The 60948-nt window shown below is 47.1% G+C and overlaps 2 protein-coding genes across 2 annotated transcripts; both read right to left on the bottom strand.

Moving 5' to 3' along the window:
* Positions 1-24168: 24168 nt before the first annotated feature.
* Positions 24169-26363, bottom strand: IER5 (immediate early response 5). The gene has a single exon (XM_072733251.1). It carries the CDS (start codon positions 26142-26144, stop codon positions 25152-25154), a length of 993 nt encoding a protein of 330 aa, XP_072589352.1. The 5' UTR covers positions 26145-26363; the 3' UTR covers positions 24169-25151.
* LOC112921705 (major histocompatibility complex class I-related gene protein) lies at positions 26202-60315 on the bottom strand. The gene is given in 8 exon segments (XM_072733741.1): positions 26202-26667; positions 28646-28670; positions 53092-53313; positions 57252-57266; positions 57269-57520; positions 58397-58437; positions 58439-58616; positions 60297-60315. Coding segments are annotated over 8 exon segments (1218 nt in total).
* Positions 60316-60948: the final 633 nt, after the last annotated feature.

The raw sequence follows: 60948 nt of genomic DNA on the forward strand, positions 1-60948 counted from the left end.
GCATCCAGAGCCAAGAGAACCAGGAATGGTGTTTGGGATACAAGGGGGCGCTGGTCTTGTTAAGGGAACGCTGGGCTCGTTTTCCTTCCTGAAGGCCGGGGTCTGCTCTCTGCCTTCCTTTCCGAGTGGCCCCCTGAAGGCCAGCTAAGCATGAGGAAGAGATGTGGAGTTGAGAATGTTAAGCCTGCCCTCCGCCCCCCACCCCCGGCCCCTTCTTGTCTTTGCGTCTCCTCCAGCTTTGTCCATTGTGGTGGGAAAGAGTAAGAGCGAATTCCATCCAGTGTGGTGATGCCAATGAGGAAGGAGGACAGAAGTCTATAAAGCCAGCCCACAGTCTTGTCTCTCTCGGGCACTCCCTTGTTTATGAGCTGCCAGCCTAAGCTTCATGGTTGAAAAAAACCACCCTGACTTTCAGCAAATTTTCTCTCTGAGAATGATATGTCACCCTTCCAGAAAGCCTTCCAACTCTGCCTTCTGTCTGCATCCTCCATGCCCTGGGTCCTCAATTCTGGCTCTGGCGATCGTAGCTTGATGTGCCCCACCTCTTTGGTTTCTTTCTGTGAGGCAAAAGCCAGAGACCCTGGAGCCTACCTGGGAGCGAAGATGATGAGGGCCAACAAATCAAAGTCCTGGAATCTTAGACTGTTACATTTTGGCATGACATTAGATCTACTTGAATCTAATGTTCCCATTTTACAGATGAGGAAACTGAGACCCAGGGACACACTGCTGGGGAGCGGCAATACTGAAACTGGAGTCCAAACCTCCAGACTTCTATTCAATCATTCTTTCCAGCACACCAATCCACCCTCCCCCTTCCCCCATTCTGTTTGCACTTGGGCTTCAGATCACAGAAACCCAGATTTTAAAAAATGAGCAAAAACCTAGCATGGTAGGGTTAAGGTACCACACACTTGGAGCTTTTCAAAAAAATTTTTCCAAGGGTCTTATCCCAGCCCCAAAGCATTATTTTCAGGTAAACGAAGTTGATAATGCTACTCTCATTGTGTAGATAAGAGCGTGGTTTGCAGACAGTTTCCCAAAACGGAGGCCAGAAAGAGTTGCCCTGAGTCACAACAGGGATGTGCCAAAGTGGGGAAGAAGAGTTCACGTTTCCTGACTTTGTGCAGTGCTCTTTCCACTGCACCCCATGCCTCCATCAACGAGGTGCTGTCACTCAACTAATCAAACTAACCAGATGAAACTGTCACGGGCCCCTTCCAGAGAAGAAGGGCCACACAGCTCGAACCAGCACAGCATTTTAATTCTTAGCTAACATGCTTCCTCCGCAAGTCACTGGTTCCCTGAAAGTCGTCCTTGAGGAGAAACCATCTTTCCCTCCCAGCTTCCTCGAGCCCTTGGGAGAAGAGCACCCCCACTCTGATCCCCACTCCCGGTGGGAACATGGCAGTGAGAAAAGCCCGCTCAGCACCCACGCATGCCTCCGCCAGGGTGTCCGTGGGTGGTGGCCTCCAGCGCCTTTTGCAAGCTGTGGGATGCTCACCAGGAAGCCCAGCTTGTTAGGGCGGTTATGGGCTCCTGCCTCGGCCTCCCTGCTCAGGACGAGAGTTTCTCTGCTCAGACTCTTGCAGACCTTGTGATAAGGCAGTGGTGCCCAAACTTCAGAAAGCATTAAAATCACTGGGTTGTGTACATGTGTGTGTTTGGGGGTGTGGGGGGATAGATAAGCAAAGATTGCTGAGCCCCATCCTGGAATTTCTGATTCAGTAGGTGTAGAGGAGTCTGTGCATCTGAATTTCAAGGTCCCAAGTGATGCTCACTTTGAGAACCACCATGATAAAGGACACGACCCCATGCAGTCTGGGTCAGCTACACAGGCCTGGGATGTGGGGAGGACCCAAGAGCATGGAAAGGAAGGTTGGGGCTGGGAAGGAGTCTCCCTGAAGACCAGCCATCTGCGCTGACATTCAGCATGGGCAAGTGGTGTACACACGTGTGATTACTTAGATGCTTGTCCCCAGATGAATGCAGCAATGTGGGATGGGAGCCCGAGATGAAAGGCTCTGGGAACTCAGTGGATGATGTTCTCACTATTTTCACTGCCCCTCCCCCCTCCACTCTCAGCTGCTTCCCTTCAGAGAAAGTTCCCTGAGCTTTGGCCTGCGGCTACCTCACAGGCGAGGCAGAGGGCAAAGCCTGGGTCTCTAGGTGCACCTGTCTTCCCAGCACAGAGACCTCAGGGTGGGGCGCGGAGAGCTCAGAGAGCAGGGACTGGTCACTTGCTGGCCACATGGGAACAGGACCCTGGTGGACCGCTGATGAGGAAGGTGCCTGGTAGGGACAGGGAGAAGGCGGGGGCAGCCCAGCCCAGCCACTGCTGCCATCTACGCATGACTGCCCCTCCCTCCTAGGCTCCCTCAGCAGGCCCAGTCAGGGCCAGACGTTTGCCAGATTTCTAAGAGGGCAGGAATCTACCCCCTTGGGAGGCAGAGGGGGGCAGAGTGGCTCTGGGAGAAGGGGCCACATATGTGATGGGGTTCAGACTTTTCATCCCGGCCCCAGCTTCCTATCTCCCCTGGTCTCTTGGGGCCAGGAAGCTGGGAGAAGAGAGAAAAATACTCCCTCTGCATTATTGGGAGCGCATGGATGCTCGGAGCATAAGATTGCCAGGAATGGTGGAAAGCAGGGGCCTTACAGCTCAAAGAAATAATGATTAAATGCCAAGAAAGCTGACCTAGCCCTCCTGAGTCATTTCCCAAAGAGCTTCCCAGTAGTCAATGGGTTTACTGTACCCAGAGCCTACCTTATCTGTAGGCTGAAAAAAAAAAAGGCATATAGTATAATTTAAGGGGGAGCCAGGCAGATTACCCTCCCACCCCCACCCTCGATCTCTCTCTCATCACCAACAGTAGGCCAGAAATTAGTTTTCATTGCTTTGGGACTTAAGCTATTTTGAAGGGGAAGCATGGCGGGGATGGGGCCAGGAACATAAAAACTCTGGGATTCTTCTTTGCAGCAAAAGGATGCCATCTGCGAGAAGGTGTGGAGTGGATAAGAAAACAAGTAGGGGACAGAAAGAGAACTTGAGAAGTCCCTAACCAACCCTGCCCCCATGAGGAGGCCCTGCACATGTGGCCTCATACTTGTGCCAGAGGAGCATCTCAGACATGCCACCCTTGGCCCTGTGAGCAATATGTTTGGCCTCCTCCCTGCATCCACACCCTCGCCTCTTCCCGCCTCCCACCTGTCAGGCATGTTGCAAGACTCCCTTGACCAATGTTTACAAATGCTCCAAAGAAGAATGACCCAGTTGCCAAATTCCTGAGTCATCTGGCCTAGTCACCCTTTGCTCCTGTGGTCCAGCCTTCCCACCAGAGTGGAGGTCATACTCGCAATGTTTCTTCACAAGGGCTAACCAACTACGAAGCCCAGCAAGCTCCCTAGACCTGCCTTTTTACAGAAATGGGCGGTAGGAAGAGAAACTCTTACTAAGTCCCTAATATATAAGGGACTGGAGCAGATATACTGTCACATACATTACATTATCAAATGTCACAGGCCGTGTGTGTGCCTTTATATCCATTTTCCAGCTGAGGTAGCAGAAGCAGAGAGGTCAAACTGACCCAAAGACAGTAGCAGAGCCAGGAGTGGAACCTGGTTGTCTTTACCTGGGTTCCCTAAAAAGCAGAGCCTGAGGAGCACCCGGCTGGCTCAGTCACTAGAGTGTACAACTCTTGATCTCGGGGTCATGGGTTCGAGCCCCACATTAGGGGTAGAGTTTACTTAAAACTTGAGTACATACTCACTTGAGTATGTGACCCAGGAAGGCAGAACGAGGGAAGGAGAGAGAGCCTGCACAGCGGTGAGCAATGAAACTGCCCATGAAGGTCAGCTGGTTGACCAGTACTATGGAGCCATCTGAGGATACTTTGAAACATCTCAAGATCATTCATGAGGAAGAAAGGGAGAGAGCATTTAACCATTGGCCGCAGTTCCCCACTCACCGAGAGTTGGCCCACAACACCGACTCTTTTTTTTTTTTTTTTAAGATTTTATTTATTTATGCATGAGAGACACAAAGAGAGAGAGAGAGAGAGAGAGAGAGGCAGAGACACAGGCAGAGGGGGAAGCAGGCTCCATGCAGGGAGCCTGACATGGGACTCGATCCCGGGTCTCCAGGATCCGGCCCTGGACTAAAGGCAGCACTAAACCGCTGAGCCACCCTGGCTGCCCCCGGCTATTCTGTATCTCTGATTTGCGCATACATGAGCCTGGGAATGCTGCACAGAACTGGCCAGAGCAACAGAGGCTGGAAGTAGATTCCAGGCAGTGAAGACTGGATGTGGTGGCCAAGGCCAGTGCTGGGGACATAAGCACCCCCCAACCAACCACACCGCCATCCCAGATATGATGAGTAACGTATACATGACATGGTCACTGGGGCACTCGGGGGAAGGGCCGAAATGTGAATCACAGTGCATGACTTCTAACCATTCATCCAACAAATATTTATTACAGGCCCACTATGTGCCACACACTGGGGTTTAGCAGTGAGCAAGAAAGACAGGCTCCTTGCTCTGATGGGTCTTAAATTCTGATGGGGGTGGGGTGGGGTGGTGGGAGGAAACACAGCAACTAAACAAACAAGCGCTGATCAGATATCAGGCCCTGAGCTGAGCATCAGGAGACCCCGGAAGGAAAAGTGTTCTTGTCAGGGAGACACAGGAGCAAAGTACCACAATCTAATATGGTAACTGTTGGGGCGCCTGACTGGCTCAGTGGTTGAGCGTCGCCTTCGGCTCAGGTCATGATCCTGGGGTCCCGGGATGGGGTCCCGCATCGGGCTCCCTGCAGGGAGCCTGCTTCTCCCTCTGCTGTGTCTCTGCCTCTCTTTCTCTCTCTGTCTCTCATGAATAGATGAATAAAATCTTAAGAAAATAATAATATGGTAACTGCTGTGGTCAGGGTCTGCGTACTCTCATCCAGAATGCAGGAAGGGGTATTTTACTCCAGACTGGGGAGTGGAGGGCATCAGGAAAGGTTTTCTGGAAAGGATGAGACAAGCTCTTTTGAAGGCATCTCTGAAGTGGGGGGAGGGACCAGCACGGGTAAAGACCGGAATGAGAGTATACCATGCTCAAGAAAACAACGAATCATTTGGTGTGACTGGAGGGTGCCATATACGCAGGGTGGTGTCAAAAGATGAGGCAGGGAAGGGAGGCAGGAAACGGACCACGGATTCTTGAGTACCTAACACTGAAGCATTTGGATTGAATTTGGAAAGGGAAGGCGAGCCTCTGTTTGTCCCCTAAGCCCAATTAGCTCTTGAAAGTCTCAGTCAATCCTGGAGATCAAACCAAATAGCCAACACAGAGACAGGTGGAATGGCCTTGGAGTATCCGGGAATGTCTGGATCTGAGCTGCCTGGGTCACGTGGCAACAGCTCAGCTCTCGATGCTGGATGAGGCACAGTGGGCTCACTCTTTTTTTTTTTTTACTTTTTATTTATTTATGATAGTCACACAGAGAGAGAGAGAGAGAGAGAGGCAGAGACATAGGCAGAGGGAGAAGCAGGCTCCATGCACCGGGAGCCCGACGTGGGATTCGATCCCGGGTCTCCAGGGTCGTGCCCTGGGCCAAAGGCAGGCGCTACCGCTGCGCCACCCAGGGATCCCCATAGTGGGCTCACTCTTGATCACTCTGACAGTGCCCCAGGCTCCAGGCCCGTTCCTCTGAGGCCACAGAGTCCACCCTGGACCCCATCTCTATCAGGTTCCAGCTCGGCCCCTCCCCTCCCCAGCCTCGCCTCTTACAGGCCAGAATTCCAGGGGTCTGTGACATTAAGGACCCTGACTTTAGGTGAGGTGCCTCTGGCCCTACTTTGGTTTGCATGAAATACTTACCAGGGCTTCCCAGCTGAACCCCACCACTGAGAGCTAAAACCAGAAAAGCAACCGGCATCTGGCCACATCCCTCACAGAGGCCCATCACATCCATCATCCAGGCAGAAGAGCTTCCTGCAGCCCACAATGGCATCCCGCAATTCCCCTGCAGAGCCCTTGTCAAACTGAGCCCCTGGCTTCCGTTCATTCTTCAAAGCAAAGAACGCTGTGATGATCTGAATGTAGACACGAGCAAAACTCCCAGCAGCAGCCTTCCTGTCCTCAAATTCAGAACAGAAAAAATGAAATCCCTTCCCAGCACCCTCCAATCCCAGAGAGGCTCTGAGATGTCCCAGGCCACAGTCCGGCCCCAAGCCCAGCCTCAGAGACCATCAGCTCCCAGGGGTGACGTAAAGACAACAAGAGCGGCTCCTAATCCCAGCCCTGGTGTTTGGATTTTTCTCCCATGACTTGTCCCTACCGCCTGGCCCCTAATCCCCTTCCTTCAGGCTCTTGGTCTGCACTGGGTGACCCTTTCCTGGGCCTGCCGGTCTACTCCTTATGGCAGATGATAATCCACAGCTGCATCATCCCCACAGAGAGCATTTGTCCAGAAGCTTCAGGCTAGGAGGAGTCCTGGTTAGGGGGCGAGTGGGTGCCCCGTCCCTCCCTGCAAGGAGCCTCAAATCACACAGTCAGATCCTTCCAGAGATACAAGACACAGCCCCCTGAGTGACATTATGGGCACAGGATTCTCTGAGTGGCCACAGTTGTGGAAGGGGGAGGTTATTCCAGGACACACACAAACCAGCAAAGAGAGGTTTCCATCCTCAAGGGTGTCAAGAACTCTAAACAGACTCCTAGGATGCTCCCCTGAACAGAGAAGCAAATCAGAATCCTCGAGACCCCTCCCCTCCTCCATTCACCATCCTGTAGTGTCACCCCCACCCTGCCCTGCCATTCTCCCTGGCTTAGAGGTTGTGGGGAGAGTCCTACAGGTACAGAGACTCTGCTTGGGGTCATGGGGGCGGGGTGCTGCTGAGCACAAACCAGGGAAGTTCTTGGCACTCAGCAGGACTCCTCTTGCCGAAGATGGGAAAAGAAGGATGGGCCCCAGAGCTGAATCCAGCAGGCTGCCCCAGTGCTAGGATATGGTCGTCATCTTTCACAGCAGCCACGGCGAGCCCCCACCTACTCTATCCCCAGGCTCCTGGTCGGAGCCAACAAAACAGATCTGTCTTTATAAGGCTGGGCCCTCCAACTGACATGCCTCATCTTTTAAAAAGACCAAGAGAGATTAAACCTCCCAGGGTCTTCTTGGATCTCAGTGACAGATTTTTCTGATTCACCTCATTACCTCCTCCTACAGGGGCCCATTCATCTCCACCACATCTTCCTCCTGGTTCCGTTCCGGTCCCCAGCCTAGCGTATCCAGACAGGTGGGCTCAATCCTCACTCTGCTTTCACCCTTACAGATGCTGCCCCACCCTCAGTACTTCTCTGCATTAATAAGGCTGCTCTTTTCTGTCCCTCTCCTACAGATCAAAGCCAGGGATATCTTTCAATCCAGTGTCTTAAGAAGAAACAAACCACAGGGCAATGGTGTAAGAGGATGCTGACCTGAGAGGTAATGGGGGACAGGACCTCTCACTCTGGCCTGGAACTCTTCCTGCCTCGGTTTGCGTTGAGCGTTGGTGGCCTCCGCAGATATTAAACCCCACCGTTCGCATCTCTGAGTCTCCCACAGCATCTAGCAGGGCAGCAGTGTATTTATCAAAGTACACACTTGATAAATAATCGATGAACAGAATCCCTATAAAGCTTGAGTCATTCATTGAACACTGCCTAGGATCATTAGTATATTCCAAAAATGCAAGCTCTTGGAGTTAGGACCATGGGGGCCATCGGTTCACCGCCTACCACCCCCGCCCCGCACCCCAGCAGAGGGGCAGGTGCTGCAGGATTTCTTACAGATGGACATCTAGCCTGGACATCCATGACCATGAATGTCTGAGGAAGCCCAGTCCCTGTCATAGTTGATGTCTCTGGTTATGAGAGATCCTTTCTACTGTTTGCCAGAATCTGCCCTCCTCACCGCTGCACCCCTTACCCCTCCACTCCATGACTGCAAAACTAATAGGGCTTGTTTTCTGGAAGATTGAAAGTTCCCTGAGCCACTAATTCAGTGCCCCAAGTGGGTGTCCAAGACAAAATGGGTTGCAGATTGGCTTGCTACTTGATGGTGGTAGCAAATTCCCTCTAGAGCACTGGGTAAGAAGGAAAAGAAGCCAGGTCCCACAGCTCTGCCCACACTTGTCCCAGGTCCGCAGAGTCAGGTCTCCTCCCCTTCAAACCTTCCTCCACCAATGAGACAGCAACTTAAAACCAAAAGAAATGCAAAAGGATCTTAGTTCTTAGGCCCCTTCCCCCCACCTTTTTTTTTTTTTAAGGATTTTATTTATTTATGAGAGACACATAGAGAGACAGAGGCATAGGGAGAAGTAGGCTCCCCATGGGGAGCCTGATGCAGGACTCCATCCCAGGACCCCGGGATCATGACCTGAGTTGGGCCCCCTTCCTGACCCTCACCCCAGTCCCAGGCCAGGGCCATCACAGTGTGGCTGATAGCCCTTTCCTACCAGAAGGCAGGCTCACAGAGAGCAAGGATGAGCTTCCATTATCTGAGAAAGACGAAACCCCACTCCCTCTGCCCCAGGCCCAGTGTTCAGGACACTCTTAACTAATCCAGAAGACGGGAAGACAAACAGCAGGTTAACTTTGGCCTACATTTCAGACATGCCCTTCCAAAGCACAAATCAATTTTTTTTTTTTTCATTCTGAGGCTTCCAAAGAACAACACGCCACCTATACAGCCAGAAACCCAGCTGGTGGTTTTCTAGGCATTTGGATATTAAGCGAATGGAGACACAAAGATACACTATGCAAATAACAGTCACAGGACAAACCTCTTTTAGTCTATAACCAAGCAGCCTATAACTGAGTAAGACCCACAAGCCTCTAATGGACCAAAACACTTCCAGGCCTGTGTTCCGGAGACCTACAATTTGGGCCAAGCCCGGAAAAAGAGTAGAGGAAATGGAGAGCAATACTGATGACTATTTATTCCCCAAGAGACTGAGTTTTAAAGTAAGGGGCTGGAAAAGGAGCAAGCAGGGGTAATAATGATTGAGTTGAGACAGCGTTAAGGGGCAGATCTTTACAAACTATAAAGCCCTATGTAAACATGAAGTCTTATAGACTCTAAGAGTAGATTTATGCTTAGAAGATCCCGGGGAAGTGTTCGTTACATTTTCCTTACCTGAGGCATAGTTCTACCCCGGGGGGGGGGGGGGGGGGGGGGAGGTTTATGGAAATACATAATAAAATAAAAGCTGACTTTGTTGGACAGAAAGAAACAAAAGGAAATGGATACATCAACAGTGTAAGTGCTTCCAATCTGCAGCATACATTGAACTCTGCCCACCTCTTAAATAAGTCCACCAAAAACCTGAGACCGTGCCCTCCAGGCGAAGGCAGGCAGTCCCCGGGGTGGGGAGGGGGGTGTTCCCAGAGAGGGCAGCATTAACCTTGGCTCCGGGATGGCCTTGGGCTTGGCTTTGCCTAGCTAAAAAGGAAAGAAGCTAAAACAATGCAAAGCCCTCCCACCGGATTCCACTTCTTCTGTTGGCCACTTCCTTCCTTCCCTCCTTTTTCCTTCCCTTCCTGCGGGAGCTGCTCTGCCCCACCTTCCTTCCTGGGGAGGAGGACCTGCCCTTTCCTCTCCTGGAGCCGGTGCCAAAGGGATGAATAATGTGATGTTGAGGGGGGCAGGGGTGAGGGGGGGTCTTAGAGGTGAGAAGAGGCAGGTGGTGCACCAACTAGAGTGACGAAGCAGAGATGGACGGATAGGTTTCCCCTCCTTGAGCTTACAAGCCCCGAGACTGCGAATGGCGGGAGCAACAGAACTCCTACACTCCCAGCTACAGCCCCACGCACGGCACCCAAATGGATTGCAGAGTAGCAGAAAAAAGCGCGGTGTCAGCCAAATACAAAGGGGGCTCACCCTAGGTAGACATTTGCAACCTCTCTTTTCCCGGGGGGGGGGGGGGAGTGGCAAGGAAACCGGGAAAGAAGCAAAAGAGCGTTTCTGGAAGTCTTGAAAAGGCTGAAGCCAGAAAGTCGGGTTCTGATAGGCAGCGGAGCGGACAATAGAAAAGGTAACGCGAGGCTGAAAAACAGGAGGCGGAGGGGGGCGGCCGCCCTTGGAACAAAGGTGCTGCGCTACCAGAGCCGATGACAGAGTGGCAGAGGGGCAAGGTCAAGCCGCGGCGGCCTTCTCCGGGCGAAGCTTCGGAGCGGGGGCCGAGCCGAAGGTGGCGAGCACAAAAGAGGCGGCCCTCCAGGAGGCCGCGGCGAGGGCGGGACGAGAGAGACGGAGGCGAGAGTGGGCAGAAATCAAAGGGTCCCTCGAGCGAGGGGGGCGCCCCGCTTTGTCTGGCGAGGGCGGGGCGGGGCAGCACGTGCAGCGGGAGCGCGCGGGCCCCTCCGCCCGGCCGGGCCTCTCGCCCGCGGGCCCCGCGCCGCAGAAGGGGCGCATTGTTAGGGCCGCGGCCGCGGCAGACTGCGCTGTCCTGCAATACCCCCGCGCCCTGGCGCGCCGCCACCGGCGCCGCCCGGGGCTGGAAATAGCTGCGCCGTTCCCATGGCGACCAGGCGGCGACTCCGCCCCCGCCCCGGGCCCTCCCCGCCCAGCCCGCCGCGGCGGCCGCCCCTGCGCCCCGGCGCCCCCCGGTTACCCTGGCAACGGCGGCCGCGGCGGGCGGGAGGGGCCTCGGAGCGGAGCCGGCCCCGCCCCCCTCCCCCCTCCCCCCTCCCCCCTCCCCGCCCGCGGCGCCCGGCGCTCGGCCCCCGCCCCGGCCTCGGCCCGGCTCCGGCTCGGGCTCGGGCTCGGGCTCGGGCTCGGGCCCCGGCGCGGGGCGGGGGGCGGGCCGGGCGGCAGGCGCCGCGGGAGCCCGCGCAGGAAGCCTCCCCTCCCCTCGGCCCGCCCGGCCCGGAAAGGCGGGAGCAGGGGAGGAAGCTCCGCGGCGGGGCGGGCTGCGGGAGCGCCCCGGCAGGGGGCACCGTGTCCTCCCCGCCTCCCCCGGCCCCGCCTGACCTCCCGGCCCCTCGGAATCCTCCCCGGATCTCCCCGCCCGGCCTCCTGGGACGCGGGGAGGCCTCGGCGGAGGGAAGGGGGAGCCGAGGGCGGGGGTCGGAGACACCGGGAAGTGCGGGCCCGCGGGGCGCGGGGCTGGAGGCCAGGGCCGGAGCGGCTCTCGCCGTCGGGAGCCGGGTCGTGCCTCCCGGGCAGCTCCTCCCCAGGTGCACCACCGCACCTCGCGGAAAAGAAAAAAAACACAAGGGATGGCCCCCCCACCCCCACCCCCACCCCCCGAAGATCTGCACCGTGCGGGACCCTCGTGCATCCTGTTGGCGTGGTGAGAAGGGAGTGTTGCAGATCCCCCAAAAGTGTCTGTCTCCAGCTTCCAGGGTGATTGGGGCAGAACTGAGACATTCGGAGCGACCTGACAGCGGCGAGAGGAAAGGGCCTGACCACAGAGAGTTCCACTGACACGGTCCCTCTTACGACGTAGAGTCTACCCCCGGCTTACTTGGAATGTGAGCTCCCGCAGGGTAGAGCCCCTGGCTCACAGAACGTTCTGCACTAAATTAATGCTTAGTGAATGGATGTGGTTAAAACCAGATAGTGCCTCCCTCATTCATTGTTCTAAATGGGCAGGGCATCTCAAGGAAACACACTAAGTAAGCAGTCGAGGTCCCTTGAAATTTGGTCTCAGTCGAACATAATAAAACAATGACTTTGCATTTGTAAAGTCCCTTGCTCTAAGAATGTCACCTCATTCCATATATTCTACTTCAAACTCCATAAAATTCCAGAACAAGAAGGACTCCTATAGAGCAGATAAAACAAGAGTCTAGGCTATCTTCCATCCTAGCAGAGGAGCTAAAGAGGTAGACTGTGCTCCTCCTTAGAGCCCTGTGTTTTCTTTGAAGTGACAGGGAGGTTACCTTGTGCGCTGGGAAGAGTTTGGGGGTGAACAATCCAAGGACCTCGGCACCTGTTTGGCCTGTCTCCTCATCTGTGAAATGGTTGTTGTGAAGATAGAGTGAGGCAATGTAGGAGGTATTCTTCAGAAGCCACAGGATATGCCACACACCCCTTTCAGTTATTGGGACATCTATAAATCGGTATACAAGTCATGTTCACATTCTGTAGCTGCAAAGTGCTTTCCCAAGATTTTGCTGGTGATTTCTCCAAATACCCTAGTAAGATACAGACTGACCCCTTCCAGTCTCCTCTGAATAGGGCATGAAATTCAGTCAGAGAGAAACTCAGCTGTTTTTGCAAGATGACTCCCAGGTCCTGGACTTAATTTGGCAAGCACCAGAGGACTTCCTTTTTAGGTCTTAGCCTAAAAGACAGCTTCCACTACTGTACACTCCCGGTCTAAGAGCCAAAACTCAAGCCCAGAAGAGCAGCCCCAATAAGAGACAAGGAATTGTAAAAGAATAAATGTTGATACTGGACTAAAAAGACAGTAAACAGATCGTCTATCATCCAGGGAGCAAGACAGCGGGGTGCCTGGACTCTGGAGGGTGTCAGATTTGCCAGTTGGGGGGTCATGGAGGCAGGACTGAAGGGTCCTGTGTGCTGTTGAGTCTCCTTCAATATTACTATGGGCTGAATTGTGTCCCCCGTGGCATTTCCCCCTTGTATATGCTGAAGCCCTAACTCCCAATGTGTCTATATCTGGAGACAAGGTCATGAGGAGAGGTAATTCAAGGTAAGCGAGTTCTTAAGGACCGTAGTCCTAGAAGAGGAAAAGAGAGATCTATCACCACCACTACCACGTGAGGACACAATGAGAAAGCAGCCATCTGCAAGCCAGGAAGAGAGCCCTCACTAGAACCCAACCATGCTGGCACCCTGATCTCAGACTTCCATCCTCCAAAACTGTGAGAAAATAAATTTCTTTTGTTGAAGCCACCCGGTCTGTGGTATTTTGTTATGGCAGCCTGAGCAGACTAAGACAAGTATGTGTTCCCTTGGAGCTGAGCGCCCCTCCTACCACCTCCACCACCTGGCGTTTTGTTCAGCACTTCCACACTTGTCTCATTTTTAATTCGTAACCGTGTGAGTTGGAATTGGCAGGATTTATTTTAAAATGAAGAAGCTGAAACTCAGATGAAGTGACTTGCCGAAAGTCATGCAGGATGTGAGTGGCCGAACCACGATGGGAGGGAGGCTCCCCAGGCAGCATCCAGTCAACCCATGCTCAGGACTCACCACTGTGCTAAGTCTAGAAAGATGAATGTGATTTTGAGGTGGGGAGGGCCCAGTCCGGTCAGGAAGAAAAACAAGTGAACAAATAATTACAGCAAGGAGAAGGGTCTGCAAAGATGATTTGCCCCCCAGGTATTTGGGGAAAGTGGTCCAGGCAGCGGAAACTTGGTGAAACACCAGCTGCTGGGGGAGCCGCAAGTATTGCTGAAAACAAGGTATCCTGGAGGGAAGGAAGGAAGGGGCAGAGATGCCCCAGATGCCGCTGGACATACTGTGCTTCTTCCTCCTACCTAAGGACTCTGATTGCCTCCCTGGAGCCCTGGCCAAAGGGGAGAACCAACTGGAATAGAGATCAATGCGGAAGAGTCCTTAAGGACCTAATAACCCTAAAGAGAAGCAATGATTAACTCTTCAGTTAGGTTCCTATTGACATTCTATAGTAAATTATCTTTGTTTGTGTGTTTGTTTGCCCTGCAGTCTCCTCGGGGTTAGTTTATTGTAGCCCTAACCATTTGTAAATAAATGATAATGTGTTTTAATTAGGAGAAGATATGAATTGCATACCTATGGCTTTTACTAGCAAGGTGCCAATGATTTCACAGAATCACAGGTCTCCAGAGGCTCAAAGTCTTACTTAAACCGGTTCAGGATCATCCCTCACAGTGGAAATGCAGATAAGGACCCTAGTTACTGAAGGGACTAATGTGTCTCTGTCCCCTTCTGGGAACATGGGTCCAAATTCTTACAGATATAGTTAGATACAAGGGGTCACTTATCTTCTGTTGTCTTTATGAGTATGAGTTGCATACTTATGTTTATCATGTCTTTAATCCACTCTGACTTTCAAGGGATTTATTAAATCACAGCACTCAAGTGCCCTCCCTGGGGGAGGGACTATAGGTTGGGGAAGAAATGAGCCCAGTAGGAAGGACTACTTGCACTTCAAACTTCTCTCCAAGAAACCAGTAACCAGGCCTGCCCACCTCCCTGGGGTACTCATTCCGAGCACCAGGCCAACAGCTAATTTAAGGGCTGGTTCTGGGATTTCAATACCTCTCTCTCTGCCTGGGACCAAATGAAGACTATCACCTCTACCTCACAGGAGACCTCATTAGAACTTGAACTATGGTCTTGGTTCCTTCCCAGTGGGCTCAGTGCAGTGGAGAAGGTAAGGATAAAGGGAGGGGTGGGTAAACCCACAGCTCCCGGAGCAGCAGGAGTCCAACAGCCTCTAAGAACTGGGAGGGAGTAAACAAGCAATTACCTACAGGACAGCCGGTAACCAGAAAGTGGCTTAAATGATTTGATTCTGCTCACTGCCTAAGAGGACCCCACCTTCCCTCAAGCTCCCTCCCACCCAGCTTCTTAAGACTAATTTCACCACCCTCTCTGTGAAATTCCACCCTTACTCAGAAGTGAGGTTCCAGGGCTGAGAGGCAGAAGGCTCTGTTCTGGCTACATTCTTTCCAGCTTGGCCATTGACACCATCACCCCTCTTTGTCCACACTTGAGAAGGGGAAAGCGTCAGGTGGTGCATCTACCCTCCCTTGTCCAACACCCCTAAAGCCTTTGAATCCTTTGGGGGAAGAGAATTTAAGGAGAAAGAGGTGATTCAGAATTTGCTTCTCAGAGACTGGAGTGGGAACCCAGCTGGGCTGCAGGAAGTGTGGGGTCGGAGCAAAAGAAACCTCACATTCCTTTCTCTCTTTTGGCTGTGAGCTCTCTCCTGCCTACGGCTTCTAGGCTAGTCCTCACCCCCACCACACACACTTTTTCTTAACTTTCTCTGGTTCAGTGATATCAGTGCAGATAGGCCTCTACATGGGTAAGATCAAGATCCATTAAGGTCCAGAACTTACCTTCCAAGAATTTACAACCCAGTGAGGAAAGGAGAGGTAAGGAATTCGGGGAAATTAAAAAACATGCGTATTACAACGTATAACGAGTGCCAGGAGAATTGCCATTGCTGCCGTTAGCCCAGTGATTCCCCACCTGGATCACTGGACAGCCCTCTACTTGGCCCCTGCCTCAGCCTGCCTCCAGTCTTTCCTCTTCCACACCCAGCCCCATCTCCACCCTATAGCCAATGATGGGTCTACATGTAAATCTGCTTAAAAGCCTCCTTCTACTCCCCCCATCTTTCCAGAGGAAACCAAACTCCTTCCATGGTTTAGCCTTTTGTAATCTGATCTCTACTAATCCTTGGGACCCTATCCCACTCTACACCGGTGTTCCAACCAGAATTAAGCATTTGCGATATCCAGTTACTACCAGCTCTCTGGCCTCAGGGCCTTTGCACTTGCAGCTCAGTCTGGCTGGAATGTTTTTCCTCTTCCCACTTGGCTAACCCCAACTAGCCTTTTGGAACTCAGCACAGAAATAACCTCCTCTTCCCAGGACTCCTCCCCTGACCCTCCGTCTGGATTAAGCACCCCTCTTCAATATCCCTGCAACACACAGTATCAAGCCTGGATTGTCATGACTTTTCTAACCGGTCCCCACTAGACATCAAGTTCCTTAACTCAACTTTGTACCCAGTGCCTGGTGCTGGGAAGACAATAAATGATGGTTGGATGAGATGCTGAATGGCAGGCAGAGGAGTTCATGGAGAACATGGAAAGTCATTAGAGACTTTTGAGTCAGAGACTGATAGCACAAAAACTATATTGTCAGACGAGTAATCTATTAGTTACCGGCTTGGGGGGGGGGGCGGGGAGGAAGTGTTGGGGAAAAGGGAATAAAGAGATGGAAGTAATAAAGGGTTTGAAGGAAAGAAGGAAGCAGGTGACAGTGAGAAGCAGGCATGGAAATTGAGCTTGGCTTTGGAGGTAACGCTGGAAGCTTCAGCAAGAGTTGGGATGTGTGTGCAAAAGAGGGAGGCGGAGCGAAGGTCTGTAGCCCTGGCGCCTGGGAAGCAGCACACAGGAGTCAGGAGAAGGCCCCTGGGTGCAGGTAGCAGTGGGGAGAAGGCCTCCAGGGAATCTGTGAGAGGAGAGGATCTGTTTGTTTTTAGAAAGAGCTTCAGCTAATGAGGACAGAGAGCAAAGAGACAGAAGGAATGTTGAGTTCTGGGTTGAATTTGATCTCTGGGTGGTCTCGGCAGGCAAAGACTTACAAGTGAGGGCCTTGTCTTATCCTTTCAGAAAATTGGGATGTAGGGCCAACAACAATGTTGCTTTGCGACTTCTGTAGCATTTGCATCACGTGATCCCACCACGAAGCAGGGCTATGACTCCTTTTGCAAACCACCCCCCAGCCCGCCCGAGGTTCCAGAAGACTTTGTTGGGGGATACTGCTGTTTCTCCATCTGGATGGGGCCATGCCGTATCAAACACGCCGCGGTCCTCAGTCCATTACCTTTTCGCCTTCTCGCCTTCTTCCTGTTTTCTGACTCTGAGTTTATTTTAGCCTCGTGTTTCTTTTGAAATCACCACAGACATCTGTCTCTTGCCTTCCCCATCCGTCCACCCCTCTCTCCCACTCCTATCCTCACCATTGCCTTGGGAGACCTAAAACTGCTCAGCTTCCCTCCCCGCGTCTCGGGGTATCCGGAGCCTCTTTGTTGGGCACGTCTCAACCTGTTCTCAGCCTCAGACTAATCCTCCATAACACTGAAAATGACAGATGAGGTCAGACTTGCTTGGTAAGAGAACATTTCTTACCCAGGAAACCACGCTCATTCATAACTGGCTTTCCAAATGAGAGCAGACTACAGTGGTGTGTGAGTGCGTGTGCGTGCGTGTGCGTGTGTGTTTCTGCTGTCAAGAACCCCAACTTCTGCTTTCCTCCCAACACATGCCTGCATTCTGATGTTTTGAACTCCTACTATGTAAAGAGGACGAAGCACCAGAAATATAGATCCTTAGATTAGCAGCTGGTGGCACTGGGGTTCGGGAGAGTGATCCTTTCTTCTCCAGGATCCCCTCGCTGTTTGTTACCTTGCCAACTGGTACGCTGGAGTTGAAGCTGCAAAGAGTCTTCGTGGGCTGAGAATGAGGAAGAGAAGGCGGGCTGCTGATCCTAACAAGGTCCCTGGAGTCATTTATTAGTGTCTCCAGTCTCCTTTTATTTGACAGGAGAAGGAAAAGAAAGTGTTTATTCCTGCTGATAAGGGATGCAGACATTTAGTAGTTTACATATTCAAACCCCATTCACCTCAATTTGGTTGTCTCTGGTTGGTTCTGTCTGAAGACAGGCACGGGCCCTTTCAATTGACCTCTCTAGCTATCATCCTGGTTCTCTTTTGCCTTTTATGCCAGAGTTCTTGGGGGAAGTCAGAGCCTCCACATCCTTCCCTCCACAACTTTATAATTGGATTTTTCCTCCCGTGTTCTACCAGAACCTCTCAAAATTCACTGGTAACCATCTTTAGTTCAATGACATTTTCTTTGCTCTTGTTTTCCCTGACTGTGCTGGGGCCCATCTCCCTCCATGGTAGCCTGGCTCTACCCCCACCTCTCCACACCGTTCCTGCTAGCAGCGCCCTCTTCCCACTCCAGCCCTACCTCCAGGCTTCCGTGTTACTGCTTCTGCCCTGCCCTCTGGCTTGGAGGGTTCCTCTAGGCATTCAGCTTTAAGGATCATCTCTAAACTTGGCCGTGCCCCCCTGGGGAGCAGCATATGAAAAGCTCCCCTCCCCCATAACCCTGTAGGCCACGCCCAATGGCGGGAGGCATCAGGAGGGAAGGAATTGCTTGGGGAATCTAGGCTTTGAGTGACCTCAAGCTGAGAAGTTTACACTTGACCCTAAGATCAGTGGCAATGTCTGCTTTTTAGACTTTAATGTGCAGACAAATCACCTGGGGACCTTGTTAAATAACATGCAGATTCAGTAGGTCTCGGGAAGGGCCTGAGATTCTGCATTTCTGGTAAACACCCAGATGGCACCCATGTTGCTGGTCCATAGACCCTACTTTGAGAAGCAAGGGGCTAGGTCACACTTAACTAGTGTCAGGTTTTCTGGGGGGTTTTCTGTGTTGTTTTTATAGCTCATCTGGAACCTAATCCAATTTAAGAACCAGGATGCTATTGTTTGCATCTGTGCTTCCTCATTGATGAGTTCCTTCTGGGTATTCCTATAAATACTGAATTGATAGACCCCAGGGCTGAATATCTTCTAGCTTTGCTTTACAAACACTAATTTAGCTTCATATCACAATAGTGAGGCCAGTGGATATTTTTTTTTTGGGGGGGACTATAAATAGAAACCAAGAAAAGTGAATGATTCTCCAAGTAGTGAGTCACATTTCAGATTCTGGTCCGCAAGGTTCCTCGCTCGGAGGGGTCCCAAGGACTGGTCCAGGGTGGATTTTAACACCGCCCCTGCTTGGATTCTCACCTGACTGCTCAAGATGACCTACTCATTTTCTGGACCTCATTTACTCTTTCCTGACTGCGAAGTAGGTGACTCTCCCCTCTCTGTCTCCTTCTCTAATAGGCAAGATCAGGAGCCTTCAGGAGCTGCGGATTCCATGTTAGGAGGCCAGATGCCTGATGCTGAGGTGACTCAAAGGTTGGGAGGCAGACAGCTGGGCCAGCTCACAAGCCAGAATCGCCCCCGCACGGCAGCTTTACAACTGTTCTTAGCAGATTAGGAGCACCTTTTTAAAAAAGACACAGTGAGGAGGAAGTGGGGTGGGGGAACAGAGAGAGAAACCACAGAAATCATAGAATAAGAACCAGCTCAATGCCAGTGTCCCATGGACCTTAAGTTCAGCTTCTGAAGCTGGATTTTTTTTTTTGCTTTCAGGGATTTCTCTCGTAGCCATAAAAAAAATAAAAGCAACTCCAGTCTCTAAAGTAGGTCACAGAGAGAGCAAGCTGATAAATGCAGATGCCAAGGCACTTTCACCCTTCTCCAAACCAAAAATAGTACTTGGAAATTGTCTGAGGAAAATGGGTGCAGCTTGAGAAAAGCTGAGGAGAAAAAAGCGGGTGGGGTGCTCCTGCCCTGGATTCACTTGGCCCACAGCAGACCTCTTGAGCAGGAGAACTTGACTCCGTGGCAATTCCTCCCCATGACTGCCCCCCTCCCCCGCCGCACCCCGCACTCTCTCTTCACACAGTCTAGCTCACTTCCTATTGGTCACCTCTGTTGCATGATTCCAGGGGGGGTATAACTATTCCCCTACTCCCATCTCTGGTAACTCATTGTAAAAACTTTCTATTAATCAACCAAAGCCTAGATGGGGGAGACAAGGCAAAGAGGCACTTTTGGATTTCTTCATCAGGGCAGCTCTGTGATTCATTATCTGTTCTAAAAAGCGGCACATGCAGTTCCAGGAAAGGGGGAGCGGAAATGCTGTGAAGCCCAAGTTTGGGCTCCCCTGGCTTTGCCTCTCCTTCCCTCCATCTGGCCACAAGCCAGGCTCTTTTTCAGCAGCTGCTCCTGTTTCTAGATGGATACTCCCATACCCGCCCCCTGCTATTATGATGGAATTGGGGGTCTGGCGAGGCACCGGGATTGGGCGACCAGCTACCACAGCTGTGGCTTGATCTCTGGGGGCGTCGAGTCTTCGGAGACTCTCCACGTCTCAAGGTCAAGAAATCCAACTCCACTCCATCTTAGCTGGCGGTAGCATTCCCAATCACAGCTCTTCCCTGGGCACTCAGACTCTTCCTCAGGTAAAGAATGAGCATGAGGATCGTCAAGAGAGGGTGGAGAAAGGGAAGAGGACCCAGACAGATAGGAAAGACAAACAGCTACAGCACTGAAGGAAGTGTCTATGCCACAGAGAGCAGGGTGATGCTGTGACTGGCTAGAAATAGCCCCGTAGTTGTGGATCAACCTGGAAAGAATCACGTATGGAGAAAGTAGCCAAAGGAAATCCTACCCCTCAGAGACCACCTCAGTGCTTTGAGCAGAGGCAATAGGATGGTTTTCTTTTACCTCAGAGAAAGCCAGTTTCCAGCAGCTGCCCTGCCCCAAGCCTTGAGAGATTGAATGGATCGAAAAATGAGCAGGTGGGAACACATGGTGTTTGGCACATTGCTGAGTTCTAGAAAAACTGAAAGGAGCCCCGCCTTGGCATCTAGTGGAATGATGGGCTGGGGCAGCCTGGCAGAGGCCCAGTTCATAGGGAGAAAGCAGAGGGCGACCAGGGCTGACTTGGTGCTAAATGGGTAGAAAAGGGGGAAGCGGAGTCTTACTCTAATTCTCTAAATTAGGGATGTGGCTTATCATACAGGCATAGGAGCTTCTTGTGACCAGGTCCCAGAAAACTTACTTTTATAAAATAGGTTTATCAAGAAATATCATAGGCCTACTCTCTGCTAGACCCTTAAGAGAATCACCTGCTGAAAATGCTCAGTGATAGTGAAGGAGATCAGCTCTTCCTGCAATTTTCAAAGGCTGATAATCAGCCAATACACTCTCACCTGCCCATATGTGGGCAGTATCCAGTGGTGGAGGACGCTGCTGATCTGGAGAGCTGGGGAGAGGGAGAGGCCCTTTTAGGAATGTAGTCCCAGGAGGCTTCTCCCTCCCTGCTTGTAAGATTCCAAATGTCTGAGATAAACCCCAGGATAAAGTCCAGCAAAGATGCTTTAGGCTATATTCCTCTGAGAGAGAGCTAGAGAAGGGTTTTATTTTTAAAACCCTCGTTCCTGCTGGGGGGGGTGGGGTGTGCGTAGAGTGGGGGCAGGCCTTGGGAAAAACTGTTTGGATCAGGAAGGAGGCATTCTACTAGATGTGTGTATTCTTTTACAGTTTCTGCTCTCACATATTCTCTACCCTCAAGAATTGTTACTGAAAAACTCCAAGGACCTGAGTTAAGATCACAATGATTCCTAACATCAGTTCTACTTCTACTATATTTTTCCTCCCAAGGCTTTCCACTGGGTAGAATTTTAAATGTGAATAATGGTTCAAAGGCTGAGAAACAAACTGCTCATTACTGGAAAGAGTGCCAGGAATCCTGGGAAGCAGACCTCACTCCCACCGGAGTTCTGCACCTAATAGTAATGGCTTCTTTCATAGTCACGGGAGGGTTGGATCACTGTTTCTTTTCATTCTTGTCTTCTTTCAGTAACTGCTGGGATAAAAGCAAGCCTAGAAGAATAAAAAATTCACAAACAGGACAAGAATATTTAGGGCAAGAGATCAGAAGTTCTTTGGTTATTCAGTGAACTGAACTAACTTTACTTTTTAAAAAAGTGTAAGAAAATAAATGTCCATCAAACTCCATGTCGCAGTGGGTATTAGCCTTTCGACTGCATCTCAGGCTCTGAGTTGTCATGCCTAGCAAGTTGAGGTAAGAGACTCGGACTAATCCAGTGATTAAATGGAGTTTTGTCATTATTAGTTCCGTTCCCAATATTTACTATTTCTTTAGTTTGAGAAGCATTCTGCCAATGTTGCTAAATAGCCCATTCCTTTTCACTTTTCATCCCCAAATCCAATCAGTGATGAATGATACAGATAGAAGCGTTATTATTACTCTACTAGGTGCCTTAGAGAAAACCCAGTCACTCTGGAGGAGCAGTTCAGGTTTTCTATCATTAATTGCTTTCCCCAAATACAATCAGTGGTTTCTGAGAAGGCAGGCAGGTTTTAAAGTGACATGGTTAAGAAGTACTGTACTAAGACGTATCACCTTTATCCACTATCAATGTGATCTTCTTGGAGTACTCATCAAAATGCACCTCAAATAACTAGTTTTTACGTGACAAAATTTTTCCCCCCAGACTACAACTACCGTTAATTTGATCAAGAGAGGTCCCTCCCAAAGTGGTCAAGAAGTGATTAGGTACTAAAACTATAGCTTCATTTCTGGTCACAGTGAGTCTGATTTAGTTGTGTGTGATAACCCCATCCTGGCACTAGGAAGGCTCTTTTCCAGGACCTATCAATTAACATGGCTTAAGAAACACTCTATGCCCAAGCAATTCAGGCTAAAAATAACTCTGTGGGCTATTTTTTTTCTTTACTCATCCACAGAAAGCGTTTGTATGTCAACAAGATCTTTGCTCCTTGAGTGTTTTCACTCCTGCTTACTCTTCTGAAAATAGAGTTGTTTGATACAATCAGGAAAGTCGGAGTCGGTGTGAGGCATACAGAACAGCAAAACCATGCTGATGCAACTAAGCTTTCTAACTGCCAAGTGTTCAAAGAATAAAAGCATCCAGCATTCACAGAGAGGCCAGGTTTAAAATAGATTCTCCCTTACTCACCTTTCTTACAAATATACACAATTCTTTGACAAGAATATATCTGACTTACACAAAATTCACTTCTAAGTTAACAATGATAACAACTCAGCACTCAATACGTATGCTCACTTTTCCAAGAACTTAAGGGGCATTAACTCATTTTCACAACCCTACAAAATTATCTCAATTTCACATTTGATAAAACTGAGGCAGAGAGAAAGGAAGTAATCTGTCTATAGAGTTCCTCAGTTAATAAGTAGCAAAGCCAAGATGCAAACCCAGGAAGCCTGGCTCCAGAGCCCATGCTCTAACCATTGCACTATACTCCTTCTGCAACAAAAACAATGATCTTTTCAGATTTCCCTCAAAGCTATGTCTCCCTATCAAGTCTGTCTATTTACATTCTCTAAAGAGAACGTGGTCTCATGGCTCATCTTAATGTGAAAACAACAATCAACAGAACTTTGGTTTTATCCAAAATATATCAACTCTTATTAAACACACCAAATGTTACCCCCTTTCAAATATAAAAATGCACTGAGATAGCTGTTAAAGCTTAATTGCTTTCTAGCAACAGGAAATGTTTACAAAATTAAGGCCCTGGACCCCTTCTTCAGTTGAAGCAGTTAGCACTCAATGGAGCTCTTGTGCCTAGAACAGAACTCAAGTAGCTAATCTCTGAAAGAAAAACGTCAATTTTAATAAGAACCTTACTAGAGGTTTAATTCTATTAACATATTATTATGGTGATAGAGAATAAAGCAGAAATTTCCTTATGCTTAATGAATCACTAATAGATTGATCAAAAAAAAAAAAATTAAGGCACTGGCCTGCTTAGTTTAGCTATGACAGAAGTTCACACAATCAAGACTTTAGGAACACCAAAGCACCCTTTCATTTGCTCCTTCTGTGCAATGGCCATAACCCTTATGTAAAGCTTTGTTGAACCTCAATTTGTCCCACCTCTTAAACACCCTATTTATAAGCTGCTATAGGCCAATACCAACTTTTAAAGTACTAGCAAGACTATTTTATCATTCTGATTTGTTTTTGAAATAGATTAATGAATACCTTTAGAACATTGAATATTTGCCTTAGACAAAAAGCTCTTAAATGTAGTGGTTATAGTAAAACCAACTGATAACTTGGCTGTCATCACCTAAGTGTTTACCACGACCCAAACACTGAGCAGATCAGGAAGTTTTGCTAAGCTGAATTTGCCTAGCCCTCCTTCCTTATCTAGTTTGACACAAGCAATTTCCTTTCACTAATGCATTTACTTTCCACAGATAAAATAAAATTAAAAAATAGCACTGGAAATTCCATCCTGACATCCACTGGACTGCAGAGGTGGATCTAACTGGGCAAGTTAGTCTCATTAAGCCTCCCTCTCCTGTCATTTTTTTTTTTTCTTCAACAACAAAAGCTGAAAGATGACCCATGTTATACAGTTTAACAGGGTAATAAAAGGAAGCTTTTGTGATAACATTTTTGCATTTGGGAAGGGCTTCAAAAGTTAGCACTAAAGTTGTTTAATATCAGACACCGTCAGTTTGGGCTGTAGAAAATCATATTGGGCTAAACTGACTTTAGGAAAGGCAGTTGTAGTGACAGGTTTCAAGAAACTAGCTGGGCACTGATATTAGTATCTAACAGCTATCCTCCCATCTAGGGGAGAAACCTTAAACGTGTCTCTCTTGCTACTTAGTGAAGCCAGCAAACAATGTCCCCAGTCTGTGCTCGACTGATATTAAGAACCACACTTGACCACAGTTCCCCTCCTCCCACTTCTCTCCCAATCCAGACAGGTGATTACAGACAAGGAGGCAATTAAGTTGCTTCAAAATATTTAATACGTGTTAGACACGTAAAGTTACATTTTTATACAAAAATCAATACAACGGAGGAGAAAATACTGTACAAAAACCTTGTCAGCTCCCCCAACCTTTATACAACAAAGACTGGAGTCACCGTATCTACAAAACCATAAGGTCTTTCCACTTAGGGCTTCTGTCTGTAAACTTTGTTTCATTAAACACTTTTTAAAAGCACTGTGTAGTAGTTCTGATCTAGAGCTTTTAAAAATATATCTATTCTCTATAAACTCCATATTTCCAAGCTCGAACTCTTCTGTGAAGTTCATCAAGCTTTTTTTTTTTTTTTCCCTGTGGGGAAGACAAGGGCCGCTCATATTATTCCCTTTTCCCAGAGTAATCACAGGGTATAAACGTTTTTCGGTGATAGAAGGGGGGGGGGGGGGGAGAAATAATACAAGTCTCTACCCCAGACTAAATCCCTCTAGTCTTAGGAAATCCTGTGAGGAAATGCCACTCCTGGCACTGGTGCGGTGCTAGCTTTCATGTGAGGGGTGTGTGTAAAGTCCCTTCCTCCCCCGAGTACGAAAGGGGAACTCCCCAGCCCCGGCCCCCCGCGCCGCTTCCTTCTCGGTGCTGCCGGCAGAGGAAAGTCCCTGTCTGCCCCCAATCTCCTAAGCCCTGGGAAAGGGGGGATGCATTCCAGAAGGACAGAATAGTCTTAATTCAACAAGACACACGTACGTACACAGACATAACACTACACAAAAGTGAACGATCGTCCTCTTCCGACAAGCCTCACGCCCCCAGGTCCCCGGAGGCGACGGCGGGGAGGCTCGGCCCAGCAGGGCCGCCGAGCCCAGGGGCGAGTCCGTGCTGCCCGGCAGCGCCCACAGTCTCCGCCGCGCGCCCGGCGCCTACGGTCCCGCGGCCGCCCTCGCAGCCTCACGTCGGGGCCACCCCGCGGCTCAGCCTCCTCCCCAAGGGGGCGCCGGGGGCTCAGAAGGCCACGATGGCTGTGCTCCAAGGGTTAATGTCTCTCAGCACCGGCTTATCGCAGCAGATCTGCCCGGGCTCCGCGGCTTCCGGACCGCTCTCCTCTCCCTCGGCTTCCTCGCGGCCGCCCCCGGGGCTTTTCCGCAACAGTCCCGAGAAGCTGGAACCGAAGATGCTAATGAGGTTAGCCACGTTACCGGTCTCCATCTCCTCCTCCTCCGCCGCCGCCGCCGCCGCCCCGCCCGGCTGCTCCTCCGAGTTCCGGCGGGGCTTCTTCAGCGGGCTGGAGCCGGACGCCGGGCCGCCCGCGGGGCCGCCACCCACGCCCGCCGCGCCTCGCTTCCGGGGGCCGACGGCGGGCGGCGCTGGGGGCTCGTCCTCGGCGGGCCGCGGCGCGCAGCAGGCCAGTCGGGGGCACGCGCCCGGCGCCCCGGGCCTGTCCTCCGCTCCCGGCGGGCAGCCGCACTGGCGGCGCGCCCCCCGGGGCCCCTCGGGGAAGCCGTCCGAGCCTCCGGCGGGGCCCGCGGCTCCTCCCTCCGCCGCCTCGCGCGCTCCCTCCACGCGGCGCCAGGCAGCTTCCGCCGCCTCCACCTCTCCGCCCCGAGGAGCGTCCCCGGCGCCCGTGACGGGGGCCGCGGGGCGCTCCGGCTGCGGCTGCGGCTGCGGCTCGGGCTCGGGCCAGGCGGCTCGGGCGGCCGGCGGCGGCGGCGGCGGCTCCCCCCAGCCCGCGGGCGGCCCGGCCGCCGGCTCCCCGGGCTGCTGCTGCTGCTGCTGCTGCGGCGACGGCGGCGGCGGCGGCACCGCCGGGCTCCCCGCGGGGCCGGCCAGGTAGAGGCCCGGGCACGGGTCACTCAGGTAGACCTGGCGGGCGCTGCGCAGCACCAGCGAGACCAGCAGGTTCTTGTGCAGCTTGATGCCGCCGCGCTGGACCCGCGAGTTGTAGATCTTGCCCAGGGAGATGCTGACGATGCGGTGCGCCTCCAGCTTGAACTCCATCGCGCCTCCCGTCCGCAGGGCTGGCGCCGAGGCGAGGGGCGGGGGGCGCTCCCCGGCTCACGTTCGCAAGCGGACCGGGGACGGGAGGCGTCCGCGAGTCCGGTCCGCGGCGGGACCGTCGATACTCGAAGGCTGGAGAGAGAACGACTCCGGTGCCGGGTGCCGGGTGCCGTGCGCCGTGCTCCCGGCCGCCGCCGACGGCCGCCCGCTCCCAGCTTCGGTCGCTAACTGGGGGCGGCCGGACGCCCGGCGCCTTATATAGGCCGCTCGACCGCCAATCGCGAAGGGCCGCCAACCGTTCCGGGGCCGGCCGGCGCGCCCTCGTGCGCCGCGCGCGGCCAATCGGAGGCCGAGGAGGGGCGCCTGGGCTATTCGAACGTTAGTCCCGCGGAGCAGGCTCTTAAAGGGGGCGACGGCGCGCGGCGGCGGCCGGGCGGGTCGGGGCTTGCGCTCCGCGGGCGGGTGCCGGGCGCGTCCGCAGTGAGGTTTGCTGCCGGGACCCGAGCGCGCTGAACCGCTCGAACTTTCAGCCCCGGATAATAACCAGCAGGACCGCGTTTAGCAGATGCTGATTTCGGATGAGGGCCTGGCCTTCCTAGAGGCTCGACACACTCTTGGCATCTTGTCAGTTCTAACCCCGAAGAAAAAAAAAGAGGGGGGCGGGAGGGGGTGGCTTCTAAAATTTCCTAAGTTTTCGGCTGCTTCTTAACGAATGGTGTTGACTGGGTACGACATTACCGGTTCTCTACCAAAGCCATCCTGGGTCACTTTGCTCTCTAGATTCTAGAACGAACAGGCTTGTCACATAGGTTGCAATGAAAGGTGGTACAGGTTCTCCCCAAGGATTTTTCTTCAACGTAAGGACTGACCAGTTCACCCTTGGAAGAATCTAGCGAGTTCTAAAAATACAAGTAGAGAAGTCCTGTGTTCCCATCATGATGTCATAATTTTATTTTGTGTCAAGGTAAAAATATAAGGGGAAGAGTGTTCCAGACTTTTCTGGTCAGTCAACAACTTAGTCCATCTACTGATCCTTAGTATGTGGCATTAGGGCAGAATCACAACAGGGTTGTCCAGAGTCCTTGGATTGGGCTCCTGGAGAGTCTGAGTTAGGCCACCCAAGCTCCACCCAAGCTCCACCGCAGACCTCTGCTCGATGATTCTGGGCAAAGAACCTCAGGACACTTTCACTTCTCTCCAGCTTTATTTTTTTTTTTTTTAAGATTTTATTTATTCATGAGAGACACAGAGAGAGAGGGGAAGAGACACAGGCACAGGGAGAAGAAGCGGGCTCCATGCAGGGAGCCCAACGTGGGACTCTATCCCGGGTCTCCGGGATCACGCCCTGTGCTGAAGGCGGCACTAAACCCCTGAGCCACCCCGGGTTGCCTGCTTCTCCAGCTTTAAAAGGGAGAAGTCACATACACACCTGCTCTATTACGCAAATTAAGTGACAACTCTCACCGTCCATAGATAAATGGATAAAGATGTGACACACACACAATGGAATATTATTCGGCCATTAAAACAATGAAATCTTGCCATTTGCAATGACATGGACGCAGCTAGGGAATGTAATGCTAATCAAAATAAATGAGAGAAAGATTTATTATTTCATACCATATGATTTCACTAATATGTGGAATTTAAGAAACAAAACAAAGCAAAAAGACAAACCAAGAAACAGACTCTTAACTATAGAGAACAAAGTGATGGTTGCCAGAGTGGGGGATGGGTCATGATCTCAGGGTCATATTCTCAAGGTTCTGGGATTCATCCCACCTCCCCGCTCAGCAGGTAGTCAGCTTCTCCCTCTCCCTCTGCCCCTCCCCTACTCCTCATCTGCATACACACTCTCTCAAATAAATATTTTTTTTTAAAAAAGGAGGGCATTTGTTGTGATAAGTACCAGGTGATGGATGCAAGTGTTGAATACCTATATTGTACACCTGAAACTAACGTATGTTGACTATACTGGAATTAAAATTTTTTTAAATGACGACTCTCAGTCACAATCTGAATCCTGAGACTAAGCATAGTTTTCTGGGAATCCAGGTGCAATAGTTGGCCTGATCCTGCACCAGGGTTTGGCCAAGGGGGATATTTGGTTAGGAGAAATAGTGAAAAGTGGGCCTGATAATAGGCCAATTCACAGTCAAGAGGCCTCCAAAGGATGTGATGACTCAGTAACATTACCTATGCTACAACTTATTAATGGTAATTGAGACATCAAGCTCTGAGACCCAGAGTTCCTCCCCTCTAGGAATTTTCAGCTTGCATAAAGGAGATAAAATAGTAACATGAATAATTACAAAAACAAGCCACATATTTTGAGTAATAGCATGAAAATTTTTTCATCTATTTTCTCTCTCTCTCTCTCTGAGAGTTATTAATCACTATAAAACACTGATTAAGAGTACAGACTTTGAAGGGAAGCTTCCTGAGTTGGAATCCCAGCTCGATTTTTTACTTACTGTGTGACCTTTCGAAAGTTATTTTACCTCTCTGTGCCTTCATCTTTTCCATCTGAAAATAGAGATAATGACAGTCACCACCTCTTAGAGTTTTTGTGAGGATAAAACAAGGTAACGCATGTGAAGCTCTTAGAACAGCCTGGCATATAAGAAGCTATCAGTATATGTTAGGAAATATGGCATTAGGTGAAGCTGACCCATGTGAGCTGGGAATTTCACCAACTGCCCTGCATTCATTGCCCCTCAGCACTGCTCTTGTCACTTGCTCCTGTTATGTCAAGCCTCTCTCAAATTGTGCTGTCATCGAAGGCAGGAGCTCATCTCATATTTGTAGCCAGAGGATAATGAGAATATTTAACAAATGTGCAACACAGGCACTAACCACCAGAACAGTGTCCTGGAGGCCCTTGCGGTGCCAGGGTATAGGGCAGATTCCTGCAGGAGAGGCCGAGTCACCAGCAAGGGGTGCACTCAGGGGCCGGGTGCAGAGATCCTGCCAACTGGCATGAAACCATTTCAGTATTTTAACAACTGGCGTGGCCATACCAGTGTATACAGAGTGATTATGCACTTAGCTTGACGGATTTCTAATAATGATATTGTCTATCATGACACTGTGCTACTTTCCAGTCATTACTTATCATCCTTATAAAGTTCTGCAAGCAGATCAGGAAGCTAGGACTCTGAAAGGTCAAGTAATTTCCCCTAAGTCACTCAGCTACAGGTGGAGAAGGTGAGATTTAACTCCAAACCCACAGAAGTAAAGCTTGAGTGCCAAGTTCTGGGACCAGGTTACCTTGTCTCACCTCTTACTTGCTGTGGGACCTTTGGAAAGTTATGTCACATCTAAGTGAAATGAGAAAGTCATGCCTTAGTTTTGTGACATGAGCAAGTTATTCAACCTGTCTGTGCCTCGGTCGCCTACTGTGTAAAATGGAAATAACAATACCTAAGGGGCTGAGTACAGCTCCCGGCACTATCTAAAGCACTTACTAAGTCTATTTACTGTTACTGTTCTTATTATACTAATGACCATATTAGTCCCGGGCACATAGTTAGCACTTGTTGAATGGTACATGTTTTTTCTACAACTCCATGTAATAGCTGCTCAGGAAATGATTACTGACTTGAAACTGAGCATGATCATTACAATCATCAGGACTTCCTCTAATCCTGAGACACCAAAATGGGACCTTGAGAATTCATCTCTTATGCTCAGCAAGCTTTACTTCCACCTACCAAAAGAGAGCTCCAGAACAACTTCTCCTAAGCTTTAGAAAGCAGGTAACTGAGTTCGAATTTGCCATTATCAATCGTTGAGACACTCAGTTAAAAAAAAAAAAAGTGGTAGTAGGATGAGAAAAACTAGTGGTATAATATATAAGGACAGAGGAAGCAACTGCTCTTCAGAGAAGTGGCCAGGGTGTGTCCATGGAGACTGTCCATCCCTCCACCCCCATCCTCTCCTCTGGACACACCCAAGCAGGTTAGCATGCACCTCTTTCCACTCGGGTCTTCTCTGGGCTCTGACTGGAGGATTCCTCTAAGAGCAGAGCATGCGTGCCCACTGCTGTTGACTTTATTTCTTACATGACAAATTGAAGGCTAAGGATTCCTATCAGATGATGATAGAGCTTATATTGTATTAAATTAAGTCTAGTCTGTATAAGAACAATGCAAACATGCTAAATGGCTAGCTCTGTGAAAAGTAACCAGGAGTGAGAAGATGTGGGTGAAATAAGGTCTTTGCACGGAGCCCACCTTGCAATGCTGGGACACTTGGAAATTGTTGGGGTCACAGTTGCTTATGTAAGGGAATAATAATTTATATGAAATCCTGAGTTTTTTAGGGAAAAGCTCTACAAAAATACATTATTAGCGCTTTATGTAGGCATTACCCTTCTTGCTTTTCTGAGGACAAAACCACTCTATTTAGCTAGCTAGCTAGAGAAAGAGAGAGAGAGAATCTTAAGCTGAGTGTAGAGCCTCACTCGGGGCTCAATCTCACAACCCTGAGATCATAACCTGGGCCGAAATCAAGAGTCAGATGCTTAACTGACTGAGTCACCCAAAGTCACTTTTTAATTCAGCTTTTTCTCTCCTACTCGTCTAGCATATTTTACTTTTTTTTTTCTCTCTCTTTTGGCTTCTTGACTACTATAGAATTTATTTAATTTCAAATAACATTTGACCAGGAGTGGGCACCAAAATCTGCCTTTTTCTCCTCCTCCCCATTTCCTTTCCTAAACTAGCCCTCCTTCTTGTCCTAAATTTTATACCTTGGCTCAGAGAAACTTAGGTTATTTTTATAATTATCTTTGTCATACCTTGCCTCCTTTACTACTCCTAAAGAACTGATTCCTCCATGAATAGAGTACTCAAATTCATTAAAATGAACCCTACCAGCCTCTCAAGCCACAGAATGAGAAGCCACCACCATATAAAACCCTAGGCTTGCACTGTTCAATATAGTAGCCTAGGGCCAATGGGGCTAAGATGATTGAGGAACTGAATTTTCAATTTGTTTTACTTCAAATCTAAAAACTGAAACAGAATAAAATCCTTTTTTTGAAACCCAACTTTATGATGTAACATTTTTGAAGATTGAAAATTTAGCATCCAAATTAATGCTGCAATTGTAAAATATAGCAGATTTCAAAGGCTTAGTATCAAAAAGAGAACATAAAATGTCTCATTCATATTTTTAGAATGGTTACATGTTAAAATGACAAAATTTTGGACATATCATCTTAAATAAAATACACTATTAAAATTAATGTGACCTGTTTCTTTTTACATGTGTGGCTCAAATTATATTTCTATTGGGCAACAGTGCTCTAATGGTAATAAAGGGATAGGGTGGTGTGGACATATAAATATGCATGAACATATTGTGAGCAATTAACAAATGTCCTTGATTGGAGAAAAGGGAAAGGAGAGGGCAGATAAAATAAAAAGGAAGTAAACCATAAGACACTTACATAGTTGCTAAAACACTTAAGTTTCTGAGGAAATCTAAGAAAAAGGTAAAAAAGAGAGCCAATCAGCCAGACAAAAGTCTTTCTAGAACCGAGAAGTAGCCACACAGGTAGACTAGCACAATTTTACTTATCTGATTGTGAGAACACAGAAATTATCACAGTATAATTTAAAAATTCAATATTATTTTCAAATTCAAAATATTTTAAAATTTCAAATATTTAAATACTATTTTAAAATTCAATATTTTCATATTTGATATTATTTAAAATTCAAATTTTCAAATATTTTAAAATTCAAACTGAAAATTCTTTAAAAATTCACATTACCTAAAATCACAATATCATTGTAAAATTCACAATATTTAAAAATACAAACATATAAATAAATTTCAGAAATTTACTTGGATACCATCATGCTCGTGCATTGTTAGAAAGCATTTATCCTTTTCAAATTCTGACGTCCACCTGGAAGCTGCAGGACCATTTGTTTTCAATGTGCCATTTTCCCGCACAAAAATCTTCAGTGGCTCCCCATGACCTTTATGGCAAAAATCCAACCCTCTGGCCTGGTCTCCAGAGTATCACACAATACACTGTCAAAGACAAACAGCCCAGAATGGTGAATAGAGCCTGGCTTCTCACCAGCTGTGCATGGCCTTTCTCTTATAAAATTTGGGCGTTGAACTGAATCAGTGGCCCTCAAACTATGGCTGTGCAGTAGAATCACCTGCAGAGCCTTTAAATATGGAGCTGCCTGGACCTCACCACATATGACTGAGATTGAAAACTCTGGGGTGAGATCCAGGCACTGGAATTTTTAAAAACTCCATTGGTGATTACAATGTGCAGTCATGTTTGAGAACCAACAGACAAGATGATTGTTTTAGGATCATTGCAGGTCTAGAATTCTGTGATTTTATTGATCCAGGCAAACCATTTCAACCTTTCTAGTACCCTGAGCAACATAAACCTGCCCCATCTCTTTCCCAGCTTGACAAGTCTAATTAAAAGTATATATCTATCGTCTACTTCCTCCACAGAATGCCCTCTCCTTTCCTGCCCAAATTCTGCACCACGACTTCCTCCAGGAAACCTTCATGCACTGGTGTTTACAGTGTGCTCACTTGAACACACATACTCTAATAGTCATCAGTTACTTACAACCACTTGTTATCTATGATAACCTTTGTTCTTTTGTGCTTTATTTACTTGCATAGTATTTATTTAACTTTTGTGTGGATATTCCTCATTTCCCAATAACATTCAAGTGCTGGGAGATGCTACATTATACTTTCTTTGCCTCCTGCCTCCTCTGCACCAAGAAGCTTGAATATAGCTATGTATATATAGAGAGATAAACAACTAATTGATCAACAAGTTATTCATGGGCTCCCAAAATCTGAGGTTAACTTATTCAAACACAGCCAACCGGAGGGCAAAAAAAGAGAGTACTCTCTATATATTACTCTAGTGGCATATTAACCAAACTATCACATTATATATCTTATTTATCCCAGCTCATTATTATTCATGACCCTAAGCTCCACAATTTCCCTATAAAAGCTATCTTTTCACATACAATAAGTTGATTTTGATAGTTTGCTTTTCCTGCCATGCTATTTACAAATGTGTGGTTTTATTAATGAGAAAGTAATTGCTTGCCTACTCTGTTCTGATTAAACATTTATTACGGATTAATGACGTCCTGAAAACCCCCGCTGGGTATCAGCACCTCCTTTAGGGGCAACCTATATATCTTCAGCCAGTAAGAAAGTCTTGCCTCTTCTCCCCACTCCCGTTCTAATCTCTGTAGCTAATAGCACGAATTCTAATTCATAGTCAAGCCCATTTCAGATCAACACAGCTGATCTAAATGCTAACATGAATGCTCATTCAGTTTGAAAACCCCAAATCACTAACCCATCTCATGTTCATTTTGACTAAGCAAATTCTGAGTAAGTATTTATACAGACACATCCTGCAGTGTAAAAGGAAGTTTCAGATCTGCTGTCTAACCAGGAGCTGGTGTGTGGATTAGCAGATTTATGTTTATAAAGCAGTCTGAGCTCTTTTGAGGAAAAATGATTTTAAAATCGGCAGCACGCTCATATCCTTCCCTGCATCATTATAACTTACAAAGTTCTCTGAGTCCAACTCCTCTCTTAATAAAAAGATCATTCCTTTTGGCACTCCCTGAAAAATATCAAAAGGTCACTGTGGGGGAGGCAGGGAAAGGTGTCCTTTGAAAGTCAGGTAGGACTAGGATCCTGCCATTTGGAGAACTGGTGAAAGAAGAAAAACTAGTCGCAAAAAATGTTTTGGGGCATTGCCCTTTTAAGAAGCGTAAGCATTTGGTTCCCAGTCTTTTTTATCCCGGTTCCCTCGCAGGCTGACGTAATGCTTAGGAAGTTTCAGAGTCACGTGGGGGCTCCTGAGGTCAGAGTCCGGGGGACCCTTTTCTGCGCCTGGGTCTTTTTCTGTTTGATTTTGAATTTGTCCACGCGGTGTTGGAATGAGTGCGTGTGAGCGTGGATGTTCCGATCAGTGTGCCTGGGTAGGATTGTTTTCCAGCGTGTCAGTGGGGGTTGGGGCGGGGAGGGGGGAATCTGCTCAATTTTGGCCGCAGTGGTTTGAATAAATGCAGATCCGGTCCCAAAGGAGGGCAAGAGCTCCTGAAGCCTTTTCCGTTAAGGCAGGAGGCTTTATATTTGTTTTGGGGTTGGGGGTGGGTTGGTTTGTTTTGAGGCTTATAAATGAAATTTAAACTACTTTGATTGGTCCTCGGGCCAATATTTGTTTGTGGGTTTCCAATTGGGTAGAAGAATTAGGTTTATTTTTTTAAAATATTAGGTTGTGCCTGTGCTCTAAAGGAAAAGCTTTTTTATCCCCCTCCATCTCACAGATGCGAGGGGAAAATAGAATGAAGGGAAAGGGTATGACTCCTCTCTCTCTCTCTCTCTCTCTCTCTTTTCGTGAGATCTAACTAGACTAGAAGGATTTGACAAACAATTAACAATCCTCCCCACTCAGCTGCTGTTTCCCAAAATAGCATCTCCTTGGCTGCTAGGGTAGATGGAGGCCTTAAGGGGAGGAAGACACAAAGGTGCCCTCTTTTTAAAGCCTGCATCTCTGTGAGATCTTGAAGGCAGAGGGGGAAACCCAGGGGATTAAATTAGCAGGCAGCCCAGACTCCACCTGGAAGGGAGATAGATAATAGGCTTTTAAGACAGGAAACAGCTTGTGCTCCAAAATAATAATTTTCAAAAGCAACACATGATAGATGCCGAGATTTTCTACATCCTCCCCCCTCCCACCCCCCCGCCTGTGCCCGGGTTCATAATTTCATAATTTCCCCCAGTTCAATAATTAAAGCCAAATCGCCCTTTAAGATGCAGTTCAGCGAATGAGTCAGGTCTTCTGGTATTCCTGCAAGTCTGCTCCACCTCGCCCCCATATTTGGAAGGACTGTTCCAGCCAGCCCTCTGAACTGGGCTCCCTGTTGCAGAAACTGCCCAAGGCCAGGTCTGGGGAGATCTGATTGGGGTCATGTTGCTCTTTTTCCCCTTTTTCTTCTTCTTCCTTCTCTGTCTTGTCCTCTTACATTCTTATTTCTTTTTCCCCTTTTCTGCTCCCACAGCCTGCCATTTTTACCTCTCCCTCTTCCTTTTCTCTGAAAGCCTGCCTCTCACACTCCCACATGTCAATTTGCTCTGCCAGCCCAGGCTCTCTGGGGTCCTGAAATGTCTCCTGTCATGAGTAGGGATGTGGTTGGGAAGGAAAAGCACACGATGCGCTAAACAAAAGGAACAGACCAGCAACATGCCTTCAAGAAGGTGGGAAGCTTGAAGATAAAGGAGGAAGACAGAGAAATTGAAGGAACCAATATGCCCTCAAAGAATTAAAAGGGTTTACGTATTAAATTGCATTCTAGATTTTGCTGGTTTTAAAATTTCCTGTAAAACATACCTAGAGGGAATTCAAGCAGCTATCAAAAACAAACCTGTTGGTGAATTAACTCACAATCAACCTTGGCTGCTAGAAACCATGGGCTTGGTCCATTTTGCATTCTGTACATGCTTCCAGTCTAACAGTGACATTTTAGTTCAGGGTCTGTTCATAAGACCACGCGCCTCTGAACTGGTACCTCCCTGAGGATAGTGGGCAGTCTCCAGTGTAGACTCTCAGTATTTAGCACAGCGCATGGTCTAGAAGGAGGCCCTCCAATGTTGGAAGGACTCTTGGAGTGTGTTGGGGTAAGTGGATGGACGGTAGTAGAGCAAAACACCTGGAATGCTCATAAATTTTCTCTTTTTCTCCTGATATTCCAGAAAAGGGAGTCGATGATTGGCAAACTTCCTTCTGACAGACAAAATAGAGAAGTAATATGACATCAAATATCCTCTTCAACACAACACTGGACATGGCACACACAGGGTTACACTCAGCCCACCTTTGCTGAATTAATGATTAAGAGGAGAAACATAGCTCTTCTCCCTTGAGGAAGAGGTTTCCAGGAAAGAGAATGGAGGAGCAGTATATAGCAATTCCAATATAAAGCATTTTAGGCATATCTTCCCAACCTTGGCTCTATGAAGTAATCTTAAGAAACAACCTCATGATGAGAAGGGGTGTTTTGGAGACCATAGAAGGGCTTCTTAAGGAAAGAGGACTGGGAGTATATATATGTGCTGTGCTATTTCCAAAGGACCCTCTTTCAAAAGTATTTGTGGCTGACTCAAATGTTAAACATTTGGATCTAGGGATACTTACATTCTTTTTACTTTGGTGAGGACTCTGCATGATAGAGGGAAAGCAGTTCTGGAAGCAAGGTCAACACCAGAACGGTAGGCAAAATAGGATACTTACAGCCCAGAAAGCACGGCTTCTGCTGGGACTCAAACTGGGGTGCCAGAAAGGCATGGATAATGCTCAGCAAGTATGTGACAACGCAGGTACATAACCAATATTTAGTATCACAATGAGATGGCTCACTCTGGGATTTGGCAATCAGCTAGCTTGAGGCCATTCATTTATCCAACTCCTCCCCCATTCCCCAAAGCCCTTCAGCCCCCCACCCCCCAACGAAAACAACAAAAAGCACAGAAGAGCTGAGATTGACAGAGGCCAGGAGCTTTACCAAATTCTGAACACAGAATATGCCTGGGAGGTATTAGAAAGGGTAGTTAATTGGTTGGCTCCTGAACGTGTTAATCCTGAGCAAAGCTGTGTTACTACCTCATTAGCACATTAATTCTACTGACTATTCTCTGCAGTCCTGTATCACTTAATATCCTGGGCATTTCTGGAGGTTGTTTTACAAAATCAAGTTGTATTGACTAGAATTGCAAACTAAGACTCTTGGCTCAAAAGCTCTTATTCAGGAACATTTTAGAGTAAGAAAAGATAAGGTTGTAAATATGTGCCTGAAATACCGAGCCTGGTTCTTTCTTCTCTGCTCAAAAAACCCGTGGTTGGTCTGGGCATCATCATGGTTCCTCGCTGCTCTTGTGAAGCAAGCACACAGTGAGAGGTGAGCAGCTGGGCTGGAAGTGGTCTGTGGGCCCAGGGAAGGATTAGATGCCCCCCCACCTCCACAAACCCATGACTGCTCTCTCAAAGGATACCACATTTATCCCAGCCACTAGCCAGTTGGGTGACCATGTGCAAGCCATGGTACTTCATGGTCCTTGGGATCCTAATCTGTGAAATGATGAGGGTCATCTAAGGTCCCTTCTAGGTCCAATGCTCTTGGAAAAGAAGAGTGAGAAAAACATTGAGCAGCCCCACTTTATTTGCCACAGTAGTGACAGAAGAGGAATATTTAAAGGAAAAAGGGGTTGAGATGTTTCCTAAATGTTTCTGGGTTTATTAAAACCCCTACAGTTCAGGTTCTAAACCAACAAAATATAAGAGGACAGAAGAGCCATCATAATCTTCAAGTTAACATAAAAAAAAAAAAAGAATTATTCAATTTCATGTAGCAAACATTCACTAATTGTCTGCTATGTGCCAGGTATTATATATAAGGCCCTGGGAACACCAGGAGGAGTATGGCCCCATCCAGCCACGCCTTCATGCAGTTCACCTCCTTACAGGGAAGACAGGCAGGTGAGAATAGGGAGTCATCTATAACAGAAATCATCATCACAATAGAGTCGTCATCATCATTAATAGAATGTCACCAGGATCAGTCCTACAATAGGACTATGTGCAAGGACAAGGGTGGGATCAAAGGGGGCATGGTGACTCTCCTGTAATGCAGGTCATGGAGGCAAGGTGGGAGCTGGGGGCTGAGGCTCTTGGTGTCAGAGAAAGAGGCTTGAACTACCTTTTCTTCTAGTTGCAGAAGTGAATTATGTACAAAAAAATGGGAGTGGGTTGGGGAGCTCCAGTCACCAGCCAGTCCTTAATAAAGTAGCATCTGCCCTGGAAGCACGATTGGCACCACATTTGTGTGGTTCAATGAGTTGTCTCTAGAACCTAGGACAGTAGCTGGCACATAGTGTAGTCACAAAATAATTGTTGAATAAATAAATACATTAGGGGTGCCCGGCTGGCTCAGTCAGTAGAACATGCAACTTTTTTTTTTTTTAATTTTTATTTATTTATGATAGTTGCACACAGAGAGAGAGAGAGAGGCAGAGACACAACACAGGCAGGGGTGCAGGCTCCATGCACCGGGAGCCCGACGTGGGATTCGATCCCTGGTCTCCAGGATCGCGCCCTGGGCCAAAGGCAGGCGCCAAACCGCTGGGCCACCCAGGGATCCCCAGAACATGCAACTTTTGGTCATGAGTGTGAGCCCCCTGTTGGGCATAGAGTTTACTTAATAATAATAAAACAATACTTTCAATTTCTGTTCATTTTATTCCCAAGAACCTTTTTGACTAGTTCAGATAGCTACACAGTATTATCACAGAAGCCAAGGAAGGAGCTTTCAACAGTGAAAGCACCTTTGGTGATGTTTAGATCACGTCAGATATTGCGGAATGGAAAAGTGAAATTAGACCAAGAAGTAGATTGGACCGTTGGGAGTTTCCAGTGACTTCCCCAGCAACAGCCTGACTGGAGGGGTAGTGACATATACAAGTCCTTCTGCAGAGCAGGAAGAGGGACAAGGAAGTGAGGAGTGGAGACAGCTCGCCCATAGCTTGTTCATACAAGAACTCTGTGAAGATAAGGGAAGGTCTTAGGAGAGACAGACATCCAGGAACTTGGGAGGGTTTCTGAATCCAGGGAAAGGTCAAGAGTAGTAGAGGACCTAACCAATGTTAAGTTCCCATAGTAGTATGTCACCCTTCTGACAACCCTGAGGAAACTGGAGTTTGGAATTGGTTTTTTAAAAACTTGCTTAAGGGGTGCCTGGGTGACTCAGTTGGTTAAGCGTCCAACTTGGGCTCAGGTCGTGATCTCGGGGGCCCTGGGATTGCTCTGCACTCAGCAGGGAGTCTTTACACGATAGCTAAGACCCAAACTGGGATTCCTTCTGCCTCTCCCTCTCACTGCTTGTGCTCTCTCTCAAATAAAAAAAAAAAAAATCTTAAAAAAAAAGTGCTTAGGATCCCACAGCTAGTAAATGAAGGAGGTGGTATTCAAACCCTTATCAGGCTGGCTATGAAATCTCTGCTCTTTTCTCTATACATCTGCATCAGTCTAGGAAGCTTAAGCTGTAGCAGGGAGAGGGATAATTGGGGGAGAAAGTCTTGAGAGGTCAGTAAAGGAAGGAATCTAGAGCCTTGGTGGGGGACCAGCCCAGAATAAAGTAGAATACCTCCACCGAGGCCAAAGGGAAGAAGGTGAGGGGGAGATGGCTTGCGGGCCACATGTGGCTGGGGGGCTAAGGAGCCTCTGAGAATGTCGGCTTTCTCTGTGAATTGGGAGGCAAATGGGGTGAGGTCAAGCAGGGAGCCTGAAGAAGCGAAGAAAGTCTAGAATAAGTGTTGTAGACAAAAATGACCAAAGTTACATTTACAGATACATGCCAAGTGAGTTGAGATTATGGCTGTCTTGCCTAACCGAATACATGGATAAATTCCATGAGGAACTGTCCTTAAGGAAATAAACAGTTAGCTGGAGTTTACGCATTAGATTGGCCAGTATAGTCACAGTGGGAAGGATTAGTCATTCCCCTTGGGTCACTAAGAGCCCCAGAAAATGGGTGATTTTCCTATAGACGCAGGCGCAGCTCTGACCTTTTAGGAAACAGTTACTGCAAGGAAACCCACTCAAGAACCCAACGATCAGATGGTTGAAGGGTAGTTGGTCTTAAATGTGGTCCTCCTGCCTGTGCAAAAAGAAACTTAAAGTTCAAATCGTCTTGAGCTGCTCACCACCAAGTGATGAGATTTTTGGTCACATAGGCAGGTGATGCTAACCTCAGATGGGAGGCATCTTCAAATTATGAAAGACAGCAGCAAGATCCAGGCACCAAATGCCTTGCACTTTTTCTTCTATGGGGTTTTAAAGCAGTGGAAATGCTCCCAATACTCCCCAAAGGAATTACTTTTAATGTAATCAAATTACCAAATTCTAATAATACAGACTTTTCTGATTACTCCACTGTTAATGGGTCCCTTAACTATCTTAATTTATAGTCTACTGATTGCAAACTAAATGGGATTCTTCGAAAAAAGAGTATTTGGGTAGTTATTGTCATAATAGGTACTGATCACTTTAACAAGCTAAAACTGTCAATTCCACTATTTGGCTAATCTCTACATGGAACTAGTTTCATGTAAGCCAGATCATTGTATATTAACTGAACCAAGTAGCTGCACTGTCCTTCAATCTTTAAAAGATACTGTGTTATGAAATAATTATAAATTCACAGGAAAGTACGAAGATAGTACAGAGATTCCATGTACTCTCACCAAATTTTCTCCATGGTTATACCTTGTATCATGATATACTACCAAAACCAAGAAGCTGAGACAATATATGTATATTATTCTTTTTTTTTTTCAAGATTTATTTATTTGACAGAGAGAGATAGAGAGAGCACAAACAGGAGGAGTGGGAAGCACAGGGAGAGGGAGAAGCATGCTCCCCTTGGAGTAGAGAGCCCAAATAGGGCTCGATCCCGGGACTCTGAGATCATGACCTGAGCCCAAGGCAGCCCTTTAACTGACTAAGCCACCCAGATGCCCCATATATGTGTATTGTTCTATCTCATTCATTCACATTCATTCATTTTATGTCATTTTATCCACGCGTGTAGATCCGTATAACCACTACTGCAATCAAAGATACAGGACTACCAGCACAGCAAAAATCCGTCATGCTACCTCTTTATTGTCACGCCTTCCCCTCTCTGTGCAACCAGCCCTAACCCTGGCAACCACCAACCTGTTGTCCATGTCCATCTCTATAATTTTGTCATTTTTTGAGAATGTTATAGAATTATGCAGTATAAATTATATAGTATGTGACTTTTGAGATTGGCTTTTTTCACTCAGCATAATGCCCTTGAGATTTACCTAAATTGTTGCATATATACATAGTTCATTCCTTTTTTATTGCTGACTAGTATTCCATAGCATGGATGTACCATTGTTTAACAATTCATTTATGGAGGACACTTTTGTTTCCAAATTCAGGCTATTATTCATAAAGCTGCTATGAACACTGTGTATAGTTTTTTTATGTGGACATAAATTTTCATTCATCTGGGGTAAGTTGCCGGGAGTGCAGTTGCCAGATAAGCATATCTTTAGTTTTTCAAAAATGGCCAAATAATTTTCCAGAGTACTTGTACCATTCTATGTTCCCACCAACAATGGGTGAGTGATCCAGTTTCTCCACACCCTTTCCAGCATTTGGTATTGTCACTACGTTTTTGTTTTAGCTGCTCTCATAGATGTGTAGTTTTGATTTGCATTTCCCTAATGACTAATGATGTTGAACATATTTATGTAAACACCTGAGGTTTATAATTGGTTTCAGAGTTTCTTTTGGCAAACCATTTTACTCCCTCCAAGCCTCAATATTCTCATTTGTAAAATAAAAGAATTTATCTATATAACCCTCCAACTCTACAATTCTGTGCACCACTGACTCTACCCTGGGTGAGCTTGTTTGCAAGGTAAGGAGCTTTTAATTTTCTCTTTGTGCCTCCCCTGTTCCTATCTGCCATGCATTGACAAGTAACGAGTGTTATCCATGGCCTTCATTGACAACCCCCTGCGTGCTTCATTTGGCCCTACGGACCTCATTCAGCGTTATCAAAAGCTAAGCATAAAGATTCACACTTTCACAAATTTATAAGGGACTTTATTAGTTTTCTGACTCATTGTAAGGATGTTTTCAGTTTGTTCCCATGGTTCATTATAGAACATGATTTTGCATAGCTTATACAATTTTCATGATGCGTTGCTTGAGTGCCTCGTGTGCGCAGATAGGGTGGTGTAAGGGAAAGAGCACAAGCTGTATGTGGAGAAGGACTTGATTTTGAATCATGCCTTTGCCACTTAGTAACTGACCTTGTAAAGAATCATAACTCATCTGAACTTCAGCAAAATGGACATAACACCTGTTGCCAAAGCTGCTACGAAACACAGAGATCATATATGCAAAGTGCCCAGTTCACAGTTAGCATTCGATGAATGGCTGCTCTGATTATGTGGGGCGGGAGGAGTCCCTCCTGGACAAAGAGAGATGCAGCACATGGCATGCTCTCTGCTCTGTGCCTTAACAAACTCACACATCTCATTCGGTTCCTACCACAACACTGGGAGCCAGGCATTAAACAATTTAATATCACCCTGATTTTAAGTGAAGGAGATGGAATTCAAACTGTGTTTTGTTTTGTTTTTTCTCCACATGAGCAAACCGTGTTCTTAAGCAGTTAAGCTGGAAGCTAGCGAGGGTCTAGCTGGAGTGATATGCTGTGTAGAAACACGTAAATACCAACACAGGGTAGCAAGTGTCAGTGGAGTGGCAGAGCCAAAAAGCATTTAGGAGTTTAGAGAGGGAGTTAATTCTGAGGATTGACGGGTTGGGGAATGGGGGAGGCAAAAGGAAACTAACGGATTAGAACTTACTCTTCGTCACCAGACATCTCTGAGTTCCTAGATGTCACAGTCACAACCGCCTGTTGGCCCTGGAAGCCCAGCACAGCTGCTTCAGGGAGGGAGATAGCTCTTGGCTCTTCCAATCCATCCCTCTTTCCCTCCTCCCCTTCATTAATGGAATATTGATATGCAGGCCCTGCTATTTCACTCTAAAGTTTTATCCAACCTGTATTGTTCAGCATGACCATAAAGAGTCACTGTCAAGGTTGTATTTCTTCTATTAACATAAAGCCTAGGGTCTATGTTATAGAAATTCATTCTAGATTAACTTCTCCAAAATCCTTTTCTGTGATGTGAGCTTAAATTGCTTATAAGCGTTATGTCTGAGCCATTTCTGCACTTGCTAATTTTTAAAATGTCACTGGACTCCATTGTGTGTATAGTCTGGTTCCTAGTAGGCATTGTGGGAATTCTTTTAGTCTGTATGCATATATATTGAGTGCCTACCATGTGCCGGGTACTGGTGTCTCAGGCCTCATAGGACATACATTCTATGAATAGCTGATTAACTTATGAAGGCCATAAGGATTTAACTTGAATGTCAATATCCATGGCAGATTATTGGTAAGAAATTAGAGTTAATAAAATTCGTGGCTTTCATGAAAATACAGCGTATGCAGTGCCACGCAGATAAACTGCTAATTTCTTTTGGCAGGGGACAATCCATGAACATTACATCATGGGGGCTATAAACAAGTCATCCTGTGGAATGATTTCAAATCTGTGAAGCTGGGCAAGTTTACAGATCTTTGAAATTTGATCTCAATTTCAGTTGCAAGGGCCTAAATTGGGTTAGAGTAGCTTGCCTTCCTCTTCAACCCTCCTTGATCCTCAGGGATCAATAACTAATTCAGTCTTTTAAAAGTAAGGTGGAAGGTAGCCCAAGTACTCAGCCTCTGGGGGTTGCATCTGGTTTGGCAACTTCCTGTCATGTGTAATGCACAGACCATGTATTTGTAGCCATTTTGTGAGTAATATGCAGAACACATGCTTGTAGGTCTTTTAAAGTGCATCAAGGGGTTGTATTTTAGCAGCTGGTGGGGTCCAAATGTTTTACTTTTTATATTTCAACCTTTCAAATTCCCCAGGAGTTGTCACCTTTTAGAGTTTGCATATCCTCGGTGTGTTCCCACAATTCCCTATTTATGCCACTGTCGCATTGCTCAGAAAAAAAAAAAAAAAAAATAGAGCTTTTACTCAGTGCAGATAACCGATCCACCTTAGAATCCCTACTGATACCTCAAAAGGGAAAAAAAGCAAAGACTGCCTGAGCTTGGGGTGAATGTCTCATTTCTCCCTTGGTTTCACTTCCTTTCCATTTGAGTGGCTTCCCATTTCGTCTGTAGCCTCCTGTTCCCTGAATGTATTTTCCATTTGAGAAGCTGTTTTTCTCCTTGGTTGTCTCCACTCTCCGGCCTATGTTTTGCTCCTTCAGAGGTCTGGCTGCTGCCACGGGACTCGCCTCAGCCCCAGTCCGGGCTTGCCAGGGCTCCAGGCCAACCCAGCTCTCCGGCTGCCACTCCACCATTCTTCAGCTCCAACTGTCCAGCTCCAACCGACTCAGAACCTTCTGGTCTCAAACATTCTCTCACACCCCACCCCCACCCAGGACAAATGCAGAAGTTCCTGCTGGGTTCAGCTACTTGGAAGGGAGGAAAGAGGAAAGGGAAAGTCATACGTGAGTGGTTCTGTTCAGAAAGAGCCCTTTCACGTACACGTTTCCCAGGTCACTGAGATGAATTGATGAAATTTGTATTTCAAGAACTTTCGTTAACTAAATATCCATGTAACAACACAAAGAAAATTCAGATTATGTACAGCTCAACTGGTCTGAAGAATAAAATTTGTATATTAGGTTTCAGATTTGGGGGCCTCCAGGATGGCTGGGGATTTATTTCTCGGCACCCCTAGTCAGAGCCTTCAAGAAAAACCGTGCCTTGTGGAAGAACCTCTGAATTCCATTTTTGTCCCTGACATGAGTGTGGGGAGGAGGATGTGTAAGTTAGAATGTTTGGGATCACTCATCTCACAGACAAGGCAATAACACGATGAAGTATTAAATAAAGAATGTTAATGCTGCTAAAACCTTTGAAGAACTCGGGCAAGCCTTTGGAGTGTTCATTCTGGGGCCCCTGGAATGTCACACCCTCTTGGGTGGGATATTTCCCCTCTGTGACTTCAGTTGTAAGATGACACTGTTCTTTTGTGCCAGTATATGAGGACTAGCTAATTAAAATACTGTACTGGTTCATTCTAGAAGCATTCACTGAGTCGCTAATACATACAAGGCATTGTGCAAACAGACTGTGTGATATGACATAAAATTTTAAAAATAGATTGCCATAAATAAACTCCATGATAGGATTATGTAAAACCTTTTGGATAATTTTAGCCATTCTGATTATACAAACAGGGCTTCTAGTTCTACTGTTTTGAATGAACTGACCTATTTTTTTCTACCATCACTCTTCCCTTCCAAAGCAATAAATATCTGAGTCTACAGCCATTTTCCACCTATTTTCTAATGGTATGACCAGAGCTGCCATGGAAGGTTGAGCCCTGGACAAGAATACCCCACCAAGAGGGCAAATAGGATAGAAATCCGCTCTATATGTTCTGCTGGGCTAAGCCATGACCTGGCCTGGGTCAGTGTCTACCAGAGAAAAAAACAATTGTACTAATTTTCGTGAATGTCCTATATGGGTTGGCTGTGGCCCTGCTCATGTCCTTAGTTGGTTCATGAGCTAGAAATAGAATATAGGGGCAGAGTTTGCTGAGTTTATAGTTTATCAAAAAAAGATTTACAATAAAGATACATTTGATGATGTAGATGGTATTTCTCTTGCTATGTGATAAGTCACTCATATAAGCTGCGTATTTGCTGAGGTGTTTGTTTGTTTGTTTGTTTTTACTCACCCAAGCAAACGTGGGAAAGCAAGAAGGAAACTTATTGAAGAAGGAAGCCACAGTGAAAGCTTTGGTGCATTCCCCCAGAGCAACAGTTGGAGTATGTGTGTGGGTGGGTGTTCCTCCTCAGCAGGGGGGTCCCCATGCTCTGAATGTCTCCAGAAATCTTATGTCCAGGGGAGTCTAGGGTCCTGGGGTCTGAACTCATATTTAACTTACTGAAAGATATAAGCGTCCCCCTCTGGTAAAACGAGACCTTCGTACCATTAATCAAAGATGGCAGGCAACAGAAGCCTCTGGCTCAAGAGGAGAAGCTGTTGGGCAAGTGCACCAATGAGCAACTCCTTTCACCATTAAGATACCAAGAACACCTTTCCTAGTCCGGCAGGGGTTGGGTGGTAAGCCTTATAGAGAGAAGAAAAGTAAGTAGAATGATTTGAAAAGTTACTGTTCCTCAAATTTCTCCAGAACAATCCAAACTTCCACCAGATTCATTTGACTTAACTCTTCATGGAGAGTTAAGGTAAGATACACTGCTAGTCAATCTCATTACAGGATGAATTCATCTCATTGCTTTATTTTCCTAACTGCTAGCTGATATGCTAGAGCAAAAGGAACTTTGCTGCACTGATGGAATCCCACAGAGGTTTGATAAGGGTGTGCTATGGGTTGAATTGCGTCCATCCAAAAATTCATGTTTAAGTCCTAACCCCTAGTACTTATGAATATGACCTTATTTGGAAACATAGTTGTTGCAAATATAAATTAGTTAAGATGAGGTCACACTGGAGTAGCATAGACTCCTAATCCAGTATGACTGGTGTCCTTATTAAAAAAGAGAAATTCAAACACAGAGATACACACACACACATAGAATACCATGTGAAGATTGAAGTTATACAGTCCCAAGCCAAGGAACTACTGGAAGCTAGGAGAGAAGCCTGGAACAATTCTTTCCCTGGTGCCTTCAGAGGGAGCATGGCCTTGCCAACACCTTGATTTTGGACAAATTTCTGTTGTTTTAGAAGCCATCCCGTTTGCCTTACAATGTCATGGCAACCCTAAGAAACCAATACAGGGTGGAATGGGGAGAGGATGGTAGGGCATGGTGCTTGTGATAAATTGTATCTTTCCAAAGGTGACCACAGTATCTCCTCTACATTTGTTCTTTTTTTTTTTTTTTTTAAGATTTATTTATTTTTTTCACGAAGACACAGAGAGAGAGGCAGAGACACAGGCAGAGGGAGAGTTGGACTTTCTTCTGGATCCTGGGATCACTCCCTGAGCTGAAGGCAGACACTCAACCACTGAACCACCCAGGTGTCCTTCCATATGTTCTTCTTATGTGACTTTAACAATCTTCCCATTGAGTGTTGGGGTCTATGTCCCCTCCCTTTGAAACTGAGTAACTTTCTTGACTTAGAGAATGGCAGAAGTCACACTATGTGACTCCCAAGGCTAGGTCATGGAACTACTATGCACCTCTACCTTGATCTCTTGGGTTACTCACTGAGGGAAGCTGCCATGAGCCGACTTGCTGCCCTGAGGCCACCATGCTGTGAGGAAGCCCAATCTCATCTATACAGAAACCACATGAAGAGTCCCTGAGTCTACCAGGAGCAAGAGATGCCGTCCCCTGCCCCCAGCTCCTCCAGTCCTGCATGACTTCAATTCTAGCCAATATTTGACTATAGGCCCAAGCTGGAAAAGCCTAGCCAAGCCCTACCTAAACTCCTGACTCATACAGACTATACAAGATAATAAAATGATTGCTGCTGTTTCAAGCCACTAGAGTTGGGATTTGTTACACAGCCTGCAGGGTTTGGGGCAACCAGAAGCCAAAAGGACAGCAGAGAAAAACAGCCAAGTGGGAAAGGGCGATGCAGAGATGTCCCAGAGAGATAAAAGGCTAAAATATGGCAAATGTCCAAAGAAAGAGAGGTAGTGAAGGCATTTCAGAAAGGGTGGTAAGGGACTCTTTCTCAGTCAAGTGGAAAACACCCGGGCTAGGAGACTTGCCCTCCCTTCTAGCACCGCTGCTTGCTGAGTCTTTGAGCAAGTGCCTCTTCCTCCCTGGAGAAAGCTCTGTGAACTGATAAATTGTGTGTGAAAGGAGGAGCTAAAGTGGGGCGCCTGGGTGGCTCAGTCAGTTCAGCAATTAAGTGTCGACCTTTGGCTCAGGTCATGATCCCAGGGCCCCCCCCACCCATTGGGCTCCCTGAACAGCGGGGAGTCTGCTTCTCCCTCTGCCCCTCCCACCCTGCTCATGCACTCGCTTGCTCTCTCTCTCATGCTCCCTCTCTGAAATAAATAAATATTTTTTAAATTTTATTTATTTATTTTATTCTAGTTCAATTTGCTAACATATAGCATAACACCCAGTGCTCATCCCATCAAGTGCCCCCTCAGTGCCCATCACCCAGTCACCCCAACCCCCCCACCCACCCACCCCTTCCACTACCCCTTGTTCATTTCCCAGAGTTAGGTGTCTCTCCTGCTTTGTCACCCTTTTTTTTTTTTTTTTAAAGGAGGAGCTAAAAAGCTAAAAAGCAAGAATGTCTCCCCTTTCCCAATTCTGGGGCCACCAAGCACTCTTCTGATCCTGATTGGTTGTTCTCACGTAGACTCCGCTGCCAGAAAATGTGCTGACCAGCTGAGACAAATATCTGACCCATTTGGCAAATGTGTTTCTCACAGTAAATTAATCCATGGGCCTTGGTGTTGATGCGCTCATCTGATCAGCGCATGGGGACACTTGACCTGCACCTGTGAAGAAAAAGCCCCCAGACGTGGGTGATCAAAATAAGATGTGACCACGCTGAGGGACCCTGCCAGACAGTGATCACCCACCTCCCTAGTGGAGGATGATTCCTTATGGCCGCAACTGCACAAACAGGCTCAGGCCAAAAATAGACAGAAAAGGGAAAACCAAGCATCTCCTCAGAAATAAGGGAAGGCTCAGAAGAACTCAGAAATAGTGGGAGCAAGAAGAGGGAGGCCAGCCCTCTGACAGGACAGCTCAGGACCCCTGTGGCAGAGCAGTCTGGCCCGGGAAAACCTTGCCTGACCTTCACACCGCTCGCCAAGCTGCTTTCCTTCCCTCCCTGTTGCACTGCCATGGAAACCAACTACATCTTGGTCTGTATGCGCTTAAAAAGAAAACAGATAATAGATGGAGCAGAGGAAGAAGTAGGGTGACAAGGAGGGAGGAGGACAGAGGGAGGGAGGGGAGGAAGAGGAGGACAAGGAAGGACGAGGGAAGAGGAGGAGGTGACAAGAGTCGAGCTGATTTCTCGTCCAGTGTCCTTAACCCAAATATTAAGTAAAGACAACCCAAAGTCCAAACATGATTCTGGTGACAGCACAGTTTGTTGGGTTTGGTATTTAGATTATGTCATCAAATATTTCATAGATTCCACTTACTGAGCATCTGTCATTAGCAAACATGACTTAATAAAGCCATTTCGGGTCTATAATTATTAAGAAATAATGAAATTTTGAATAACTAATAAAACAAAGGTTACAAATGTTAGGTATTGGGCAGCCTGGGTGGCTTAGTGGTTTGGCTCCTGCCTTCAGCCTGGGCGTGATCCTGGAGACCCGGGATTGAGTCCCACGTCGGGCTCCCTGCATGGGGCCTGTTTCTCCCTCTGCCTGTGTCTCTGCCTCTCTGTGTGTGTGTCTCTCATCAATAAATAAATAAAATCTTTTTTAAAAATGTGAGGTATTATTTAAAAGCACCCCTTTATATTACATTTATAGGACTCTTAAATTAGAAAATGCCCAAAGGAGAAACAGAAATGCAGGAAGCACATTATAGGAGGTCTTATCGCCACATCTTTGACCTTGCCTCTGCCTCTTCCTCTTTATCCATTTGGACATTTTCATTTTGTGTGAAGTACAGGGTAAAGCCGTGGGGGCACAAGGAGGTTTTGATCATTCAGACCTCTGAGGAGACCACGCAGTAGGAGAGACAAGACGTTTACATAGGTGTATCACCTGTATCACTGACATGTCCAACCAGAAATATATTAAGTCCTGACTAGTTTAATTGTGAGAAACCATTCCCAAAATAAAGCTGCTCTCTTCACAGTGCAGCACTGCTCAGAAAATGGCATAGAAACTTCCCATGGCAACCCTAAAAACAAAATAAGCGGGCACAGTGGTACTCTTCTGCAGTTCAGCTGGCACCAGAAGAGAAGCATCCAGTAGGAGCTTCATCCTTGGAAGTAGGTGGGTGCAGTAAAGCAAGAAGTAGCCCTGGCAGGTGGGTTTTTTAAGGCATGGCACACTGAGAATGTCTTTCCGTGTGGTTGTGATATTAAAGCCAGAGAGCAAATGTCATGATCAAGGAGAGAAAAGGTCAAGCCTGAGGTACATGTTCAGAGCCAGTTGTCAAAGCTGGGGCCACTGAAGTAAGTATCAGGGCTAAGGTGTGTGGTCAGACAGGGTCAGATGAATGTAGCTGATGGCAATCCTAGGATCAGCAATCTGGCGGGATAAGACATAAAGAGTGGTGAGAATTTTAGGGGAGTAAGGAGGATCGAGTGGATATTCATTCCCCCTGTGAGGCTTTTATTTATTCCCAGGGGCGCCTGGATGTCTCAGTCAGTTAAGCATGTGCCTTAGGCTCAGGTCATGATCCCAGGGTCCTGGGATGGAGCCCCGCATGTGGCTCGCTGCTCAGGGGGAGTCTACTTCTCCCTCTGCTCCACCCCCCCATCCCGCTCATGCTTATGCCCTCTCTCTCCCTTTGAAAAAAAAAAAAAAAAAAAAAAAGAACAAGCATATGTATAAAGGTGAGTCAGGGCCATCTACAAGAAGCCAATAGAGGAAGAATTGAAGCCCGTCCTGAGATTGAGACATACTTTGATTACTGCATTAAAGATTGCAATTGGGTCCAGGTCACCGTAGTGCCACCGAGGGTGGTAAAATGTCTGATAATTAGTGTTCTTACTTTCCCACAAACATCAGAAAGAATGAGATCACTTCCACAGATCCGACCAGGCATACTTCCAAGATTCCAAGCTATCAGGCAGATTTGCCATAAGAACAGGGCACTTTCACTTTCTCTCAGGCCAGGAAATGTGTAAAATGATCCAGCCATTCACAGGCCATTGTAGAAACTCACTGGCTGATTTCATGGGCTGATCCAACCCCGTCTGCAGGGTCACAGCAAAGGCACCTGTGATGTTCAAAGCGCTTACATAATAAACATGCTCGTGAAAGAAGAGAAAGACCATGTTACGATGTAGTGAGCTGCCCTGCTCTGGTGGTATTCCAGCGGAGATTGATTGCTCAAGTCAGCGGCACTGTAGAAGGCATTTTCTGCCCTGGATCAGAAGGCTCCTTCCAGCTCTGAGACTCTCTCATCTCACAAAAAGGTCACGATTCCCTATCTTTCTGCCATAAATGCTCAAACCTATGATATCCATATGTATCATGCATGGAGTCAAGAATTTTGAGCACTGGACCTGATCCCATAGGGCACAGGGGGACCACGCTTCCTTGAGGGAAAACAACTGGAAAAGAGCTATCTCCAGTCATGGATCTGGTGTAAAAAGGTTGATGACTCCATTTTGCTTTGAAAGGAAAAGTTTTTAGTGAGATATATGCAATTTTTCCTCAAAACAAAATTACACGATGTTCAGCAAAATCCATGGAACCAGCATTGACATTTTTAGCCTGCTTTGTCAAGATTCTCTTAGTACTTGACAAATTTTAACTCAAATTCACAAACTCCACAAGATAAGATAAGAAGGAACTCACAGTGTATCATTCTTGAAAGGGGTGCGTCACTGTTTTTTGATTTTTTTTGCTTCAACAGCTATTTCTTATTGGATTGGGATTAGTGCTCTACTTTATAAAGACAACATCAATGACTCAGTAACTCCTGAGCTGATTTTCTAGTAGGGGGGTTGGTTTTACTTTGATCTAATAACATGCTTTGTACAGTATCATCTGAATTGAGATTAAAGTCTGTGGGTTATGAAGCAAAGCCCTCCTAGCCCACAGTGGGTTCAAACCCATAAGCCAGGTCTCATCAATATTATGCTGTGATCAACTTGTGTACCTAAAGACGCCAGAGGCTGGGGAATGACTTTATAACACTAGTCTGTAAACACTCTTAAAGCAGGAGTCACGTCTGTCCTTTGCGCTGCTATATCCCAGCATCCTAATAGTGTATGCCTAGAACACAGTAGGTATTAAATACATGGTTATCCAACAAATTAATTTCCCCCCAAAGTATCAAGAGCATATGTATTTTCCATTTCGCCCTTTTCCTTTTCCTTACCTGGAATCCCATTTTCCAAAGGTATCTGCTCTTCAACATTTCATGTGTTAAAAGATGATTTTAGAAGGAAAAGGAGGTTCCTTGAATTAAAAAAAAATTTAAAAATAGGAGGAAAAGGATTTTCACATGACTGAGAGATAAAAGTGTCAACATGGATAAACTCACTGCAGTCTTGAAACAAAGGTCAAAATTCCCTTCCCAAAAGTTGATACTAATTAATCATAAGAATGTAGTTTGGCAAAAGACAATTCGAGATCTTCCTATCTTCTCTGACTGAACTTCTAGGACAGTTCACAGGGACAGGAGCTGTGCTTCTTCATTGATGTCAGGCGTCCGGCATCACCTACGAAACAGACCACTCTCTTTGTAAGCGATGCCCATAGTGTGTGTTTCCTATAACACGGGAGAGGTGTTCCTGGTCCTCCTGTGATCGAAAAGGGAGACCCAACCCATTTGCAAACGGAGCTTGGGGTGGCGGGTGCAGAAAATGAAACTGTGTGGAGCTGTAGGAGTGATAGGCTGTGGGGCCCCTAGAATCCCGCCCTCCACCTGCCTCCCAGCTGAGGCCTTCTGCCCCAGGCTAGGATGCCAACTCCAGCCCCTCCCGCAGTGGACCCTCAGAAGACTAGTTTCTGGTTCTTTTTTTTTTTTTTTTTTTAGTTTCTGGTTCTGAAAGCAAACAAGTGAGGAAAGATCCACAAGTCCTCTTCCCTTTCTACTGTTAACTTTTGGGGACTTTTGTCCCCGTGATCAGCAGGAAGCCCAAAACTACTTTTCTTACTGTGTCACTTCTCCACAGCTCTGGGTAGGGTAATACATGAAAACAGAGGCACAGCAGTTCTTTAAGTGTGATCTGAATGCCCCAGGGGCCTCAAGACCCTTTCATTGAATCCATGAGGTCTAAGTCATGATTTCCACCCCCCCCCTTTGTTTTCTTTTTAAATCTCTATCTCTCACATGTACACGATGGAGTTCTCTGGAGAACACAATGACATCACCTCTCTGATGGCTGATAGATATGTTCTTGTGTTCTGTTGTACTTAAAATCTTTTTAACTTTTAATATATGATGTAGTAAGTCGCGATAGATATAACCCACATAAACAAAAAAGATCCTTGACAGCTTGTAATTTTTAAGGATAAAGGAGCTGTGAGGCCAAAGAGTGAGAGAACCACTGATTTTGAAAAGTATGCAAAGTTTCCTGCTCTGCCTTTTCCTCACTCTGGCAGACAGCCACGGCCACAACCCGTCTTAACCCCGGGGGACCTAAGGAACCACGCAGAGGCCACAGTCTACAGGGGCAGGAGTAAAGGTCACCGCTCTGAGGATCCAGCTCAACGGATCCCCATGTCCAATAGCTTCCATCCCCCTTGGGAAGAATGTCTCCTTTACCTATATCTTGGACAATTTCTTCCCCATTTTTCAACCAGATCATGCAAATTCCTGGGGGGTAAAAGCCATGAATTCTGCAGAAAGGAGTTGTTATCCTTGGAAAAGTGATTTACTCCGTCCCATGGGGGCTGTAGGAAGGAGAAATAAAGCAGAAGTATCGTAGGTACAGAGCATGCGGTATTAGAACTTGGCAACTGGGTCTCCCAATTTAATTTCTTCATTGCAGGAAACATCTAAAACCAAGAATGACCCAGAGCCCAGGTCCATCAACAACAAACTTATTTATTTGTACCTCCTACTAGGGCAGCGTGCTGGAGGAATGACGAATGTGGAGCTGAGCCATGTTCTGTCCTCTAAGGCAGGGGGTGGGCGGGGGGAGCCTCATAGCTTTGAGTGTTTGGAAAGTGTGTCAGGATCATTTACTGTTAACCTTTGAAATACTTTTATGAGTCACAGAAAAGGAAAACTGAGTTACAAAATGTGTGACTATTGGTGATGAGGAATTCAGCAAAAGACGGGAGACTAGAACTCAGCCTTCCTTTTTCTCAATTCTGTACTGGTGCAAAGAGATATCACAGCCACCTCAGCTCTGCTTTGGCACTGAACATCCTTGTGTCCTTGGGCTGGCCCTTTCGTGATTGCTATGGTGTGAATGTTTGTACCCCTCCCCCCCGCCCCCACCTCTCGGTTTCACATGTTGAAACCCTAACAGCAAGGGTGATGGATACTAGTAAGAGGGGCCTTTGGGAGGTGCTTAAGTCATGGCAGTGGAACCCTCATGAATGGGATTAGTGCCTTATAAAAGAGGCTCTGAGAGATCTCTGGCCCAATTCTAGGATGCAAGGAGAAGCCCACAGTCTACACCTGAGGACAGGGCCCTCCTTTGACCATACTGACATCCTGATCTCAGCCTTGGAGCCTCCAGAGCTATGAGAGATACATTCCTATTTTTATAAGTTACCCAGCCTATGGTGTTTTGTTATACAGCCAAATGGACTTAAACGGTGACTGTCACCAGAAACAAACATATGTAATAAGTGGCTCGTGTCATGGTTATGCAATCGAAGGCACTACAGAAATTCATATCACAAAGGGGCTCCAGTAGTAACAACAAAAAACTGTCCATTTGTGGCCTCTCTTCCTCTTGACTATTCTGCTAATTTTCCAGATGGTGCTGTCCTGAATGTTCCCACTGAATTGGGTCCCATCCAGATGTGAGCCATACAGAGCCTGACAGCATCCTGGCAGGGCTGCCTCCTGCTCGTCTGTAGGCCTCATCTTTTCACTACCTCCCCCCTTGCTATCTGGTACTCTGTTACAGGGAAGACTTACCTCAACAATTATCTTCTATTTTTCCTGAGGCATGAAATTTAGTAGGAGAAAAAAGCTTCCTAATATTAAAAATAAAGTATACATGCCACAAGGAAAGATACTGCTTTTTGACATTGGCTGTAAGAAATTGTTCCCAGATACTTTTCAGGGAGTGAGTTTTGACCAAAGGGTTGAGAACCTATTAGGACACTCATGGTGGATAGAGAGGAGGTTTGGAGGGGGAACAGATATACTGAAGCCATACTTCCCATACTCTTTCCACACAGCCCAGGAGTCCAGGGTCTCTCCTGTCTTTCCAAAGAGCTCCTCATCCCAGAGAGAATCAACAGGATTAGTCTTAACCCTCAAATCCCAACTGATGGCAGCTTTGTTCCAGTTTTCCTACCATCTCCCCTGTTTGCCTCCCTTTACCAAGAACAGGAGGCTGGGAAACTAAGAGTTCTCCTTGTTTGCAGTCAAAGGCTATGACACTCATCACAATGTGGGAGTGGGGACTCCTAGGGCCCCTCTTCATACCTGCCTAGACTTGGCCTGCAATGTCTTGGTAATTAAAGGTCCAGTACCACCCCAAGTTGGCCGTAGATTTCAGCCAGATCCTAAGGTATCAGACGTTCTTCGGCCTGGCAACAATAATGGCATCTATGTAATGTGTAAGCAGAGAACTACTGTGTACAAAGTGCTTTTATGTACATTTTTCACACCAATGTCTGCGATGTAGGCATCATCACAACTGTTTATTTTACTCAAGATTATTGCCTTGCCAACTTAGCATTTATTAGCTCCATTTTTTTTCTGATAATAAGAACCCGTGCTCCAGACAAACACATATCATATATTGGAAATTTAATTCTCCTGACTCCAATGTGTGCTTCTGTTAAGAAGTACTGATCTTAATCCTGCCACCCAAACATAGCTCACAGCATACTTGTTGCTATCTTTGCCAGCCCCCAGATCTAGTCTCTGCTTTGCATTGTGCCCTGGGACATTAGGCTCATCAGACTGCCCCTTGGGGCTCCTTTGCCTGAGTGGGTTTGGCCGATAGGAGGAACATCCTCAGCAAATGTCAGAGAGTCAGAGGATAGAGAGGTCGGGGTTCTCAGGCCCCTCTTCTCCAACCACCTCACTGCAGTCTGCCAGCAACCGTGTTTCTCCAGAGGCATAGGACTTGCTAGAAGGTGCTTCTTCCAGGCCACCAGCCTTTACTGGTCCCTTCAGATTTGGGGATGTAACGGCTTTCCTCTGCTGTGAGTCTCTGGGTACTTCAATTCTGGTTTCCTCAATCCCGATTGTACCTCTATGAATAGTCCCACGATTGAGTTCTCCTCGGCTAAATCACTTTGAGCGTGCCATTTATTTCTTACCAGGATTCTGTTACTCAGTCTTAGAAACTCATCCTGATGGTCACAGCAATTAGCCCAAAGGGTGGTACACTATCCAATTCATACCAATCACAGTTCTGTGAAAAAAAAAAATTGTAACTAGAGCTGGGAGAGAGAAGCCCATTCTTTGGGAATGGTGAAGCGATGAAGGTATCTCTGAGCTTTATGCTGGCTTCCACATCCCCATTGAATCTTGGTTTTAATTCCTTGGGTCCTCACACTGCCCTGACTCCTGCCTTTCAAAGAGCTTCCTTCTTTGTGTCTAAGCCAATTTGAGTAGGTTTCTGTCACCTGTGACCATTGCAATCCAGATGGCTATTCAGCCTAACAAGGGGAAGGGTTGAAGTTCAAAGTCTAGTCATGTGCTTCCAAAGCCAATACTCCCATTAAACAGATAGTCTATATTCCTAACTGTGACCCAGATGTCTCCCCAAGGCCCACTGCAGCTCTGGAACATCCCACTAGTAAAGATAACTCCGGTGGGAAAAGGCATATTGTGTCCAGGCGTTACCTATAGCATGATACAGGCATAAATGCATTTTACATAGTAAGATCTCTTAAATATCAAGATTATAAGTGAAAAGTCTCCGTTAACCAGAAGTTGACCAATTGAGTCACATCTTTAATGTATAAGAGGAGCTTTATACTGAAGGAAATCTTAACATAAATCCTTTAGTAAAGCAAAGCCCCTCCATTTGTCTTCTTTGTAAGAAGACATTTTCTTTTTTTTTTTTTAAGATTTATTTATTCATGATAGACACAGACTGAGGGAGAGAGGCAGAGACACAGGCAGAGGGAGAAGCAGGCTCTTCGCAGGGAGTCTGATGTGGGACTCGATCCCGCATCCTGGGATCAGACCTGAACCAAAGGCAGGTGCCCAACCGCTGAGCCACCCAGGCGTCACCATAAGAAGACATTTTCACCCATACAAGGGTATTGTATGAGCCCTTGGTTAACAAACAACTTATAAGGATTGCTCCGCCTCCCAAAGTATTTCCCAGCTTATCACTGTAAGGAGACATAAGGATTTGTGTCACTGAATATGCCAAAAAAAGAGGTGTCCCTGGAGGTGCTCCACTGTCAAGACAAGCAGAAATTGCTAAATCTTGTCTAGATGCAGATAAAAAGTAACAAAGGGAAGTTTTCACGGGGAGTTACAGATCACCGTAGTCCAACGAACAAGATAGATTTCAGAATAGAGTGACTATAACCTAGATTAGAGAAAGTTCTATATAAAACCAAGGACTCTGGGAACCTGGTGTTCTCCCTTCACTTTACCTGCCCTTTGTAAATATCTTCCCTAAGCTCCAGGAACCTCTTTAATGAGGTAATATGTTCTTTCAGCCAGTTCTTCTGATATTATAACTCATGCCAATTGGCCTCCTGTGCCCACTTGGTGATGCGAGCCATATTATCTGTAGCCATCCAGAAAAAGAGATCTTCATTGAGGATAATGAAATCTTGTCCATCATATGCATGCTGGAGAAATATGGTGCTTCTGTCCTCCAGCGACCCCTAGCCAATCATCCCCTGGTAAGTGTGAAACCCTGGCACACACATGCGGGTCAGGAAGGGGTTCAGACAGGGACATGGAGGTGAGCATCCAGTTGATGACTGGGGGTATGGATGGAAACATCGTCTGCTCCTGAATACATCACCCCACAGGCGTGCCTCCAGGAAGTTCCTAGGACACAACCCACCTATCAACAGATATTTGTAGGAATGTGCCATAGGAACTGCATGCCATAGGAGCATGTTAATTTTTGCCTTGGGGAATTATCCTATAATGAGAATGATCAATTGATAAACTTTACAATGCAATAAAGGAGAGAAAGATAAGCGAGAGCCAGAAATATCCTGGGAAAGTTAATGTAGTGAGTCATTGTGCATAAGCAAGTGGCTCACAAAGCCTGGCCACTAGGAAATGAGACACAGAATGGCCAAATGTAGAACGAGAAAGGAGAAAGTACAGATTAGAAGCCTGGATGGTGGCGGGGGGGGGGGGGGGGGGGCACCTGGGTGGCTCAGTGGTTGAGCATCTACCTTCCGCTCAGGGCATGATCCTGGGGTCCTGGGACAGAGTTGTGCATCGGGCTCCCCACGGGGAGCCTGCTTCTCCCTCTGCCTATGTCTCTGCCCCTCTCTCTGTATCTCTCATGAATAAATAAATAAAAAGAAAAGAAGCCTGTATGGGAGTGGCATAGGGATAATGGGGGGCAAAGGACAAAGGGATCCTGAGGAAGAAATAATTCGGGAGATGCTTCAGGCAGATGGCAGGCACCGAACACCATCAACCAGATTGTCCAGGCTTTGCCAAAAAAGAGTTCAGCTCAGCAACTGCTCATGTTCACTGTCAGCCCAGGACCTCTCTGCAGGAATGGAGGCTAGTGAGGGCAAGCGTTCATCTCTGCTGCCTTCACCACCTGAGTGGTCGAGATGATTCTGCAGGTGCTCCAGCTCCAGCCCCTCGGCCCTGAGTGTACCTCTCCCAGTGCCCAGGCATGGAATTCTCCACCGTCCACAGAGCCCACAGCTCTTTCTGCCAACAACATGTATATATAATGATGGGATGAGAAAAAAATTCTGTGAGTCCATGGCTGGGATCTGAAATGCCCAGGAAAAAATACGTCAGAGAGTGGGTCCCTGGGAGGGAGGCAAAGAAGGAAGACATTTATAGTCAGAGACAATCCCGACCTACATCAGTGCTCTGTGGTCAGCTACATTCCTCTTGGGACCTAGCTGCTAGTTCGTTTTACATAGTCACAGAACCCCAGGAACTGGAGCCTGGAAAGGACCTAAGAGCTCCAGCCCAAGACTGTAGCCTTTTTTTTTTTTTTTTTTTGGTCCTGGTTTGGAAGCCTTTGGATGAAATTTTATAGGTAATCTCAATTTGTAAATGAAGCAGAGAGCCCTGCTCTGGACTTTGGGGGATGGGCCTGGGACCACTCGTTGTTCCTGTGGGATTGTTGTCTGAGGGCTTGCAAGTCCTGATAACCCACCCACTTGTTTCATGAATGAAGGCTCTAAGTGGATAAATGAGGGCTCCCACCCTACCCATGAGTGTGCATGTGCAGGTACACACACAACACACACACACACCAGATCAATCAGAGAATCCATATCAGGAGTCAGGCTTCCTGAGAAAGAGTGCCTTAAAGGCACAGTGCTAGGGCACGTGGTTGGCTCAGGGGTTGATTATCTGCCTTTGGCTCAGGTCCTGAGATCGAGTCCTGCATGAGGTTCCCTGCAGGGAGCCTGCTTCTCCCTCTGCCTATGTCTTTGCCTCTCTCGAATATAAATAAATAAATAAATAAATAAATAAATAAATAAATAAATAAATAAATATCTTAAAAAAAAAAAAAAAAGCACAGTGCTTTTCTTTGCTCTGTGGGGAAGACTGTGGATGAGTGGGGCTTTCTAACCTGTGAGGCCACATCCATGTCCAGAGACTTCTCTTGACTAAGGACTGTACTAGACACCACCTCTCCACAGTGTTTCCAGATTGCCCAGCCAAATGCTTTTGTCCATTTGTGAACTCCCCTGGCCCTCAGATCTTCTTCCCATGCGGCCCTTGCCACTTCAGGGAGCCCTGGACCATGCCAGGCTCCCATTCCCCATGCTGAATACTACTAAGTGATGTTTACTTCTTCCTCCTTATTTATAAATATGTATTTAAGAAAAAAATATCAAATTAAAAAAAATCATCTCACAAAACTGCTGGGTCGGCTTTGGTGCCCGCAAATCTATCTATACTTTCCTTTTTCCTAAAACTGTTTCTGAAAACATGTAGACTGTCTTTTAGAACTGGATATCATTACCTTAACTGTAAGGGAAGACAGGATTCCCTGAGACTGAACTGGGTCTGCCAGGGTCCCTTCCGCCTGATTGAGCCAGTTCCCTTAAAACAGACTTGTTCTCTCCTTTCTCCCTGCTGCTGGAGCCAGGGTGGGGGCAGCTTGGCAGCCTTCAGAGTAGGCACCAGCCCGCGGGCCCCTCCCTAGAGTGGATCCTGCATGTCAGCTGCAGTGCTGAGCACGAGGGAGTCTAGCTTTCCCTGGGCCTGGGCAGAGCAGAAGCTCCAAGGCCCCTTTTCATTGCTTTCAGCTTTTTCCTTCCCCTTTTTCTTCCTGGGGCTGGGGGGGTGGGGGATGAGGCTTGGGATGAGGAAGCAACACAGTAGAAGCCTCTCAAGTTGGGCATAAGAGTCTGTCATCATAAAAGTGCTGGTTCTTATAAAAATAAGAGCCAGAGATTGAAGCAATAGTACAAATACTATCCCCTAATCAATAGTTATCATATTCTCTTTCTATTCTCTATGCTTACCTGCTACTCCCTTCCCCATCTTAAGGCACCTGAGGACTTTGCTTCTTTCCTTTGTGGTTCCTGCCAAGGCCTACCACAGGGAGCTTGGCACATGGTAGGAGCTTTGTAAATATTTGTGAATTAAGTTGTTGGCAGCACATTTTACTTCTCTGCTTTGAAATGTGCTGAAATGAATATGAATCTATTTCGCCCAGAATTTCTACTCTTAAAAATTACTTTCCGGAAAGTGCAGGCTGGTGAATAGGGAGCAGAGCTGAAATCTAACTTCCATCCAGCCCTGAATCTGTGAAAGGTGTGTGTGCTTGAATCTGCAACCAATTTTGAAACTGTTCCATTTCTCCACATCTGGAAAGGGTTTGTGGCTATTCTGCAGATGCCCAGCTGTTTAGAGAGGGAGGCTAAAGGAAGAGCAAGTCACGAACACGAGTTCTCCCACCTTCTTGGTATCTGTCTGTGTTTTCAACAAATGTATGAGTGCTTCCTCTGTGCCAGGCACTGTTCTAGGTCCCCCGAGCACACAGCAGAAAAAACAGATACAGTTGTCTGACCCTGTCGAGTCTACACCCTAATAGGTGGAGAGGAGGAAGACAGACGACACAAAATATGTGAAATACGTCTTTTGAAAAGCGCAATGGAGAAAACTAAAACTGCA

This window comes from Vulpes vulpes, chromosome 13, assembly GCF_048418805.1.
Source record: "Vulpes vulpes isolate BD-2025 chromosome 13, VulVul3, whole genome shotgun sequence".
Taxonomy (NCBI): domain Eukaryota; kingdom Metazoa; phylum Chordata; class Mammalia; order Carnivora; family Canidae; genus Vulpes; species Vulpes vulpes.

What these genes read in the sequence shown, in the direction of transcription:
- IER5 (XM_072733251.1), bottom strand. Translation starts at nt 26,144, where the DNA reads ATGGAGTTCAAGCTGGAGGCGCACCGCATCGTCAGCATCTCCCTGGGC.